This window comes from Oryctolagus cuniculus, chromosome 7, assembly GCF_051225735.1.
Source record: "Oryctolagus cuniculus isolate XC-2025 breed Fujian yellow rabbit chromosome 7, ASM5122573v1, whole genome shotgun sequence".
NCBI lineage: Eukaryota > Metazoa > Chordata > Mammalia > Lagomorpha > Leporidae > Oryctolagus > Oryctolagus cuniculus.
In genome coordinates, this window is record NC_142873.1 from 39,066,146 (window position 1) to 39,131,341 (window position 65,196).

Below are 65,196 nucleotides of genomic sequence, written 5' to 3' on the forward strand. Positions count from 1 at the left end.
CCAATTCTTTTTTTTTTATTTGTTTGTTTGTTTGTTTAGTAAGAGATACAGAGACAAACTCCCATCTACTGGTTCACTCCCCCAAATGCCCAAAACGGCTAAGGCTGGGTCACATGGAAGCCAGGAGCAGGAACTTAGTCCAGGTTTACCACATAGTTGATAGAGACTCTACTACTTGAGCTATCACCTACTACAGGAAGCTGGAATTGGGAGCATAGCTGGGACTCGGATCCAGGCCTTCCAATATGGGATGCAAGCATCCCAAACGTCATTGGGACTACTTGGCCAAACTCCTGCCCTGAAAATCTGGCATATCTTAATGACTCTATCCGCCATCTGTCCACTTCAGGGCCCCAGTAGCCATCTGCACTGTTACCAGTTTTCAGTGAATGAGGGCCATAATGATAGTTTATATTTTTACTCACTGATTTGTTAAGTAGAACACCAACTTCCAGCCCTCTGTCCTTGAAGCAGTACTCCTATGCAGAGTTTATGATGTTGACCTTTCACATGCTGACTGACCTGTTGATGTTCCAAGGAAAACCTCACATCTTCAGGTAAGAGTGAAGATTCTCCTGCAGGAAAAGCCTTCACCAGTCTGTGGGGGAAGGAAATGGACAGCTGTGAGTTCAGTGTTAGCCAGAACAGACGCCCATAGGAAAGGAAAAGGAGAACCAAGATGCAGGTGGAAGCACTGGTTCCTGGAATCAGGCCACATGGTTCACAGGGTCTCCCTGTACTGACAAACAGGACTGCAGGGAGCAAGGCAGCACAAACAATGGAACAATCTGGAAAGTTGTTGAATTTTACAGGCAGCATTAGAGAGAAGCCTGACAGCTGTCCTGTGTGTGGTCTTAAGATACCATTAGGAGCTTCCTGAATGCTCCCCATGGGCCTAAAAATCAAGAAGCAGGTGGCATGGTTGTTGGTCTCAATGCCTAAGGACAAACAGATTAATAGCAAACAAGTGTTTAAATGGCTGGTGATGTTTCCCTATTGTGAGAGGATGCAGCTAACAGAGGTCTTCCTAATAGCTTGACCTCCTTAAGCACCTCTCGGTAAAGTGCAAGCAACGTCTTCTGGGATTGAAACTTGATTTGAATCCATTGAGTCTGGGCTTCTTGAACCTGTGAATGAAGTGCCCTTAGTGCTCCATAATAATGTAACACAACATCACATTATTATGTAATGTACCCATTACATGGATGTCTCAGCAGCGCAGACCCATTAGTAACTCAGGGGCCCACTCACCCGAATTTCATTTGGGAAGAGTACTAGCCTTCTATTTGATGTAACACTCATGTTCACTACACTTATAGATACAACTTTTGGCCAATGGACTTTGAATAAATAAACTGCCACAAACTCCTAGCCAAGGCTTTTTTTTTTTTTTTAGTTCTACGTTGATGGATTTTGCCCTCCTTTAATTCTGGAAGAAATGAAAGGCAGTGAAAACGTGGATGAATTTTGCCATTTTCAGATTTTATAATCCTTCCTGTAAGGTGTGTGCCCTGATCACTGCTAGTAGCCAAGGATATTGCAGAGCGAGAAGTGATATCTTCTGGGAATCATTTGCTGACCACAGCCGGTCCTAAGTCCTGGCTTGTGAACCTGCTCTGTGAACGTCCTGCACGGTTGCCCTGGAGCATATGCAGGTGAGCAGCACTTCTCTTGGGCGTTCACCAGAGCCCACACAAGGGAGTGCGAGCTGCCGGCCAGCTTCCCCTTGAAGCCTGACAGCAGACCAGCTTGTGCAACACCAGTGAACACCCGGGCACCTGCAGCAACCAGCCAGGCCCTTGATTCCTGGAGCCCTTTCTTTGGTCACGTGTGCCCTGGAACAGAAAGCACAAACCTCGTGCTGCCAAGCATCCACCCAAGGCACCCCAAAGATAACCTTGAAAAATTCTCAATGTGGGATCTGATTTTGGAAAACTGAAACTTTTGATAGAGTCACATGGGGAACACAGTCAATTGATAAAGATCAGAACAAAGATACCTATGAACAAAAAAAATCCATGGCCTTGGCTATTATAAGTTGCACCAACCATTTCATAGCAATTATAACAGAAGACAAGAAAACAATCTTGTGGCACAGCCAGTTAAGCTACTGCTTGCAATACAGGGATCCCACATCAGAATGCCCATTTGTGTCAAGATCACCCTGCTTCTGATCCAGCTTCCTGCTAATGTGCCCGAGAAGGCAGCAGAAGATGGTCCAAGTACTTGGGCTTCTGCAGCACGTAAGAGGGCTCAGGTTGGAGTTTCTGGTTTCTGGCTTCAGCCTTGGCAACAGCCCTGGCCATTGCAGTCATTAGTAGAGCAAACAAGTGGATAAAAGATATGTGCTGTGTGTGTGTGTGTGTGTGTGTGTGTGTCCCTCTCTCTCCAATGCTTTGCCTTTCTGGTAAATAAATAAATCTGAAAAGAAAGCTTGAAAAGTATTCATTCTTGCTGCCACCTGCAGTGCCAGCATCCCATATGGGAACCAGTTGCAATCTAGCTCTCTGCTATAGCCTGGGAAAGCAATAGAAGATGGCCCAAGGCCTTGGGCCCCTGTACTCATATGGGAGACCTGCATGGGAAGCTCCTGGCTCCTGGCTTCGGATCAGCTCAGCTCTGGCTGTTGTGGTCATTTGGGGAGTAAACCAGCAGATGAAAGACCTTTCCCTCTCTCTCTCTCTCTCTCATTCTGGTTCTACCTCTCTCTGTAACTCTTTCAAATAAATAAAATAAATCTTAAAAAAAAAAATAAAGGTTGTTTTGACTATTGAACAATGTGAATCTCATATGAAGATATACTGAATTAAAACTTTGTGCAAAATTGAGGTAAGAGGACTGATAGGAGAAATGAAAATTTGCCTCTGGTTATGAGGTTTTTACAATATTACTGTGAGACTGTAAAGAGTCTTTTTGTTTCTGTATTTTCTTTTTTTAAAAGATTTATTTTATTTATTTGAAAGAGTTATAGAGAGAGGTAGAGCCAGAACAAGAGAGAGAGAGAGAGAGAGAGAGAGAGAGAGAGGTCTTCCATCTACTGGTTTACTCCCCAACTGGCTGCAATGGTTTGAACTGTGCTGATCCAAAGCCAGGAACCAGGAGCTTCTTCTGGGTCTCCCACGTGGGTGCAGGGTCCAAGCACTTGGGCCATCTTCTACTGCTTTCCCAGGCCATAGCAGAGAGCTGGATTGGAAGTAGAACAGCCGGGACTCGAACTGGTGCCCATATGGGATTCCAGCACTGCAGGTCAGGGCTTTAACCCGCTGCACCACAGCACCAACCCCAAAAACAGCATTTTAGATATTTAATTAGACCTTTAAAATTCTCATTTATAACACAAAATATTTTCACATATTTTATAAGGAAAAGTTTATAATACAATAATCTTATCTTAATGTAAGTGATTGCAGGAGAAATATAAGAATAGAGAGGTTTGGGGCCGGCGCTATGGCATATCAGGTAAAGCTCTGCCTGCAGTGCCAGCATCCCATGTGGGTGCCAGTTTGAGTCCCGGCTGCTCTACTTCTAATCCAGCTCTCTGCTATGGCCTGGGAAAGCAGTAGAATATGGCCCAAGGCCTTGAGCCCTGCACCCACATGGGAGACCCAGAAGAAGCTCCTGGCTCCTGGCTTCAGATCAGCATAGCTCTGGCCACTGTGGCCAGTTGGGGAGTGAACCATCAGATCGAAGACCTCTCTCTCTCTCTCTCTCTCTCTCTGCCTCTCCTTCTTTCTCTGTGTAACTCTAACTTTCAAACAAATAAATAAATCTTATAAAAACTATACAGAGGTTATAAACACCTCTGAGCATTGTGTGGTGACACAGTTCTGTATTTTTTAATCTCTCTTGATTTTAATGTCCTTAAAAGTTGACAAATACAAATTAATATTATATCAAAGTCAATTAAGACAATATACTTAGATCAATATTCAGATGCAATACAATGACTGTTAACATTAAGAAATTGTCAGAAAAACACCAGCACGTTAAAACTTCACAACAAATAATATAAATGGTTTAACTCAGTAGGCGCTCATAATGTGCAATATTATCTTAGGTTTATATAATAGAACCAATTTATAACATTATACCACTTATTAAATTATGACTCAATGTAGTTGCAAATATTTATGTTAACATTTGTATACTTTTAAACAGTGGAAAGGGTAATAATTACTTATTTGATCTATAAGACAAGTGTAGGAAATCTAGAGAGCTTTATATAATCTAGTTTTTATAAACTAGATTTACTTATATAAATGCAAAGTTTTGAATTAGTTAATATGCTTCACTTACATTTTAGTTTCATGCTGGGGCAAAAACAAGAACAAGAAATAGACACAGTTTATCCCCAAATTCACAAAATGATTAATAAATCTATCATTTTTAATCATTTTTACCTTTTTACCAAACAAAAAAATCTAGTCCTGGAATCATTTGCATTTATTTGTAATCAAACTTAGATTGTTTTTCTTCATTGAGACCCTTTAAGATTCCCCAAAGGGGCTGGTGCTGTGGCATGGTGGATAAAGCCACCACCTGCAATGCTGGTATCCCCAATGGGTAACGGTTCAAGTCCCAGTTGCTACACTTCCTATCCAGCTGCCTGCTAATGTGCCTGGGAAAGGAGTGGAGGATGGGCCAAGTGCTTGGGCACCTGCCACCCACGGGTGAGACCAGAAGAAACTCCTGGCTCCTGGCTTCAGCCTGGCCAGGCCCTGGCTGTTGCTGCCACTTGGGGAGTGAACCAGCAGATGGAAGATATCTTTCTCTCTCTCTCTCTCTCTCTCTCCTACTCTCTTCTACTCTGACCTTCAAATAAATAAATAAGTAAAAATAAAAAAAAAATACTCCCTGAGATGTGCTGTCTTAAATGACAACTACCTCCATTTGAAAAACAGTTCCCTGCTTGCTTCTAGAATCCGGTAGTGATGGAATATCTGTCCTGGATATCAAAGTACTGTGCAGCACACATTCCCCCTCTGGACAGCTGTCTAAACCATCAAATATAAAATGGAATGTGCCTAGCCTCACCCATTATAAAACAGAAGAGGAACATACAAAACAGGGTCTGAACAGGTCCAGAGCACACAAGTGATTTACAAAAGCACATGCCTGTGTAACCCCTTCAACCACTTCCCCGCCTCTCCCTCACCCCACACCTGCAGCCTCATGGGGAGCTTCCTATGAATAGTTAATGGGGGAAGAACTGCGTGGGCCTGGCTCTATACACAATGCCAGCCTCCAGAGAGAAGAGAATGGCGTCTCCACTACAGCCTGATTGGGGGTAATCTCTCCAGGAGGCAGAACTTCCAGCAGCATCTCTAATTGTCCACTTCGTTTGCAAGAAGCTATTGAGGCCGGCGCCACAGCTCACTAGGCTAATCCTCCGCCTTGCAGCGCTGGCACACTGGGTTCTAGTCCCGGTCGGGGCACCGGATTCTGTCCAGTTGCCCCTCTTCCAGGCCAGCTCTCTGCTGTGGCCAGGGAGTGCAGTGGAGGATGGCCCAAATGCTTGTGCCCTGCACCCCATGGGAGACCAGGAGAAGTACCTGGCTCCTGCCATCGGATCAGCGCGGTGCGCCGGCTGCAGCGGCCATTGGAGGGTGAACCAATGGCAAAGGAAGACCTTTCTCTCTGTCTCTCTCTCTCTCACTGTCCATTCTGCCTGTCAAAAAAAAAAAAAAAAAAGCAGCTGTTGCCTGAGGCACACAACTGCATTGACTCCTGGGAAGCATCTAACAGCTTGGCCACGGGACTGGGACCCAAAATGGAAAGATCTGGGAAAGAACCACATGAAGTACTAGAGTATATTCATCCCATCTGGGATGCCAGCCCCACACGTGGAGGCTTAGCCTGCTACGGTACAGCACCAGCCCCACACATAGGGCTTTGAGTAGAACAAGAACAGGAGTTGTGGTTTTTGTTTTTTTATTTTCCCGTAAGCCTGGCCCACCACCTTTAGCTGTGAACTGAAGTGTAAAGTTTGCTTACTGACACGTAGCCACACTCCAGCAGGAACTGGTGAGATCTCTGCTCTCTGTCCTCAGGAGGACACTGTCTCTATCTCCCAAGGCTACCACAGGCTGGACTGCTTTATACTGGCTGCTTATAGAATGTCTATCCACGAGGAGGTGACATTAAGGTGCTATCTGAATGGCAAGGGTACTTCCGGCAAAGACCATCCCTCCTGGCAAGACTTGGCATTACGCATGAACATGGCATGTTCCAGGGACACAGGGCTGTGGGGAATGACGAAAGGTGGCATCAAGGACAACGTCCATGTTTTTCAGCTTCAGCAGGGAGCTGGAGGTTGGTGCTGTTTAGGGAATCACGACCACCAGGGACAAAGCAGATCTGAGCAGGAAGTCAGTTCTATTCGGCAGTAGTGAGTGTGTGGGGGTTTGTGAAGCCCTCCAACAAGCACTCAGATTTATGAGTCTGGAGTTCTGGGGAGAAGTCAGGGCAAGAAAGAGAAATCAGGGAGTCCTTGGTACATAACTAACGCTGATGGGGCACCAAGCACAATATTTTCTCACTTACTCCCAACATCCCTATGGGACGGGCACTGTATTATCATTTTAAAAGACAAGGAAACAGAAGATTCCCCCCAAGCCAACAAGCTCCTGGGAATAAAGCCAGAAGAGAAACCCAGGCAGGTTGGCCCCCGAGCCCACACGAATTCACTGTGTGCCATCGCCTGCTCTAGAGATGGGCTCTAAAGCCATGGGCCCGGACACGGTGCCCCGGGACAGTGCGAACTGAAACACCACAGCCTGAGTTTCCAATTCCACACAGACACGGTACTAATTTATCAGGAATGTGCCAGCGCCGATGACCAACACCAATTCCCAAACGAGATCCACCAGTTGTTATAAATTTGTAAATCAGCATTCTTATTTATAAGTGTTTTCTTGTATGTCTGACTGGTTTGATTCCATCCCCAAGCTGACCTTCTAAGACCTTCACTGGTTTCCCAGGCACACGCTGGGAGGCCCCACCTGCAGCACACAGCAGGCCCTCAGGAGCATCTCCTGAGCTGGGTTATGAGCCATACAAGGAATTCTAGCAAGGACAGCTTCCATGTGGCTCAATGCAAAGCTGAATCACACTAGAATTCTGAGCTGAAAATGCTTAATTCAGAGTGCTCCTCAAGGGGCTGCCATTTCAGTGTGGCGGATTAAGCCACCACCTGTGCCGCCAGCATCCCGTGTGAGCACCAGTTCAAGTCCCAGGTGTCCACTTCACTCCATCTCCCCGCTAAGGCGCCTTGGAAAGCAGCACAAGGTGGTCCAAGTACTGGAGCCGCGACCACCCACATGGGAGGCCAGGATGGAGTTTCAGGTTCCTGGCTTCAATCTGACCCAGTCCTATTGCAGATATTTGGAAACTCAAACAGCAGATAAAAGATCTCTCTCTCTCTCTCTCCCTCTCTCTCTCTCTCTCTCTCTCTCTGTAATTCTACTTTTAAAATAAATAAACCCTTTTTTCACATTGCTTCTCAAATAGTTTGCTACATCAACAACTGTGGATGAGTTTTGGCAAAGCAGAGGTCATGCCCTCAGGAAAAACCATGGCTCTTGCTTACTAAGAAAGAGCAAGTACTGGGTTTGAGCTTGGGTTTTTTTGTTTGCTTGTTTGTTTCTTTGCTTTTACCATGAACCGCACTTTATTTGCTCATGTTTGCTTACAACGGAAATTCTGGGAATTCAGAATTGACATCCTTGCCTGCGAGCTTCTTACAGACACCAGAGAAAGTTTCCACCTTCTGCTCCATGTAATTCGGCTGCGCTTTTCCTGATGAACCTTTATGAGCCGGCTGCCAGGCAACGCCATGTGGATTCTCCTACACACGGTTCATTCAGGAAGACCCAGTCCTCAAGGATGGCATCATACACAACATTCAAAGTGCAGCTCCAAAGGCACCTTTGCTTATTTTTCATGTGGCTTCTTAAAAAAATTAATTTATTTGAAAGGCAAAGTTGCAGAGAGGGAGAGAGACAGAAAGAGAGATCTTCCATCTGCTGGTTCACTCCCCTAAATGGCTTCAATGGCCGGCCGGAGCTGTACCAGACAGAAACCAGGAGCCAGGAGCTTCTTCCAGGTCTCCCACTTGGGTGCAGGGGCCCAAGCACCTGGGCCATCTTTCACTGGTTTCCCAGGCACATTAGCAGAGAGCCAGATCGGAAGTGGAGCAACCGGGTCTCGCACTGGTACCCATTTGGGATGCCAGCGCTGCAGGTGGTGGCTTACTTAACCTGCTGTGCCACAGCACTGACCCCTCACGTGGCTTTTTCAAGTTATCTCAGGCAGAATTCTCTGAGCAGTAAGACAACCTGTTTCCCACCGAACTTTCGCTCCCATTCACATACTAGCTGCACTTGGACTTTCTGGGAAGAGTTCATTAAGGAACAGAGATGCTAAGAAGATCAGAAGCTGGATGTTTACAAGATCCTCGAGTGGTCTGCACATTTGCTAAATGCACAGTAAAAGCTGAAACGCTCTACTTGTCAGAATAAAAAAGCATCGGAACCTTCCAGTTCCAGGAAGCAGATCCATGGCGTCAAATGCTTCACCATGCTCCAAACCAGAAACACCAGGTTTCATCCTAGTCCTTGAAAAGGAAATCTACAAGGTCAGCTTTCTCTGCTTTCTTTTTAACTGGATTCCACCCTTGAGGCTAGGTGTAGTATGTGAGGATATAAAGCAGAGCTTCATAATAAGCCTCCTTTATGACAGTACAAACTGTCCCAGACAACCCCACCCTAAAGTCACATATTCACATATCAAAGACAACAAACATGAACAGGAACTTGAAAGGAGCAAAAACTGCCACTTGGTTAAACCACATATCTCCTGACACATTTAAGTCTCCTCATGCAAATTTTCAGCTGTCATGCTATTGATGAACCAACAGACCCTCCTCTTCCTCTTAAGCAGTCTACCAGATTCCCAAGTTCAGTGGTGATATGGTTTAAGAAATCCAGAGAAAACAGCACAACTCTCACTTCTTCATTTTCTAAATCATATGTACCTATACTATTACTTTTATTACTAGGTCTGTGTCTAGAACTTAGTGAGATTGTGCTTGGTGTTTTGCTTGTTTATTTTTCAATATATTTTTAAGATTGTTTTATTTATTCAAAATACAGAGATAGAGAGAGAGACAGGAAGAGACAGAGAGAGAGGCAGACCAAGAGGGACAGATCTTCTATCAACTGGTTCACTCCCAAAATGGCCCTGAAGGCCAGGTCTTGGAAACCCAGGACCCTGGAACTCCATCCAGGTCTCCTATATGGATTGCAGGGGACCAAACAGCTGGGCCATCTTCTGCTGCCTTCCAAGGTAATTAGCAAGAAGCTGGATCAGAAGCAGAGGAGCTAGGACTGGAACTAGCACCCACATGGCATGCCAGCATTACAGGCAGTGGCTTTAACCCCCCGTGCCACAATGCCAGCCCCTATATATTTCATTTCTTAGAGTAGTTTTGGGTTCACAGAAAACTTGAGTGGGAGGTAGATTCTCCTTATACCTTCTGCCACCACACATTATCAACACCCACTAGAGTGATTCAAAGTCCCTAATTTACATCAGGGTTTAGTCTCAGTGCTGCACATTCTAAGTGTGTGGGCAAACTTCTGAAGACATAGATCCAACATTATAGTAATGTACAGAGTAGTTTCACTGCCCTAAAAACCTAAAAATCCACCTTTTCTCTTTTTTTTAAACTGACACCACAGAAGTACATATTTCTGGGGTACAATCTGATGTTCTGATATATGCGAACAGCACGTTCACATTTTTACTCACATTTGCCCTGAATTCAGCAGCAGCATAAGCTGATTGTGCCCAAAAACAAGAAGGGAAAGACACAGTGGAAGTCCTCGTATTCCTAATGTTTTTTTCAACCAAAGTGGTTCTTTATATATATATATATATATATATATATTTTTTTTTATTTGACAGGTAGTCATAGACAGTGAGAGAGAGAGACAGAAAGGTCTTCCTTCCATTGGTTCACTCCCCCAAATGGCTGCCATGGCCCGCACTGCGCTGATCCGAGGCCAGGAGCCAGGTTTTTCCTCCTGGTCTCCCATGCGGGTGCAGGCGTCCAAGCACTTAGGCCATCCTCCACTGCCCTCCTGGGTCATAGCAGAGAGCTGGACTGGAAGAGGAGCAGCCGGGACTAGAACCCAGCGCCCATATGAGATGCCAGCGCCGCAGGTGGAGGATTAACCACAGCACTGGCCCCCAAAATGGTTCTTTTACAGGACCTGGGAGCATCCAGAGAGCTGTTTCTGCACAATGCCATCAACACAGCTTATGCATCGACCTCAACGCACGCACACAGTGTTGTCTTCAGAGTGCCTCTTGCTGGTGGTACTCATCACCTTAAGGGAACAATATAACTCCTTGGGATGCCTCCAGCTAACAAAGTCAACTTTCCCAATTTCACTAGCAAAGTCCCATCAGCTCCAAGAGGATAGGGGCAACACTTGAAGTATTCTTGTATCCCAACGCCAAGTACACAGTAAGCTTCCCCCAAAAACTTGTCGAGGTGAGTGAGAGAAGCCAACTTCCTGCCCAGGTTTCCCAACTCTAAGCTGGTCCCTTCTCCCGCTGTGCCACACCATCATGATGAGTGTGACACCTGCTGTTAGGAGCTCCTAGGATAGCATATCTCCCTGCCCCTTGTAACAAGGGAGGTGGACCTTACTCTCAGTCTAGAGAAACTGGGCAGCTGCGCAAGGAAGACTGTACTCAGAGATCTTTCCACAATCTCTGGAATCTTCTATGACCACACTGTGCATTAATGTTATTTAAGGCTGACAGGGGCCAGTCCTGTGGCATAGCTGGTGAAGCCGCCGCCTGTAGTTCTGACATCCCATGTGGCACCGGTTCAAGTCCCTGCTACTCCACTTCTGATCCAGTTCTCTGCTATGGTCTAGGAAAGCAGTGGAAGATGGCCCAAGTCCTTGGGCCCCTGCACCTGCATGGGAAACCTAGAGAGATCTCCTGGTTCCTGGCTTAGGGTTGGCACAGCTCCGGCCTTTGCAGCCATCTGGAGAGTGAACCAGCAGATGAAAGACCTATCTCTCTCTCTCTCTCTCTCTCTCTCTCTCTCTGCCTCTGCCTCACTGTAACTCTGCCTTTCCAATAAATAAATAAATCTTTTTAAAAATAAAAATAAAGGCTGACTTTCCCACATCCCAGCCTTCCCAGTATTTGGAAGAACATTTCCATCACATGCTTAAACTAATAAACATAGAAAAAGCCAGGGGCTATCTCAGCACCTGAGCTGCCATTGAACCGGCCCCCCTCCCCGGGGCAAAAAAAAAAAAAACTAATAATGAGTTACCAGGAACTGGGTCTAAAGATCCTTATGTCTCCTTATGCAGAGCCCTAGCCCTCAATTCCCTCTCTTGGCTGTGTTTCAAAGGCAAAATCCAGAGAGTCACTTAGGGGCAGCAGTGTCAACATGTCCTGGACATAACCCTGACCATCACCAAGCTGAGTCCCTATCTTGAGTGATCTGTGAAGTACTTCCACGAAACACATCCTATCAGCTAAAACTTAAAAATACCCTTTGTCACATGACAAGCGGTTGGGATTGTTACTTTTCCTTTCAACAAACCCCTAAAGAAAAGATCCCATTGATCAAATATTGATATCTGGCCTTCATTCTGTGAAGTCCTGGGGCCAACACTGGGGAGCAGTTTCATGATATTAAGCATGGGTTCCTCAAGGGTCCATCTGGGTTAGCTCAGTAGAGGCAGGACCAAATCCAGAATCTTCATCAGCCATGGCACTTAAGTACGGACTGGGAACATCAGAGGAACTGAACAGAGACTTACTAAACGAAAAGACATTAATTGCATTTCAAAAATAATTTCAAATGCATGCTAAGGTAAGAATCTAGCTACAGTAAATCAAAAGAGGACCCTGAGGTGAACTGACAAGAAAAAAAGAAACTATTCTTCCACAAGCCTCGTTACACAAAGGTCAGAGCTGTGAGTATAGGGGATGCAACTTCAAAGGAACTGAGAAAGACTCGCGTGCAATTTTAAAGGGAGAAACAGCAAGTGTATGATCCCTTTTATATGTGCTTACTGCATTATTAATTTCATTCATTGTCCATTCAAGATTTTTTTAACGTTTTATTTTTTATTTGAAAGGCAAAGAGAAAAACAGATAGACACAGAGAGGGCAATACACGAGAAAGCTCCCTTCCATTGGTCCACAAGAGCTGGGGCTGGGCCAAATTGAAGCCAGGAGCTCAGAACTCAATCTGGGTCTCCCACGCCGGATGGAAGAGAACCAAGCACTTGGGGTACCACCTACTGCCTCCCAGGGTGCACATTAGCCAGAGTTGGAATCAGAAGCGGAGCTGAGCTCAGGCATTAAGATACAGGATGTAGACATCCCAAGTGGTATCTTAACAAGTAGACCAAACACATGCCCCACGGTATTTTTATTGAGCACCAACTACATGTGAGGAAACAATCTAGATGTTAGGAAGACTTGGGTGAACAAAACCTAACTTCAAGGAGATTGCGTTACCTCCTGTTGCATCTTCAACTGCCCAAATTTCTTGCAAGAAAGCACTCCAAGCTCCTTAGAATACAGCCAGGGCTTGTCTGTGCTCTGCCAGTGAACATGCCACACAGCCATTCAGGAGGTTGTCTGGTCTTTCCCCTCCTGTAGATCGGTCTTTGAGAGTCTCGTGGTCTTTGTATCTCAGAGCCAGGCCAAGCATGGGGCAGGTGGGAGGAGGGCTAACTCCAGTAAATGGATCAAGTCTATGTCTGCTTTTAACCTCAGAAGTCTGTCTGTGTCCCAGCATCTCAGAAAAGGTCAGCTCCGGTTACCCAGCCTGGAGAAGGGTGCCGATGGCCTGATGAGGTCCCAGGGCTGACCACAAGCACTTCAGGGAGAATTGAGCAAGGCTTACATACAAGGGTCCTTTAAAAAGTTCGTGTACAGGGCATATTATGAAAACTGAGCAGGTGTTGGACTGGGCGGAAGTGAAGTCTCGCGAGAAGAAGCCATTCCCTCAGCCGAGCGCCCTGGCTGTGCAGGTGTCTGTGAGAGGTGCGGCAGGTTTGCGGAGCCGGATGGTGCCCACGGCTGGCCTCACGCCACCGTCGGGGGCCCACTGCCTGTGCCCCCAGAACACATCTCTGTTGGTCCGGAACATGGAGGATGACACCAGATCTGAATACTGACGGTGAAAATCTGGTCACTATGGTCCTGTGGTTGATGTGTGCGTTCCACTTGATTTCTACACTCGCCAAGAAGAGTTGTCCATGTTCAACACCCTTTCTTCAGATGGCCAATTAGTGAGGGCTGTTGAAGTTTGAAATTCGACTTCATGTAAAGCTGCACTGTAATGACGACCCCAAAAACAAAGCCCAAAGCAGCCCTTAAACACCTACAGCAAGTAGACAAGCCAAAGATCTCTTATGGAGCAGGCTTGAAGAGAAGGTATGAGTTTTGGAAAAGAAAAAGAAAAAGAAAAGCAGCCAGCGCCGTGGCTCACTAGGCTAATCCTCCACCTAGCAGCGTCGGCACACCGGGTTCTAGTCCCAGTCAGGGCACCGGATTCTGTCCCAGTTGCCCCCCTTCCAGGCCAGCTCTCTGCTGTGGCCAGGGAGTGCAGTGGAGGATGGCCCAAGTGCTTGGGCCCTGCACCCCATGGGAGACCAGGAGAAGCACCTGGCTTCTGCCTTCAGATCAGCGCGGTGTGCCGGCTGCAGCGCGCCGGCCTCGGCGGCCATTGGAGGGTGAACCAACAGCAAAGGAAGACCTTTCTCTCTGTCTCTCTCACTGTCCACTCTGCCTGTATTAAAAAAAAAAAAAAAGGAAAAGCTAAGCTAAACTAAGCTGGGGGGGCCAGCGCTGTGGTATAGTAGGCTAAGCCTCTGACTGCTGGAACCCGTATGGGCACCAGTTCGGGCCCTGGCTGTTCCAATTCCTATCCAGCTCTCTACGATGGCCTGGGAAAACAGAGGAAGATGGCCCAAGTCCTTTGGCCCCTGCACCTACATGGGAGACCCGAAAGAAGCTCTTGGCTCCTGGTTTCGGATGGGCGCAGCTCCAGCCCTTGCGGCCATTTGGGGAGTGAACCAACAGATGGAAGATCTCTCTCTTTCCATTTCTCTCTGTCTCTCCCTCTCTCTGTAACTCTGCATCTCAGATAAATAAATAAATCTTTTAAAAGAAGAAGAAAGAGGAGGAGGAAAGAAAAGCTGGAAGGATAAGGATAAGCTTAGTGGGAGCTAAAGCCTCGCTTTGTCTACAAAAGAGGGACAATGGGACAGGTGCAAGAGGTCAAGCCTCCATCTACCACTGGGCACCCCATACGGGCAGCAGTTGGAGTCCCAGCTGCTACACTTCCAATCCTGCTTATGGCCTGGGAAAGCAGTAGAAGATGGCCCAAGTCCTTGGGCCCCTGCACCCACATGGGAGACCTGGAGGAAGCTCCTGGCTCCTGGCTTTGAACAGGCCCAGCTCCGTCTGTTGCAGCCATTTGGGAAGTGAACCAGTGGATGAAAGATCCCTCCCCCTCACTCTCTCTCTCTCTTTCTCTCTCTATGTAACTCTGCTTTTCGGCGCCGGCACCATGGCTCACTGGGCTAATCCTCTGCCTGCAACGCCGGTATCCCATATGGGCACCGGGTTCTAGTCCTGGCTGTTCTTCTTCCAGTCCAGTTCTCTACTGTGGCCCGGGAAGGCAGTGGAGGATGGCCCAAGTGCTTGGGTGCCTGCACCCGCGTGGGAGACCAGGAGGAAGCACCTGGCTCCTGGCTTCGGATCGGTGTAGCTCCGGCTGTAGCAGCCATTTGGGGAGTGAACCAACGGAAGGAAGACCTTTCTCTCTGTCTCTCTCTCTCACTGTCTAACTCTATCAGTCAAATAAATTAAAAAAAAAAAAACTCTGCTTTTCAAATTAATAAATAAATATTTAAAAGAGGGAAAAGTTGTTTTCAAAGTGAAAAATAAAGCCAGCTGTCATATTTGGCCAAGCACCTCATGACAAATCCTTCTGACAAGCACTTAAAGGTCAAGATGAAGTTCAGTGATGGCCAAAATTATAAGAATGATACCTGATGCATCCTACAGAGTAACTGTTTTCCTATTTTTTTTAAAGTTGTGTAAGCTGTTAACTTAAAAACTTCTGCTTTGGTCTAGTGACAAAACCTATAACTTGATTTGTGTGGGCCTTTGATGTTGAGCGTGGCCTTTCTTATATGAATGTGCTCTGTCTTAGCTTCTCAAGTTAAAGAGTAAGAGTATGTAATGTTGTTAAGCTTAATGCAGCACATTTCAATTTTAGACCAGGCAATCAGATATCACGGAGCAGCAGGCAGGGCTCAGGGAAGCAGCATGTGGATCTAGGGTCACTCCACAGAGCAGGGCTTCAAGAGGAGACAGATGCACGTACTGGGGACTCCTGCACAGTCAGACCCACTAGAAATACTCGTACTATTTAGGGACAGGCTTTAAAGTGGCTGCTGGGGACACACACAAACAGTGAACTTCTGGAATCAGCTCTGCGAAGCTGGCAGGCCTTGTACTGCTTCAGTACACGTGAGCAGTTGGGCCAGAACGGGGGTGCCTAGTCACAATCTACAGGAAGTCGGTCCCTGGCCCAGTTTCAGGTCACCTTATTTCATCCCTTCAGTGAGATGAGCTCCCTGCAACAAAGGTTTAGGCTGTGAGCCTCAGGCTAGGAAAAATTCTATGCTGAAACTCAGTGACTCTCTTGAAATGTTTAAGTTACTGGAGTCCTGGGAAGACTTAAGGACAAGGTGAAAAGCTACTCCTGCAGGGCCAGTGCTCAATGACAGTGGTGGGAGCTGGTTGCAAAGCTCTGTTACAGAGAGGACAATGGCTGTGTCTGCCTTGGTAAATAAAAGTAGTGCTACATTGTGCTTAACAACAACCACAAAAATAGATCAGCTTGTCTGTGTAGTAAGAGATACACTTCAAGAATTCCTCTCAAGGAAAAGTGATGAGCTGTCGCTGTGGACTGAAATTATCACCTACTCTCTGAAATTCCTACTGCATCTTGAAAAATGTTTTAGGAAATCCCATTCCGGCCCCTCGCCTAGATGCCATGCGGACATGAGCATGTTCCAGAGGATGCACCTAGAAAGTAACCTTTCCTTCCTCCTTAACCTGAGTCCCACCCAAGGGAGGGCTGAGGACTCAACAGTTTCTCCTCAGAATCAGGGTCCAGGGCAAGCAATTGCCTTCTCCTCTCCCCACTGCTCTCTTACCACCGCCAGAGGCCTGCAGAGCACTGCCGAGCTCACACTGCCCCCTGCTGGCCTGCTCGCTCTCTCACTCCACCTACAAGCTTGCATTCATTCCTGTAAAAAAAAAAAAAAAAGAAAGAAAGAAAAACAAAGCCACAGAATGCCCCCGCAAAAGTCAAATGTCTTTATTTTATATAAAAAAAATTTGTACAGTTTTAGTTCCTATGTTTAAGAAAAAAATCCCTAAAATTGCCATAATGTTTAGATCCACTGCAAACTGTAAAAACAAGCTTTTTATATATTAAAAAAAATTTACATTTTATAATTTTCTACATGCATGCACAATGTCTCAGCTCTGTAACCCAAAATGAAAAGAAAAAAAAATCTAGATCCAACAATGGAAAGTTCTACATTTACAATCTCACTTGGAAGGACCCAGAGAATCCCTCCCTTTTGCGCACAGAACAAATCACAACAATCACACACCAGGACTGAATCCATCAGTGGATCCTGCCCATGGGGAGGGCAGAGGACAGAGGAGACAGACAGACTGACAGACACCATGGAAGGGCGAGGGAGCCCTCTGGGTCCAATGGAAAAGCAGAGAACTAGAACCCCCGGGGAATAGACGTTTCCACTGAGAAGTTTCCAGGTCCCCATGTCTCATCATGGTGTTGTAGCAGGGTCTGCCATGGAAACACTGAGGTGTGGACAAAGAGGCAGAAAAGTTAAGGGCTGAAATGGAGGGGAACAGGAAGGCAAAATGAGAGGCCAGAGGGAAGCAGGCAGAGAGCACAGAGACTAGCTTAGGAGGAAGGGGCCGGTGGGGACAGCGGCAGGGCGGCGAGGTAGGTGGAGGACTGAGGCACTGTGTCCTGGTGTGGAGGGCGAGCATCCCAAGGGGATGGAGAAGGAGGCCTGGTGGGGGGGTTGGGGGTGAACAAGTCCTGGGAACAGTGCACTGGAGGGGCCCAGCCACGGCACCCCCACAGTGACATGGGGGAGGGGTGTGTGCAGGCGGTGGGCACGCCCCATCCAGCGGGTGGCAGGACAGGTGGAGGGCAGGGAGACTGCGCGGAGGACCGAGGCAGGGGCTCACCCCACAGCAGTTCACAGCATGAAGACAGCTTCCCACGCGGGAGAAGCACAAGACAGACACACAGCCACACACTTGACAATTCATCCCGACGTCTTAAAACATAATAATAATAATAATAACCAAAGAAGACAAAGATACCACAGTTCTGACGTAAAGGACCAAGACGCTACCATTCTCAGTCGCAGCCCTTAGTGCTTAGAGAGAGTTGGGAAAACTTTTTGTTTTGTTTTGTTTCAGGAAAAAGGAATGAAAAAAATCACAGTGATTAAAAACATGGCAGGTTCTTAAAATAAACATTCCCCCGCCCCCAGGGCAGCGACTAAGACCCCAAATACTTTCCGTCTGCCCACCCCAACCCACTCCTCAAACCACACCACCCCACTCTTGCCCACAGGGCAGTGACCCCGATCACCATCCAGGCCCTGTTTCCCAGGATAGTGAGGTATTTATGGGACCCAAAAGGAACTCCTGTGAAACCAGATTTGTGAAGAAAAGAAAGGAGACCTGCCCAGGATGCCCAGCACGGGATGTAGTTCCCACAGGCCCCTCCAGGGGACCCCAGCCGCCCGTCCAAGGCCGATCTCCAAGCCCTGCCCAAGTCAGCCCTGCAACCCACCCACCCAGCCCCCGGGGAAGGGGACAAGGTACCCATGAGCCCTTCTCTAGTAAGGGGTGGGAGACAAACGGCCTTTGCAGAAAGGACAGGAAAAACCCGAATCATCAGGTGCTGCGATCCCCAGGGCCGCCCCCGCAGGGAGGAAGCAGATCCGGCTGAGCGCTCAGTGGAGACGCGGCCCCACCTGCACTCGGAGGGAGAGGTGCGAGTGCTCCAGCAGAAGGCAGGGCTGGCCGACAGGGGCCGTCGTGCGTTATTCAGATAATTCACCAGGAGCGCGCTGCGCCCCTCCATCAGTGTGCCCCTTCACCCGGATCCTGGATGGGGATACCCGGGCTTTTCCTAGTTCTACTCCCCTTGGCAAAACTACTTAATTCAGAGGTGTCTGATCGAAAGGCTCAAATTCACTCAGAAACTACGTATTAGAGGGCCAGCAAATTTTGCTCAAAATGAGATCTAAACTATTGAGGATTCACATTTGGTGTGGACCATGGAAGCTAAAACGGGGTGAGGGACTAAGTACCCACAAAAGGCAGTCATCCTGGCCCCTCACCCCAATACCCAGGGAGACCAGAGCCCAGAGAACCAGGCAGGGAGGACAGGAGGGGACCCTGGAAGGCCGAGGAAAAGAGAGCCCTGAGGCAAAGAACTGGACTTAAGGCAGGGGATGGGGAGGAGCTTCTGGCTCCCCCCGTAAGAGATGAGGCAGCAGGTCCCGGGAGCCGAGAGGACACAGGGCTGGGCTGGCTGGTGAAGGAAAAGAAAAACACTGTCTAAGACCACAGGGGTTGAGTCAGGGTCTGCAGGCTGCCAGGTGTGGGCAGGGGTCTACATACCATCCTTCACTGGGAAGGGCAGAGGGCAGAGGTCAGTGACCAGGGTCCTGTCGAGACCTCAAAGGTCTATCTTGTGCTTCCCCTCGGGAGTTGGCCAGGAAAACCACACTGGAAGGAAACCACCTTCCCCCATAAAGTCAGGGGAAGGGGAGCTCTCCAGGTACAGCTGGGAGCCTCCCTCGCTCTAAACACATGTAGACGGCAGAAAGGGGGCTCTAAGAGCCAGAACAAATAGTGCTGGCAGGGAGTCGCCCAACTCTGGCACTGCGTGGCAGGGGTGTCCTTGCCTGAGCGCCCCGGGGGTTTGTTACGAGTTGGGGGGAGAGGCAGCAGGAGGGCAGCTGCCGCCCTGCGGGTTTGGCACTGTGGTTCTCTGGAGTCCTATCTGTGTCGGGGGCCACTGGAGAGAACCCGTTGCAAGCACTTGGGTTTGCGGTGGAGCTCAGGAGGGGACGGAACAAGGAGACCTCTAAGGGGGAGGGTGGCTGGGGCAAGAAGGGGAGGCACTGATTCCCGCAGGGCCTGGAGGGACACAGAAGTGGGAGGAGGAGGCCGTCCCAGCCGCTGCTGACAGCAGGGTGGTTTCTCCACGTGGGGGAAGACAAGGATGACGGGGCGGGGGGGGGGGGGGGGGTAGTTAATTCAAGTAAAAAAAATAAACAACAACAACAAAAAAAAAAAAAAAAAAAAAACAAGAGCAAGAGGAAGAAGGGTGGCAGGCATGTGGCTGGGCCCAAGAAGCGAGCCCCCCACCCCTCAGGACCCCCAGAGTCTCCCGCTGCCCCTGCTGCTGCACAGTCACACCGAGGTCTCGGACTGCAGCCTCATAACAAACTTGTGCGACTTGGGATCCACAAATTCCTCGGAGAGTTTGAAGAATGGCACCTTCTTGGTGCTGACCACCAGGCTGAAGTCCTGGCGCTTTAAAAGGAACACGATGCCATCCTTGAGCCCGTTGGTCACCGGCTCCTCGCTCACCAGTGTCCACTGTTTGGCCAGCCAGCGTTCCTTGTGGTACTGAATGGTGGGGCCAGCTGCCAAATACCGCTCCAGGAAGGCCTGCGAGGGGGAGAAGTGGCTGCATAGGCGTCTCCTGCACCACCCACTGTTCTTCCCCAGGGCACAGCTGCCCAAGACAAGGGGCAAGAAGAGGTCAGGGAGTATCCGCCCCAGACTTTTGTTTTGAGGAAGCCAGTGCTCACGGAGATGAGGTTGCTCCACAGTCAGGACCGGAATTCGGCTCCCCCGACCTCATCCCCCACTCTTGTCCCTGCAGCAGGCTGCGGCCTGCACAAGCTTCCCTCATCCTGCCTTCCTTCCCACACAGCTCACACGACTGGTGCCAAGCAGGCCTGCACCAAGAGGCAGTCCGAGGGGTCAAGGTTAAGGGCAACACTTTAGCTGCCTGTCCACCAAGGGTGGCTCAGGGAAAGCAATTCTAGGAGTTTGGCAATATAGCCACAGGGTGAGCAATGGCTCAACATGAGCAGAGGGCAGAGACCATCTGGCAGAGGTAGCAGGGTCCTGGGGTTAAAGGTGAGACTTTGGGTCTGGAAATGCCAGTGCTTTACAGTGCATTACAGGTCTCAGCCATCCCCCAAAGAGCCCTGAAGCCTCTGTTCTCCTCGTCCGCCCAAGAACTTCACCCCATGCAGAGCAGGTGGATGGCGTACCAAGGAGAGAAGAGATGATAAGAAGGAGGTGGAGGTGAGAGAGGAAGAGGGGTGGGGGTGAAGAAAGAAGGAAGAGAGCTGGGGAAAACGATGGTGGAAAAGAGGACCAGGAGCTGGGCAAAGAGCAGGGGCTGGGAGCAGAGCGGGCCTACCTTGGGCGTCATGTCGTGTGTGATGCAGAACTCCAGGTGCTGCAGGATGCTCTCCATGGTGTGGTAAGGCTGCTGCTTGGTGGTCCGAAGGTACTTCTGCATGGCACGGGCCATGGATGCAAAGATGGCCTGAGCTGCCTCCCGCGGGTCCATCACCTCCCTGGGGTTCTTCTGCTCCTCTTCCTGCAGCCGCTTAATGTGAGTGAAGGCCTCCTCCACAGCTACCACGAGCCTGCGGGACAGGTGGGGAGGGGTCTGGACCAGATGCCCCCCTCCCCCTCCCCCCAGCTCCAGTCCTCCAGGGCCTGAGCGAGGCTAAGTCTTCACGCCCACCCCAATGCCACCCAAACCATCTGGAACCAAGGGCTGGACTCCTGGAAGACTTGAGGGTGGGGGAGGGAGGGGACATCTTTCCCCAGCTGGGGCCAGGACACAGCCATGGAGCTCACTGAGCCACAGCCCAGGAATTCAGGACAAATCTAGTGTCAAGCCCAGAGAGACAACTAGGGACTGTGCTGCAGGGATGGCTCCAAAAAGACCCTCACATTGCACTTCATCAGGTCAAAAATTAGCAGACATGATCTCATCAAAATGACAGATCTATTCAGCCATAATTACATGGGCAGCATCGAGGGAAACACAAGAGTACTTCACAAGTTAATGGAAAAATAGAACAAAAAAAAGTTTATTTTGGTGTAAAAAAAAAGAAATCTGGGCAGGCCTTGTGATGCAGTAAGTTAAGCTGCGGCTTACAATGCCAGCATTCCATACTGGAGTGCCAGTTCAAATTCCAGCTGCTCTGCTTCCAACCCAAATCCCCGTTAACGTGCCTGTGAAAGCAGTGGAAGATGGCCCAAGTACCTGGATGTGCCTCCCATGTAGGAGACCAGGATGGAGTTCAGGGCTCCTGGCTACATCATGGGCCACTCCTGGTCACTGTAGTCATTTGGGGAGTGAACCAACAGATGAAAGATCTCTCTCTTTCTGTCTCTCCCTCCCTATGTCACTCAGCCTTTCAGATAAATAAATCTTTTTTTAATTGTGAAATCCACGTACAGCTATTCATAACACAAATTTTCTATGAACCTTTTTTTAAAGATTTGGTTTATTTATTTGAGAGGCAGAGTTACAGACAGAGAGAAGGAGAGACACAGAGAGAAAGGTCTTCCATCCACTGGTTCACAACCCAAATGGCTGCAACGGCCGGAGCCAGGCCAATCCAAAGCCAGGAGACAAGAGCTTCTTCTGGGTCTCCCATGTGCCTGCAGGGACCCACGAACTTGGGCCATCTTCTACTGCTTTCTCGGGCCATTCGCAGAGAGCTGGATTGGAAGTGGAGCAGCCAGGACACGAACCAGTGCCTATATGGGATGCCAGTGCCGCAGGCAGAGGCTTAGCCTACTACACCATGGCACTGGCCCCACTATGAATTTTTTGCAGATCCCTCATAAGCATGATTTCAAACTTTTTCACCAAATAAAGTTATCTTTTTTAAGATCTATTTATTTATTATTAAGATCTATTTATCTATGTATTTGAAAGTCAGAGTTACACAGAGAGAGAAGAGGCAGAAAGAGAGAGGTCTTCCATCCGATGGTTCATTCCCCAATTGGCCACAATAGCCGGAGCTGTGCTGATCCAAAGCCAGGAGCCAGGAGCTTCCTCTGGGTCTCCCACATGGGTACACGACCCAAGCACTTGGGTCATCTTCTACTGCTTTCCCAGGACATAGCAGAGAGCTGGATAGGAAGTGGAGCAGCCGGGTCTCGAACCAACATCATATGGGATGCTGGCACTTCAAGCCAGGGCATTAACCTGCTGCGCCAAGCGCCGGCCCCTAAAGTTATCTTTTAATTCCATTTTCCGTGGATCTTTTGAACTACCCTTATACATTCAGCATCTAAAATCATCAAATGATTAATAACTAAAATATGCAAATAATTCACTACAAGTCAAGAAGAAAAAGGCAAAAACCCTTCAACAAAATGTGCCAAAAGATGTGAACCAAATATTCATGAGATGCCTGAAAGCTAAAAAGTAGATGCAATGGTTACTGGTTGGTAATTTGAGAGATTCAAATTAAAACATTAAGATGCTACATCTCCTTTAAAATGGACAAAGTAAGAGGACGACCATAACTCAATATTGGAAATGACACTGGGAGTATTCTGTGAACTCCTATGCAGTAAGAAGAAAAAACAGGGACCCAGCATTGTGGTGCAGCAGGTAAAGCCACTGCCTGTGATGACAGCATCCCACATGAACATCGGTTCACATCCTGGCTGCTCCACTTCTGATCCAGTTCCCTGTTAATGGCCTGAGAAAAGCAGGAGAAGATGGCCTACATGGGATACCTGGATGGGGCTCCTGGTTCCTGGCTTCAGCCTAGCCCAGCCTCAGCCATTGCAGCCATTTGGGGAATGATGGGGAGTGAATCAGTGGATGGAAGATATCTTTCTCTCTCCCTCTCTCTTTGTAACTTTGCCTTTCAAATAAATAAATAAATAAACCTTTTATAAAAGTGTGTAATAAAAATTTTTTAAAAGATGCAAAAAACTGGATGCATTCACAGCATGGACAAATCTCAAAAACAGCATTCATTAAGGGGGAAACAGAAAAAGTCCATTTATATTAAAAGCATACAGAAACTAAGACGACACTAAATTTGTACAAGAATTTATGCCCACAGGAGTGGGTGCCTAAAATGTGGGAGTGGAGTAAGAGTGGGGACCAGAGGAAAAGGGAAACATTTAGAATAAAGAACTGGGAAGACACATATGATGATGTGTTAAAAGCTGAGAAGGGTGAGTCACGCAATTCTCTGCACTTGCAGTCCAAATACAAAATACAGCCACCTGGCTTATGGGCAGGAAGGGACTGAGGAAAGCAGTGAGGCCTGCAGGCTGGTACCCAGAAACACAGCATCCTGGGAAGCTAGGCTGGGACCCCAGGCTGAAGCTGTGTGCTTCTGAGTATCCTACAGTCTTGGTTATTCTTCTGCTTCCCCTAAGTGTCTCAGTAAAGTTCCTTTTTAAAGATGTATTTATTTGAAAGGTAGTCAGAGAATGAGAGAGAGAGAGAGGAGAGAGAGAGAGAGAGATTTTCCATCTGCTGGTTCACTTCCCAGATAGCTACAATGGCTGGGGCTGGGCCAAGCCAAAGCCAGGAACCAGAAACTCCATCCAGGTCTCCCAAGTGAGTGGCAGGGCCATCTTCTACAACTTTCCCAGGCACATTTGCAGGGATCTGCATCAGAACTGGAGCAGCCAGGACTCAAACCAGAGCTCATATGGGATGCTTGTGTTTTACAGGCAGCAGCTTAACCCACTAAGCCACAATGCCAGCTCCAGTAAATTCTTTCTAAAAGATTCTTCAGTTTTAGATGAACCAACAGAAAAAGCTTTCTCTCGATTACAAGCAAAGTGATGGGGGGTGCGGGGAAGGGCCCCTTATGTGCCACCATAGCAGTACAGGGGACCCAAAGACCCTCATCAGAGCAGAAGGTAGAGAGGTAGGGAGCAGCATTGGTTCCCCTCCCATGAGGGCCATTTCTGAGACTACTGGAGACATGCCGGGGTTGGTGGTCTTTGTCCTATGGCAGGGGACTCCAGGCTCGTGTGTCCAGAACAGAGCCAAGGCCATCTCCGTTCCTTGAAGCCTGGAGAATGTGGGGGGCGGGGGAAAGAGAGAGGCCAATGGTCCAGTCCCAAGGCTTTCTGCTCCTCCCCCGGACCCCTGCAAGCAAATTCCTGTAGACCAAGGCAGGATCTGGCAGCAGGAAGCACCCAGGAAAACTGTCCAGGTATGATTTAAGTTCACATGGTACATGGTAATATGAACAGGGAGAAGGGAGGAGTAAGGACAGCATGGCAGAATTTACCAAAACGTGGGCACCAGAACCTTCAGGATCTCCCAGGAGAAAGGCTCGTCCAGCCTCCGGGCCTGCTGCTGCAGCTGAGGCTCACAGCCCTAAGGTGGTCCCTACCCCCAGTGCAGTAGCAGAATTCAAAGGCATCCCCTACCTGTGCTGGATTCCCACTCCCTCTCCATTCAGTAGCCTTTGCACATTTGACAAGGGTCAAGTGCCAAACCACTTGACTTTCTAACACAAGAAGATGATCCCAGGCGGCCCAAGCTAAATCACACGCCCTCTAAAAGCAGAGCTTGCCCCAGATGACAGCAGAAGTCTGGGAGAGAGACCTGTTCCTGCCAGAAAAAGTGAGCCAGCACGCGAAAACTGGCCTGTGGGGCAAGGTGACAAGGCAGGGACTTCTGCCAAAAGACAGGGTCTTAGGGGCCACCACTGTGGCATAGCAGGTAAAGCTTCCACCTGCAGCACTGGCATCCCATATGGGCACTTGTTAAGGTTCCAGCTGCTCCACTTCCAATCCAGCTCCCTGCTAATGTGCCTGGGAAAACAGTGGAAGATGGCCCAGGTGCTTGGGCTCCTACACCCACATGGAAGACTCCTGGCTACGGATAGGTCAGCTCCAGCCACTGTGGCCATTTGAGGAGTAAGCCAGTGGATGGAGAATCTCTCTCTCTCTCTCTCTCTCTCTCTGTAACTCAGTCTTTCAAATAACTAAATAAATATTTAAAAAAAAAAAAAGTCAGCAGTGAGTTCAGAAGGGAAGCGCCAGCTCTGACGAGAGCTGTCAGGATTTCCATCTGTGAGGCCTGGGTGGAGCGTCCAGCCAGCCCACACCTGACCAACGGAAGTGGGAGACAATTAATGTGTGTTGCCTCCCAGCCCAAGTTCACGGTCATCTGTTATGACAGCAACGGAAAATGATGGCACATACACAACCCACCCGAATCGTCACTGCCCTTGTTTCCAGCAGTCTCCCAGCTCACCCACAGGCGCCCCCTCGGGGTCTCCCCCAGGGACCCACCTGGCCCTGCGCTTGCGCACCCTCCGCTCGTGCTCGGCCTCCTCGTAGTAGTATTCGTTGTGGCTGTTGTCCCGCCTGCGGGCCGCCGCCGCAATCACAGCCCGCGACTGGCCTGTGGAGTTGTTGGTGCTGTTTTCTGCACAGGATCGGGACAGAGGGCACGGTCACGAGGGCGAGTGGCCTCTTCCCACCCCAGGAGCTCCGGAAGCCGAAGCCTGGCATGTTCCCACCACCCAGCCGTGCCTCCCGTTCCCAACCCGCCTGGCCGCTGGCTGGGCAAGGCCGCAGGAAAGCAGCGAGGACGGCCCCGGAAAGGCAAGATCCCGCACGCGCTGCTCCCTAGCACAGAAGGCTCTGACCAGAGTGGATGAGACACAGAGGAGCCAGATCAGGGTTTGGGGGGGACGCACCATAGCAGAGAGGGACAGCAAGTAGAGCCAGCAGCCTAGACCAGCCACCTGAAGCCAAGGGAAATGACAGAACAGAGGGGCTGGGAAACAGGCCAGGGAAAGGAGAGAGCAAGGGGAGAACGGGGAGAGAGGAAGAGGAGCCAACTTGGAGTCCTGCTCGGGCAGAGGCCAGGAGGGGTGGAGGAGCAGGGCCGCTCACCCTCTCCGAGGGAATACACCTTGAAGCCAGACACTTTCTTGGCCAGGACGGACTTGGGCAGGTTGAGGAGGGCAGGGTTGTAGACAGGGAAGTCATGGTAATACTTCTCCAGGATCCACACGGCCACGCGCTGGATGCTGTGGGGGAAGACGGCAGGGGGGGAGGGAGAAGGGACAGACAAGGGGCGCAGGGGGAGGGACACATCAGGGCAGGGCGGCAGGGCAGGAGAGGACACACGCCAGGGACAAGCCGCTTCCAGGAAGCCTGCTCAGGCCTGAGCTCTACTTACCAGGCTCCCCAGCCTTCCCCAGGGCCGGGCCCACTACTCTTTCCCTGCCCTGCTGACGCCCATGGGAGGAAGGGCCTTGGGCCGGGGGTCCAGCCAAGGGGCTCTTCTGCCCCCTCCAGTATTTCTCCAAGTTGCTCAACAAGACCCAGGAGAAGCCACCGCTACTCTGCCCACGAGTCTCCTAGCGGCAGCTGAAGCCCCCTCCTACTATCCCTTACTCTGAGGGTCCCCGCTTGGGCAAGCTCATCTCAAGGGCCACCCACTGGTTCTCACAAAAGGCTGTTTCCAAGACAGGAATTCCCAAAAGCCCCTGTTGGTGCCCCACACCTCTCTCTCTGTCTTGGTCTACCCCGCCTCTAAGATTCCCAATGTCCAACTGCCTGTCTACACCTAACTCAACTCCCAGCACATCTCACCCACAGCCCTGCACGCGACAGTTCCAGTAAGCAGTCAACACTACGGGCAGAGTACTCAGTTCCTTCCCACACGGCGCCCCCACCTGCACCCCAGGGCACCTTCTGCCTTGGTGTCCCCTCAGCCGCCCCAACATCCTTTTCCAGCCCCAGCCTTCTCCCAGCGCAGGAGCCGCCTCTTCCCACGCGTCCATACCTGAGATGGCCCACGTTGTAGAAGCGACTGGCCCCGTCAGTGGAGCGCACAACCTTGAGCGTGAACTGAGGCTGGAGCTGGCGCAGCTCCAGCAGGACCACAGCCAGGTAGTGCACGAAGAGCAGGGCGTCCACCAGCGACACGGCGAACTGCACCACGCCTTGGTAGCTGCGCTCCCGGGCGTCCAGGATGCGCACGCCGTAGAAGAGCCAGTAGGAGACCACAAGCAGGAAGACGAGCACCATGAGCAGGGCGCGCAGCACGAAGACGCGCGGCAGCGAGGCCTTGGGCCGGCGGAAGAACAGCGCCCAGCTGCCCAGCAGCAGGATGAGCAGCTTGAAGGCCACGGAGATGAAGAGGCCCTCGCAGGCCGTCCCGCACGGCTCGAGCTCCTCCCGCCACAGCAGCGGGGGCAGCAGCAGGAAAGCCAGCGGCGTGAGGAAAGACAGCAGCGCCAGGGTGGCCCCTGCCGCCACACCCAGGTGACGGGAACAGTCCAGCGGGACGCTGTCCTCCATGTCCTTGGCGATGCGTGTGAGGTCATCATGGGAGATGCTGTGCTCTGAGGTGCCGGTGACCACCGTGGTCGTTTCTCCCCAGTTGTCATCCTGCAGGGGGGCGGAAGGGGGCAGCACAGAGCGGGAGACACAGAGGGATGAGGGGAGGGAAGCAGCGAGAACACAGGGGAAAGGGGGAGGCAGAAAGCAGAGAGGGTGATGAACAACTGGGCAACCATCAGAGCATGTGCTGGGCTGCCCTGTGTGTCCAGGTCTGGCCTCTGCAGATAGCAAAGTCTGACCCTGCTTCTAGAAGAGCCAGCTCAGTGAGACAGGAAAAATCTACACCCGCAGTGATGGCCCTGAGAGCACAAAGCACAAGACAAATCCGCAGGGGCAGCTCAGCCGGCGATCGGGATCTGGGAGCAGACTCACGGGCAGAGACTAGGATCTGAGGCCGACTTCCGTGGAACAGCAGGACCTGAGCTAATCCTTAGGGGTGGGTGGCCTGCAGCAGCCGGACAGGATTAGTGGTTCCCAGTCCCAGCTGAATACATCGGAATGACCAGGACAAGCTGGAAAATAATGCCAAGGGTCACGTGCAATCTGCCCATCAACCTTTGGATGAAAAGCTCCCCAGTTGGCTCTCCTGTTCATCCAAGACTGATCTAAATGGCTCTAAGTGTTGGCTCCTCAAAACGTGGCCTGTGGACCCTCAGGTGGACATCAGCCAGGAGCCTGCTAGAAAAGGCAGAACCTCAGGCCCACCCTACATCGACTGCACCAGGATCTGCACTGGAACTAAAATTCTACAAGTACCAGCCTAAGTTCCTGCCAGCTCTGGCAGCAATCGGTGATTTCGGCAGAAGCCAGCAGGGAGTTCTCAGGACAGGGATGGCAGGAACCAAGGCACCCGGAGGACTTCGCCAGCTGGGAATCACGGGAGTGGAGATAGGAAGGTGAGGCTGAGAGGGGCCGGGTGGGGCTCGCGCAAGCCACACCACAATGCCAGGCTGGCGGTTTCTGACAAAGGGACTGACCTGACAAAGTAGCTGGAGGAAAGAAGGGGACACTAGGGGCCGGGGTGGGGGTGGTAGAGTAATGACGGCATGGCCTGGGTGCCACAGTGCCCACCAGGGTCACCTAAGTGTCCACAGTACAGGGCTGCCTGTTCCTGCAGACAACGGGGTGACAGGCTGAGCGTCCCCCCACCCCGGCACACTGAATGTGGTCTGCTCAAGCTACTCTGCAGGGGCTGGAGGTCACCCCGCAGAGGACTCCCAAGCCCATTATTGGCCTTGACTCCTGGAACAGCCCGAGGATCTGGAGTCACATCCTGACAACTGGGGGGAATTCAGGCTGTGGGACTGAGACAAGGTAGGCGTGGCATGCGATGCATGGCCGGCTAGTGTCCACCCTGCTGGCCCACAGGCTGGCAGGGCCAGTGACGAGGCGGGCCGAGCAACCTGAGGACGTGGGGAGAGTCTGACAGACACAGAAAGGGAGTGTGCCAACAGCTTTCAGCTCGAGGAACGGCGGCTCCTCCTAACCCCACGACCCCAGACGCACTGCCTACCCCTCCAGGGAGCAAGGGTTTGGGAACGCTGTCCCAGCAAGAGGCGAGCTGATCATGTCGCGGGCTCACTCCAAGAACTCAGGAGACCAGCTCCCAGGAAGAAGGGTAGAAGGAACCTCTCCGGCAGGTACTGATCTGCTCCCAACATCCGGGAGTAGCCAGCGTTGGCTACAAAGATTTCTTCAGAGGAATAAGGAGCGGGGAGTCGCCAGTGCCCTTGGCCACGGAGGTCAGAACCCTCTTCCACCCCTCCTGCCCCTCCTACTGCAGACCCCCAAGCAGCCTGCCTGGCTGGCCTCCACCAGAGGAGCTGGTGATACCCAATACCCAATGCAGGCCACCTCCGCCTCTCTGAAGTTAAGGGAGAGGCCACTGCTTCCAAACGGACCTCTACAGAAATTCCCTTCATTCTGAAGCGAGGCCCTACCTCGGGACGCTCAGCCCAGAGAAGCACAGGACAGATCCCCTCTCTCGTTTGGTCTCTGTCCTAAGAGTCCAGGTTTCTAGGCCCTCCCCTTCCCCAATGGGGCCTCCAGCTCTTCCAAGCAGTGACCCCGAAGCGCCAGGCCTGGACCACCGCACCCCCGGACACTCACCCGCTCATCCCCTCGCGTGGACTCGTTGTCCAGCAGGGGCTCTCCCGGAGCCTGGATCGTCACCGACTTGTCCCCGCGGCTCCCATCTCGGCTCTTGGAGCGGTGTCGGTCCCGGCGGTCCCTGCAGCAGGAGGCCAGGGGAACAGGCACAGGAGGTCACAGGCAGGGCCAGGGTCATCAGCCCTGCACATGCCCACCTCCCTCCAGCAGCTGTGTCGCCCACACCTGGGTGCCCACCTGTGCTTTCGGGAGCTGCGGGAGTGGCCCGACTTGTAGGAGTAGCCCGAGTACTGGGACTCGGTGTCCATGGCGTCTGAACGCCGTGCCTTGTAGCGCTCCAGGGCCGCAGGCTGGGGCCGCTTGGGGGGCCCCACAGCCACCTCCTTCAGCACCGGCTTCTTCAGGCCAAGAGGCACCTTCAGGAAGTCAACCGTCGCCCTGAGGGACTCTATTTTGCTGGACGGGTGGGCCTGTCTCGGAGAAAATCAAGCGGCGCTCCTGCCGAAAGAGAGCAGCTGGCTAGAGGCAGCTCAAGCTCCCCACAGGGTCAGGGTAGAGGGCAGGAGCACCCTGTAGGGCCACCACAGAAGCCCAGAGCCCACCAGGCCTGAGACTGCCTCCTCCCCAGCTCCTGCGCTGTCCCAGGAGCCTCCTCCTGCCTGACCTCCTGGCAAGCGTCTCCCCAGCACTCAGGGACTATGGGAAAGATGACCAGCAAAACGCCCCCAGGATCACCCAAGCGTGAGCCTCCTGGAGCGGGCAGGATCGGGGCAGAGCTCTCCCCTACTCTCAGCCAGGAAAACTGAGGCTTGGAGTGTTGGCCCTGGCTATGATGACAGTTTGTTCATGGGAGGCCTTGGACAGCAGAAGGCAGCTGGCCTCTGTCCAGAGGCCATGCCAGGGCTCTCCCGGCCCCCACAACCCCCTCTCCGCACTGCTAATTTCTGAGTGTGCTCCAGCAGGTTGCCAACCGCCACTGCTTCTCTCGGCAACCAAGGAGCATCGACTTTGAACACATCCAGTTACTGGCCAGGCCAGGCAGGCTGCTCTTCTTGAGGGGCTGTGTGTATATGTGTGTGTGTGTGTGTGTGTGTGTGTGTGTATGCACACTGAGGAGCTCTGTGAGGTATGATGGGTGGAAGTGACAAATAATACAGTGTGCAGGGTGGGAGGAAATGACAAGTGGAAGTCATTCTTCAAAAGCCTAAAGTCCTAGGACTGGCGCTGTGGCATAGCAGGTAAAGCTACCACCTAAGGTGCCTGCATCTCATATGGGTGCTGGTTCGAATCCTGGCTGCTCCACTTTCAATCCAGCTCCCTGCTAATGGCTTGGGAAAAGCAGAAGAAGATGGCCCAAGTGCTTGGGTCCCTGCCACCCATGTGAGAGACCCAGAAGAAACTCCTAGCCCCTGGCTTCAGCCTGGCTCAGCCCTGGCCATTGTGGCCATCTGGGGAGTAAACCAGCAGATGAAAGATTTCTCTCTCTCTGTAACTCTGACTTTCAAATAAATAAATAAATCCTTAAAAAAAAAAAAAACCTAGGGGCCAGCATTGTGGCACTGCGGGTTAAGCTGCCAACTACAATGCCAGCATCCACGAGTGCCAGCTGCAGTCCCAGCTGCTCCACATCCAGTCCAGCTCCCTGCTAATGTGCCTGAGAAAGCAGTGGAGGATGGCCCAACTGCTTGGGCCTCTGTGCCCACATGGAGACAAGGAAGAAGCTCCTGGCTCCTGGGTTCTGTCTTTAAAAACTCCAGCTGTTGTGGCCATTTGTTGGGGTGAACTAGTGGATGAGACCTCTCTGTCTCTCCCTCTCTCTCTTTGTAACTCTGCTTTTCAAATAAAATAAATCTTAAAAAAAAAAGCCTAAAGTCCTGCCATGGGCATGAGTTTATGTGGCTGAGGGGCAGCATCTTTTATCTGTGCCCCTGGCTAATTCCACAGGCAAAAAGGACCTCTCCTTCTCCCGCCTTCCCCAACTCCCAGGTCCCCACAGGAGCCCCCACCTGCTCTCCCACCAGCGTCACCGCCCCTCTGCTCCTGACCCTGTTTCATCTCCTCTCTGTGCCCTGAGCTGACTGCACATCCACACTCACTGACTCATCAAATCCTTTTAGGGAACCTTCTGTGAACCATGCATTTTGCAAGGCCCTGGGCATGCAGTAGTACAACAGCACTTGAGTTTATAATCTAGCAAGGAAGACGCACACTCAACAAGTAAGCAGGCAGACAGCAAAGGCCGACCGCAGGAAAAGAGACCGGGGAGAGGGAACTCTGGGGGCCGCCGTTAAACAGGGTGGTTCTGGCAGGTGTCTCCGAGGAAATGACACCTAAGCAGAGGCCTAAAGGAGAAGCAGGAGTTAATCAGGCAGAGTGGAGGGAAAAGGCTGCCGAGCCGCAGAAACTCACGTGGGAAGGGCAAAGGCACGAGGGAGCTCCATGTGGTTAAAGAACCAATAAAAGGCCAGAGGAGCCAGAGCTGAGCACGAGCAGGTGCAGCAGCTGTGCCGCAGAGACAGCCAGGGGCCAGGTGAGGAGGCTGGGATTTATTCCAAGGCCAGCCATGGAGGGATTTTAGCAGTGCAGGTACAGATTGGAAAGAGGGGAAAGTAAAAACAGGGAGATGAGTGAGGAGGCCATTCGGTACCGAAGCCGTGGCTGGGGCAGAGCTGCAGGAGAGGTAAGAAACACCTTTGAGACTTCTGTTGGTGTGCAATCAACAGGACCTAAGGTAGGACTGGCATGGTGGGGAGGGGGGTGTCAAGAACTCCTGGCCTGAGCGAGGGGGCAGATGGCAGTGCCGCTGCTGAGGTGGGGAGCGCTGGGGAGGAAGCAAGTCTGGGGAGAGAGATGAGTTCCGTTTCCGGTGTGCTACATTTATGGCTGTGGGTGTCAGAGGTGCTGCACTCGTGTGCGTCTAGACTACAGGCACTGGTGCAAAGCCACAGGGAGGAATGGGATCACCCAGGGGAGAGGCAACACAAGGACTCCAAGAACTGCAACACACACATGTGTCCAGGGAAAAGGCGCACAGAGGCCAGAACAGCAGGAGGTCTGAAGAGTAAGGTCTGAAGCCAGACAAGAACCTGAGTGCTTCCAGGGTGGAATAAATTCAACCAGGTCAAACACTGCTGGGAGGCCGCTTATGTAAAGAACTAAAACAGATGCAACTGTATAAATTTCCTCTGACTACTCCAAACCACCAGCACCCTGCAAATGAGCAGCACCACACAGACCTGTCTGTATCCAGCTCCCCTCTCGTGAGCACACAGCAAGTAACTGATGCTGACGCGGGAATGACCGCACCTCTCCGACCCACACAGAAACTGTGACTGCAGGGAAATGAAATTCATTCAAAATCCATTCGCTTCTCCTCCTCAATGTGAGTTATCTGGAGGCAACCCACAGGCTGGTGGTGTGTGCCAATATCCCACATCAAAGCCAGTGTAGGATCAGGATACACTTAGGGGACAGAGACAGCAATAACCCTTAACCCAGCCCTCAATCTTTCTAAACACCTTTGCCACACACAGAGCCTTTGTTCATCTTGGTCTACCAATGACAGACTGGCTCCTCTACCCCTCTCCTGAGCACCCATTCTACTGGTTTATTGCTCCACCCAGTGGAGACATCTCACCTGTATCTCTCTTCATGTGGTTCCTGTCTATCTTTCTTGGTCACTTCTCTTAAAAAAAATGGAATTTTGCCGGCGCCGCGGCTTACTGGGCTAATCCTCCGCCTAGCGGCGCCGGCACACCGGGTTCTAGTCCCGGTTGGGGCGGGTTCTAGTCCCGGTTGGGGCGCCGGATTCTGTCCCGGTTGCCCCTCTTCCAGGCCAGCTCTCTGCTGTGGCCAGGGAGTGCAGTGGAGGATGGCCCAGGTGCTTGGGCCCTGCACCCCATGGGAGACCAGGAAAAGCACCTGGCTCCTGGCTCCTGCCATCGGATAAGCGCGGTGCGCCGGCCGCAGCGCGCTGGCCGCGGCGGCCATTGGAGGGTGAACCAACGGCAAAGGAAGACCTTTCTCTCTGTCTCTCTCTCTCACTGTCCACTCTGCCTGTCAAAAAATAAAATAAAAAAAATTAAAAAAAAAATGGAATTTTGCCAGGAGATTCACAGATACCAAGTGGACTGGTATCTGTGAACCAGAGAGGACTGGGGCTGGAGAAGTAAAGGAGGACTGCCAGTGATTACAGCCTGGACACAGATAAGAACCCCATATCCTCATCCTCACCCCAAATACCCATATCTGCCACAGCCAATGGCAAACAGAACCTGGATTTGTACTGAAGATCTGGGTTCAAAACCTAACCCTCGTGCTGCCTAGCTATGTGACCACAGGCAGGTTACCTAACTTCTCTGTGATGTACCCAGGTAAGTTTATTGATAAAATGGGGAAGACAGGGGCCGGCACCGTGGTATAGAGTAAAGCCACCGCCTGCAGTGTCAGCATCTCATATGGACACCAGTTCGGGTTCCAGTTGCTCTAGACTTCCAGATCCAGTTCACTGCTAATGGCCTAGGAAAAACAACGGAAGATGGCCCAAGTTCTTGGGTCCCTGCACCCATGTGGGAGAGAGACCTGGATAAAGCTCCTGGATCCTGGCTTCAACCTGGTCCAGCCCTGGCCGTTGCAACTATTTGGAGAGTGAACCAGCAGATGGAACATCTCTCTCTCTCTCTCTCTCTCTCTCTCTCTGCCTCTGTCTCCCCTTCTCTGTAACTCTTTCAAATAATAAATCCTTAAAAAAATAGGGAAGATAAATATGCGTAGAGCATGGGGTTGCCATAAGGATCATGGAGGTGAAAGAAATGCTTTTATGAACTGCCCCCCAAAGTAATTAAGCAAGCAGTCAGCTCCAGGATCACTTATACTTTGATCACAGACACTGCCTGGGAGACCAGGGAAAGAGGGGTATAAATAAATCCTGCCGACTGTACAACCACAGAAGCCACACCACACACACACACACATCCTGACCAGAGCCACCACTTCAAACACACCCAGGAGGTAAGCTGATGCCTTTGTGTTTCCCCTGCAAATAAATTTCAGACCAGACAAGGGTGCCAGTCCTCTCCCAACCCTTTGTCCTCAGCTGCTCAGCCTACATCTCCCTACTTTCCTCCCCAGATACTTCGTGAGGACCCAACATGAACCCCCTCCCCTGCCCTTCTGACCCAAGTCGGGGTGCCCAAATAGCACCCAAACATGCTCCTCCCTCCCCCTACCAAACACAAATGCAACTGCTAAGCCCCTAGCCTGCTGTCATCACAAGGAGCCCAGGGAACCAAAGGGAGCACTCGAGGGGCGGGGTTGGGGGTGGGGGAGGACGGGAGTGAGCAAAGAGAGGGGCAGAAGTTCCCCTCAGCTAATCAGTCTCAGGAATCAGGGCTTTGGAGGGTCTCCAGGGTGGGCAGCGTTCCCAGGGAAGAGAGTGGGGGAGGGGATCACTGGCTGCAATCAACAAGTGGAAATGTCAGAGGGATGACGGGAGAGAGAGAAAGCCTGGACCTGGTGCACAGCAAGGGCTCCTCTGGGCTGGGTGCGGGGAGGCCAAAGCAGGGTGTGTGTGCCGCCACGTTGCACCTTGCCCCCCGCTCCCACGACACCAACACCGGTTCTTGGTCCCCTACCCAGCCACGGATTGTGTGGGGTTAAAAGGAGGCCAGAGAGGACAGAAGGAGGAAGGCAAGCGTCAGGCACAAAAAAAGAGACCCTTCTCCCCTCCGAAGGCCTTTCAGAAATAAAATTAATGGAATGTGTCTCAGTATCATCCCAAGGGGCTTGGGGGGAGGGCTGGGGGGGAACGTGGGGGCTTTTGTCCCGGCTGCCCAGCTTCTCCCACATTGATCACCATGGCAACCAAAGCCCCCTGTTGCCTAGGTGATGGCAGCCGGGTCCTGGAACCCATACCCAGCATCCAAAGCGAGGAGGTTATGGAGGTGGAGGGATAGGGGCAGAGGGGGAGAGAATGGGGTTTCTCCTCTGGCGGCCCCAGCTTTTGTCTGAGCTTCAGGATCGGGTTTCTTCAGGAAACAATTGGAGGCCTCTGGAAAAAATACACTCAGAACCTGGCAACAAGCTGAGGGAGCAAGGCCCTGGGGTATGTGTGTGAGGTTGGGGGGTGGCCAAAATACAGGCCAGAGTGGACCAGGAGGCAGCTCAAGTGGATAAGACGTTGAGCAAGCGCGGGGACCCCATGTGCGGCGCGTGCTGGGGACCGATGACCAGACGCAGGCGGCTGTAGTCACCGCCTCCTGCTGCCATGCTAGTCCTGGCCCTCGCTGCAGCCCGGTCCCAGCTAGGTCAGGGCTGTGGTAGGGGAACAAGGCAGAGTGGAGACGAGGACAGGTGGGGAGAAAGCCCTGCGGGAGCCAAAGAAAAGGTGGGGAGGGCACAGGACACACACACACACACACACCCCTAAAGGGGCCCCGTAGTTCCTCACCTGCACCCAGGACAGGGCTGGAGGCACCAAGCGCAGCAGGAAGCACCTGCATGACTGTAGAGAGGACTTTGGAGAAAGAGGCCCAGAAGCCAGATGTTCTCCTCCGACAGGAGAAGGCCTCGGGTAGGGCCTCTCTCTCTCTCCTCAACCAGGGACTAGGGGAGGGTGGCCCAGCCTGGACACAGGGACACAGGCATCATGACTTCCTCAGACTCCCACTGGGGACCCTCGCCTACTAAGGGTCTCCTACACCAGAGACCCGGTCTTAGTGCACAGGCCTTGCACTCCCTTCCCCACTACAGCCCATGGGCAGTGTGAACATGTGGGCACCCCCAGCCCTGTGGCTCCCCAATCTTCACCAAGGCCAACCCCAATGTCCAAAGATATCAATGTGAGTTCCGCTCAAAAGTGCTGGATGCTCACCTTCCTGGGGGCAAGGAAGGGGAGGAAAAACCAAGCCAGGGGTCCAACCTTCTAGCCTAGCCCTCCAAAAGCTAGATGTGTGCCGGGAACAGAGCGCCCGGCCAGGTCAAGGCCAAGACCCCAGAGCCTCTGGGACAGGACCATGGGCTGCAGCAAGAGCAAGCCCAGGGACGCGAGCCAACGGCGCTGCAGCCTGGAGCCAGCCGAGAGCACCCACGGAAGGGCCGGCGGCGCCTTCCCCAGCACGCAGACCCCCAACGAGCCGGCCTCCGCCGACGGCCACCGCAGCCCCAGGACAGCCTTCGCCCCTGCCGCCGCTGAGCCCAAACTCTTCGGGGGCTTCAACTCTTCGGACACTGTCACCTCCCCGCAGAGGGCCAGGCCGCAGGCTGGTGGGGTGACCACCTTCGTGGCCCTCTACGACTATGAGTCCCGGACGGAGACTGACCTGTCCTTCAAGAAGGGGGAGCGGCTGCAGATCGTCAACAACACGGAAGGAGACTGGTGGCTGGCCCACTCGCTCAGCACGGGACAGACCGGCTACATCCCCAGCAACTACGTGGCCAGCATGAGGCACAGCAGCAGTTCGTAGCCCTTGCTTGGATTTCCCCCACCCCCACCCCAAGTCTCACAGATGTGCTCAGTCCAGGCTGCCCAGCCAGAAATTGGCCGGGGACTGCAAATGCAGACACCTAATGTGGTTTCCACAGAGAAGGAGGTTCCTGAACCACAGCTGTGCCCACATCATTCCCCTCACCCCCTCCAGGAGGAAACAGTGGATCAACTTGGAACATAACTTGGGCCTTAAAGGTACAACCCCAAGTTTTACAAACAGAGAAAGACGGGAGCTAGCCCACGTCACTACTTTTGCGGCAGTCCATTTTCTGCCTCCCCTTACAGGAGAAACCACCCTGACCTGTGACTTGGGGCATGCGCCCCTTGGAGTGAGACCAGGCTCCTCCGGGAGTCTCCACCTGCACTCCGGTCCTCTGAAGAGCCATAATCCTTAGAAGGCCAGGATGGAAGAGAATTTGCTCACTCCTGCCCTATGCCCTCTTCTCACCAGCGACAAAGGAACAGAGACTAGACAGGCGCAAGCCAAGGCAGCAGAGACCAAAGAGCCCCTACCTCACACGAGGTGGCTTCTGCGCCACACACCCACTGCTCCTAAGAACCCTGATGTCCCTTCATCCAGCCCCACCCAGCCCAAGACACCCATCCCAGAATTCCTCCATCACAAAAAGAACAGGAAAGGACCAGCCCTAAGCCAAAGACCTAAAACCAGATGGAGATTTTGCCACTACGCTCGTTCCCACACCCTGAGAAAGCCCCAGTGCCCGTGGGCACCTGCACCGACTCTCACTGGGCAGAGATCTCAGCAGGCTGAAGGGTGGGAAGGAGCTGGACCAGGGAGCCCCGCCCGCGCCCTGTTACCCAGGCACTCTCCCAGGACAGCCTCAGCCATGAGCTCACCACCCCGCAGCCCCAGGGCCGGGGCAGGATCCTTCTCTGCCCTGGGCCGAGCAGCAGGGGAGGGGCAGTGCTTGGGTCACCAGGCATGTAGACTTCCAGAACAGCGCCTGGCCACCAGACCCCAGTGTAGGGGGCTCCCGGAGGAGGGCCCACCCCCTGGGCTCCTGGCCAGGATACCTGAGCCCACCTGCTACTGAAAAGGAGCTGGGGAAGCCAGGGCCAGGCCCCTCTCCACCTGCTTCCTTCATTGCCCTTGTATGTAGCAGGGGTGAGGCTGGCGCCCTCCAAGTCCAGGCACACTGCACACACATACACCCACACTCGTATTCCCCCCTCGGAAAGCTGGAATGGCTCCCGCCTGCCCCACCCAGCTCCACCTACCCTGGCTAGGCAGGTTCTGTAGAGACCTGCTCTGCCGTCTCTCAGGCACCCCCACCCCCATCCCAGCTCTCACAAAGTCCCTGCCCCCCCAGCCCAGCACACACAGGCACACACTCAACTGCATCCCATTCCCTAGCCTCCCCAGCCCATTCCCAGTCAGCCTGGAAGGGAACGCTGGGTGGAGAGGTGGGAGAGGAGTGGGAGCTGCCCAAGGAGACAGGGTGAGTAATTCCTTTGGCATCTGTCCCAGGTGGAGGCCAGAGGGGAGGCAGGACATCCAGCCGGTGGGCAGGTAACCAGGGCTTCTAGATGCCTGGATGTTCCACTGAATTCTCACCAAGGAGTAGGCCTCACAGTCCCCACCCCCAGGCTTTGAGCTGCCTCCTCCCCAGCTAGGGCAGAGGACTGGCCCCTACCTGCCCACTGGGGAGCAGGCAGAAGAACCAAGAAGGCAAACAGGCATCTGGAGGTGTCCTCGGGGCAGAGACAAGGTGGACAGGGGGAGGTGGCGAAGCTGTGCTAACCCAGGGGTCAGCTCCCCATGCACTCCCCACAAAATCGCCTCCTTCTCCTCACAGCCTGCTCTCCTGGGTAGACACCAAAACTGTCCCCAGCCCTGAGAGTCCTTCAAAGCCTGCTCAGCCAGCCCCTGCCCCAGGTGCCAGTCACTTGGTAGCCACCTTAGGCTGACATGCTGATGGGGAAAGCTGAGATGTGGGAAGGAGTGAGGGGGAGGAACATATGGGATGGGAAAAGCAACGGAGCGGGCCTCAGGGTGTGAGTCGCAGTGTGGCTCAGGGTGAGAGTGGCAGACCTGGGCTTCCCGTCCTGAAAACCTCCTCCTGCTCAGCTCTGACAAACGGGCCCAAGTACCCACCAGCTTCCCCCCACCCACCCATCCTGACCACCCCCTGAGTGTCTCACTCCGCTCCTCCCCAGCCCTTGTATCTGCCACCTCCACTCCAGGAGTAAAGCAGGTGACAAAATATGTGCTTCTGTTGTTCACACTCAGTTGTTTTTTAAGTCACCACATTTGCACCTCAGGCTCAGCACCTGTTTCTGTCTACCCCTCCACGTACCCTAAATGCCGGCTCCCTGACCCCACCCCGACCATCCCACAAACACAGCCAGGCTGGGGAGGCCGGGAACAATCCAAGGAAAGCCGGGGGCTGTGAGAAAACACCACAGACAATGAGGGCCAGGCCCCTCTCAGTCACGAGTCCCCGTGGGCTCCGGCCGCCCTGCCCACATCTGAGAAGCACCTCGTCCTGGAGAAGTGCAGGGTCCTCCCTGAGACCCCACCTGACTTCCACCTCAGGGGGAGACTTCTCTGCTCCTCGGGCTGACGTAGGATTCACTTCTGCTTCTCAGATGGACAGAGGAGCTGGTCAAGTTCAAGACTGGAGGCGATAAAGAGCAACCAGATTTAACTGGAATGAACGGAGGGAAAGGGGGAAGAAGCATTCAGGGGAAAGGAAAGGCAAGGAAGTCAGACAGACCCAGACCAAATGTTCATGAACTACATCTCAAATGAGTCATCCACCTCCTCTAAACCTCAGTTTCCTTGTCTGTAAAATGGGGACAGTACTACCTATTGCAAAAGGCTAAGGAGTTTTCAGTGAAATAACGCATACAGAAGATCACAGAGTCCAGCACACAAGAGACGCTCAATAAAATGTTAGTTTCCCACCTCTTTCTCCTTTAGGGGGTACACAGCCAATCCTCTCCACTTCCTGTTCCCACAGGCCCATTGTGAGAAGTGAAACTCCACCCAGAACCAGCTGGAATCACCTCTGGGTGCCGTGTCGGCCCCTCCCTGACTTAGCTCACACGCAGGTACCAAGAGAGCAGTCGAAGCCCTCTTTCCAGCACCCGCTTCTTCCTCCAGGGCCTCCTGAACCCTCAGCCTCTCAGCTCTCCTCCCTCCTTCCTCACCTACAGTGAGGCCGGGCCCGGGCTCCAACCGCCTCCCACTCTCCTCTGGGCTCTAAGCCCAGCTGTGTGTGCAATGGTAAGAAAAGGGGGCCCCGAGCCTCCTGCCCCACCCCAGCCCCCAGCTTCTGCCCACTCTCCCCTCTCAGTGCCCCACCCTGATTACCAGGATAGCCTCAGCTCTGCTGATTCCAAGCCTGCTTCTCCCAAACCCGTTCCCAGCTGTCATGTCTGTAATTACCAACCTTGCCAGGGGCATCAGACAAACTCAGCAACACCTCATTTCCAAAGGGCCCCACCACAGAGGGCCTGAGCACAAGCAGAGTGAAGGAAAGGGAGGCAAATAGTCTCTCTGCCCACTGCCGTTCCACACAGATCACAAGAGAGAAGGTGACAGGTCACCAACAAGGACAGTGCTGGGGCCGGTGCTGTGGCACAGTGGGTTAAGCCACTGCTTGTGATGCCAGCATCCCATCTCAGAGTACCGGTTCGAGTCCCAGTAGCTCTGCTTCGGATCCAGCTCCCTGCTAGTGCACCCTGGAAGGCAGTGGAAGACGGCCCAACTATGCGGGCCCCTGCCACCCTTATGGAAGGCCTGGGTAGAGTTTCAGGCTCCTGTCTTTGGCCTAGCCCAGACCTGGCTGTTGTGGGCATTTGGAGAATGAACCAGCATATAGAAAATATTCTCTCTCTCTCTCTCTCTCTGCCTTTCAAATAAATAAATAAATCAGAACAAGAACAGGGCCGCAGTGGACAGAGTGCTAGCAGGATTTTCTCCCAGGCCCTTCCTGCACTCCGCGGCCTCTCTCTCACCGTCTCACAGGGTTACCCACCTGTGGAGGGTACATTTCAGATTTTTGATTGAATTGATCTGAAATTTCAGATCAACTCAGAAGGAGGGGAAGAAGTTTATGCCAAGTAAAGCAGGGAAAAGGGAAGATGCATGCAGGAGGGAGCCGCTCAGGAAAGAGGAGAAAAGAGCAAATTTTTAAAAGTCCCATCCCCAACCCAGACCCTGAGAAAAAGCAGTAACATCCCAGCCCTTGCTCTCCCCTCACACCTCACCCCCACCCTTCCTTCCCACAGGACAAGGAAGAAAAGGGATGATTAACTCTGTTTTATAGGCAGGGAAACTGAGGCCAAATGCCCAGTTCAGATTTCAAATGCAGGGATGCCTAACACTCACGCTCAGCTTCTGCCAGTAGTGCCTGCCTCAGTCCCCTCCTTTAAAATCCACCTAAGGAACAGCCACACAAGGGAATCTGACTCAGCCACAAAAAGGAATGAAGGGTTGGGGCCGGCACTGTGGCATATCAGGTGGAGACGCAGCCTACAGTGCCGGCATCCCCTGTGGGCACTGGTTCGAGTCCTGGCTGCTCCACTTCCGATCAGCTCTCTGCTATGGCCTGGGAAAGCAATGGAATATGGCCCAAGTCCTTGGGCCCCTGCACCCATGTGGAAGACCTGGAAGAAGCTCCTGGCTCCTGGCTTCAGATCAGCTCAGCTCTGGCCATTCCGGCCATTTGGGGAGTGGAACAGCAGATGAAGTCATCTCTCTCTCTCTCTCTCTCTCTCTCTCTCTCTGCCTCACTGTAACTCTGGCTTTCAAATAAATAAACCTTTAAAAAAAAAAAAAAAGGAATGAAGGGTGCTGGCATTGAGGCGTAGCAGTACCGGCCTCCCATATGGGTGCTGATTCGAGTCCCAGCTGCTCCACTTCTGATCCAGATCCCTGCTAAAGCACCTGGGAAAGCAACAGAAGATGGTCCAACTGCCTGGGCCCCCGCCACCCATATGGGAGACTTGGAAGAAGCTCCTGGCTCCTGGCTTCTGCCTGGCCCAGCCCTGGCCATTACAGCCATTTGGGAAGTGAACCAGGATCCCTCTGGCTCTCACTGTCTCTTCCTCTCTCTGTGTAACTCTGACTTTCAAATAAATAAATAAATCTTTAAACAATAATAATTGGGGCCGGCGCTGTGGCGTAGCAGGCAAAGCCACCACCTGCATTGCCGACTGCTCCACTTCCGATCCAGTTCCCTGCTATGGCCTGGGAAAGCAGTAGAAGATGGCCCAAGTCCTTGGGCCCCTGCACCTGCACGGGAGACCTGGAAGAAGCTCCTGGCTCCTGGCTTCAGATCAGCCCAGCTCCAGCTATTGTGGCCAATGAGGAGTGAGTCAGCAGATGGAAGACCTCTCTCTCTATCTCTCTGCTGCTTCTTCTCTGTAACTGTGCCTTTCAAATAAATAACTGAATCTTTCCCAAAAAGCAATAATAATAAAGCAAAAGAGAATTTTTTTTAAAAAAAGGAATGAGGGACCGACACATCCCACATGCTACAGTGTGGATGAATCTTGAAAACATGATGCTAAGTGAAGGAAGTCACACATTGTATGGATATGAAATATCCAGAATAGGTAAATCCACGGAGACAACGGAGATTGGTGGCTGATAGGGACCGGATTCAGATCAATGGCTTAATGGGCACCCATATCCTTTTTGGGATGGTGCAAAGGATTTGAAACTAGAGATGTGGTAGTTACTGAAACATCGTGAATGCCACATTCACGTAGAGATGTTTAACTTTACATTAGGTGAACTTCATCTTAATATTTTTAAAAATCCAGCTAAGGTCACATTTCCTCCAGCAACCTTCCCTGATGCCCCATCCCAGGTTCAAGCCCCCTACTGAACACACCTCCATATCGCACTCAGCAGGTGAAACACCGTGAATCCACATGGTAACGCAGTCTCCGCCACAAAGGCCGGTCCTGGCCGCCCCTCCAGCGCCGGTGCTGCGCACAGAGCCTGGCAGATGATGGCTAGCTTCTAATGTGGTCTGCCCGAAAAGGCTCAGGAGCAAAGCCTCCATCTCCTGCCCCTGTCCTCGGTCAGAATCCCAACCACGCCCGCCAACATTGGGTGAGTGCTGCCTATGCGCCATGCACAACACACGCTTGGGATTATTTCATTTACTCCTCATACAGTTAAGAGGCAGGGCTTATCATTAACTCCATTTTACAGGGGAGACTTCCAAAGTTACCTGTTTGTCTGAGGTCACAATTAGGAAGTGGCAGAGGCAGGATTTAAGAACAAACTGAAACCAGGGAGAAGGTCACGAGGGAGACCTGAGATTCCCTGTGGAAGGGTCAGGGTGGCCTTGCAGTCTGGCACCTAGGACATCTAAGAAGCCAAGGAATGGGGTTTAATAACTTGCCCAAGGTCACACCACTACCAAGGATTAATACCAACCGACTCTGACTGACTCCTCCCTTTGGCTTCAAAGTGCGGGGAGCTATGGAGAGAACACGCAAAGCAGAAGACTGGAGTCCCTAAAATTCAGAGGGAATGAAGGGAGTCCCACACCTCTTCCCTGCTCCCCCAAAGCCTGTGTTCCCTCCCATTGGAAATCAGATATATAAGTCACAGTCTGTCCTGCTCTAGGCCCCAGGAGGGGGAGATGCACTAGAGAAGCTGCCCCAGAAGAATGGAAGGAAGAGAAGGCAGGAGCAAGACAACGCAGGAGGAGGGGCCGAGGTGGCTACTGGTTCCCAACCTGGAAGTACCTGCAGAAATGGTGCTTCCTATTGTCAGACCAATCTCTCCTCCTTGGAAGAGAGCCCCACTAGTAAAATAGATCATGCATCTTGTGAGTGTAGACAGAGCGTCTTAGATGCAAGTGCCTTGCCAGCCCTGAGAATCCCAACCATCTCACAGGTGTTGGGTTTGGGGGAATTGTGCATTAAGAAAACGGGGGCGGGGGGAATCCAGTCTTTTCCTATTCGGGCCCCATCACTACTCCCAACATTTTCTACCCTAACTACTCTTATCCCTGGGCCTTGGTAGGGAGACCTGAGGTTGAAAGAGGGAACCTTCCAATTGCACATGTCCATTGGAGACTCCAACACTCTACTTCCAACTACTCGACTAGTGGGCTCCTACAATCCCAGCCACAGCTCTTAACTCTGGGTATTTGGTCCTCACCTCTGACAGCAAGAAGAAAAGGGCTCAGAGCCTGTGATGGAGGCACAGGACTATAGGAGATGGCCAGCCCCTTCCCTTGATCCCAAAAGACAAAGGACAGCACAGAGGGGAGGAAAGCTGGTAGCCGCCACTCCTCTGGGGACAGAGACGTCCACTTGCGGGACAGCGGCGGACTGCTCGGCACACCACCATGATGGTGCCCTTAGCGTGGGCTGCCATGAGGTATATACATACCCCTTCCCAACACACAGAGATTCCCTTCTTGCAGGCTCAGTCCTGGCCCCCCACCCATCCCAACCATGCTTTTCACCAGGGAAAAGGGAGATGCAGTGACACACCTGCAGAAACTCCGCAGGAAGCACCTCCAGGCCATTCTCAACCCTAAGCCGGAGAACCCCAACTGTTCCCTATCAGGTCGCATCCCTGCAGGCATGCATCCCACACCAAAATCTCAAGGTTCCTTAGGAACCTCAGGATCCGATGCAGCAGGGCAGACACACAGGGCACGGAAGCTGCAACCTCCAAGATCCTCCCAAACAACGGTGGCCCGAGGGGGCTGGAACAAGGCTGGGTCTCCAAGAATGGGGCCTCACCAAGCACTGGAACCCAATCTTTGATGCAGGGGGAGGAACTTCCTCTCACTCTTCTCTTGGACTGGCAGAATCCCCCAAATTTCTCTAGGGCTACAACCAGAACCTCTGCCCCCTTCCCCACTACACACACCTCTTCAACAAAAGCCCTCTCAGAGCAGGGCTCTCAGAAGACAGCTCACCCTCTCCCACCCACAGGCCTCAGAAATTTAAGGTGCTACCGAGGAAGCCGGGAGACACCATCCAAGAAGCCTCGGAACCCTCCATACTGCCTTCCCTTTGGACATACTGCCAGGAAAACCTGCCCACAGAGACAAGAGGCACCTCAGAAACACGCGCGCGCGTGTGCACACACACACACACACACACACCCTTCCTTACCTATCAACACAGGCTACGCAAGAGAACACAGATCCACTTACACCCTTCTCAGCACACAGGTGCACACAACCTACCTCCGTACCCCTCTCTGCTCACACCCCCACCTTCCTCAGTACCTACACACCTCTTTCCCATAAGCCCCTCTCCCAGACCACACATGTACACACACACACACCTCTTCTCCTAAGCACACACATAAACACTGACCCAAACACACAGCAGACGCATGGTCAGCCACTCCCCCGATGCACACACACTCAAGCACGGAAAAACACCTACCCATCCAAACCCAGGGGCCCACCTGCAGGAATATGCAGCACATCACGGCGTGCAAACGCACACAGAAATAAAGAAAAAAAAAAAAAAAACACAAAGAATCATGCACACCGGTCTCCACCAACCTTTTAAAACTCACTAATGCTGAGGCCACAGCCCCTACGATGAGGAAATAGGAGAGAGGAGAGAGGAGAGGGATGCCGGCGCCTGTCCCCTGGGCCCCCACGGACAGTGCCTGGGTCTCCTACCGCCAGCCCCATCCGCCTGCTGCTGCACACACACCCGCTCTCCGCTCCCCTGCCCGCTCCCCAGACCCCACTATACACCCCAACGCATACCTGCCCACGTCCCTTCCCACACTGCCGAGGTGTGGACGCACCCCCGGGCACCCTCGGCTTCCAGTACCTCCAGACTCCAGTCCGCACCTCCAACACACGCTCCCAGCCTTGGCTGCAACCGGCTCCCTGGGGATCATTAAGGCCCCCGCCCGGGCCCCGGGCCCAGGAAAGTCCCCGGCTCGCCAGGCCCGGGCTCCGCCCCCTCCCCACGCGCCCCTTCCCCTCCCCAAAGTTGGGGGGTGGGGTACTCCGCTGTGCGGTGGGAGAGCGGACCGGAAGGGGGGTTGCCCCGAGCCCCCCTTCCCCCATAAGCCACCCCGTGCTCGCTCTGGGGCCGATCACCCCCTGGCCCCTTGCGTGATTGTCCTCCTTCTCTGTTTCTTTTTTTTTTTTTCTCTTTCTTTCTTTCTTTTTTTTTTTTTTCAAACTTTGCCCGCGCCCCCACGGCCCGGCACTCACCCGCCGCTGCGAACTGCCGGTGGGCTCGGCGGGCGCCCCGCTCGGCCCGGCGCCTTTGTATCCGCAGCGCCCCGGGTCGCTCCGAACTCCGCGCTCCCGGACGGGCTGCGCGGGCGATAGGGGGTGTCGAGGGGGGCTCCTGAGTCTGGTCACCCCTTGCTCCGTCCCAGACCACTGCGTTCTCCCCCTCAAGGCCCCAGGAGCAGGGGGCCGGGGGAACCGGGGGCGCTCAGGCTCCCATGGCGGGACCAAGGATCAAGGAATCAGGGATCAGGAATCAGATCGGGAGCCGGCGGCGGAGGGGGAAGGGGCAGAGGGGGAGGGGACGAGAGTGGGGGGTGCAGGGGGCGGGGGAGCGCGCGCTCCCGGGTGCCGCCTCCCGGCTGTTCCCGCAGCCCCCGCCCCTCCCGCCGCCGCGTCCATTGTCTGCGGCCGCGCTCTTCCCGGAGTCTGCGCTCCCCCAGCTCTGTGCGTCCAGGCGCCCAGCGGCCCTCCCCGGTCCTGGGAATCGGCGGCCGTGCTGCGACCCCAGCCCGGGACGGTGAGCAGGGGGAACTCCGATTCTGGGCCTTGGCCCAGCCTGCTGCCACCTCTGGGGCTGTCTTCCTCGACCTCCTTGTCGGAAACAGAGCCCCCAGACCCCTTGGGGGTAGCCGTGTTCTCGTCTTGGGGGCCACAGACTCGGCTACACGAAATCCGGTGGAATCTGAGACGTGGGAAGATTGATTTTTTTTTTTTTTTTTTTTTTGCCCCCTAGGGCTGCAGAAGGGAGGTTCATCCCTGATTTTAATTAGTGGCGAGAGACGCTATCCTCTTCGGTGCGTGTGGGGATTTCCCTGACACAATCACCACCGTACCCCCCTCCCACCCCACCCCCCCAAAAATTCAATTACTGGATGTGCTCGCTGCGAACAGCGCCCGCCCAGCCGGTCTGAGACGCTCCCTCCCCCTGGTTTGAGTGTCGGGATTAATTACAAAGGGAACCCTGCCCCGCGGGGACCGGGGAATTGGAAAGAAGCAGGGCGCAGGGAGTTTGGAGGGGAGGGGGCTTCCCCTCGAGACCTACGGAGTCAAAATGCCAGGGGCAGTCAGGTCCCTAAGCCGAGGCTGGCAGGGCTGTCTGCCCCAGGAGTTTCGGATACTTTCGAGTTGAAGGCGCTTCGCGAGGATTACAAACTGTCACAAAATAGGGGGCACAGGGCAGGGCAGGCCAGGAAACCAGGCAGGGTTCTGAAGTGGGTTCTTGAACCCGCCGAGAGTGACACCCCCTCCACAGAGGCCTGGGCTGTGGGACGTCCTTGGAGGGAGGAAGTGAGTGAGTGAGTGAGTGAGTGAAAGTAGGAGTAGTATTATATGATATTATATTAGTATTATTGCTGTGCTACCCGCCACTTAGCAGGAAGAGTATCACTTCAAAAGCGTCTTCACACACTTCTCCCCCAGCAGGGAAAGGCCCTGTCAACATCTCTCAGCCTCCACTTCCCATACCTGCCCTCCAACCCTGTGATTAAGAAACCCCAGCGAAGGAGACTCCACGTCAGCCTCTGTCCTATCCTGTTGTAGAGTTTGCTCAGCGCTGATGAACACTTTTGCCTGGGACCTAACCTCATCCCTTTTGGCTGTCCGGGCTAATCTGAGGGAAGGTGAGGACAGGGACGCCTTTGTCTGCCCTGTGTTGGTCCTTCACCCAAACCCTTGCCTCTCCTCTTCCCTTCTTCCCATATAGTGGGTCAGTGAATGACTCAGCACCAGCACTGCACGAAAGATGCAGAGTCATCATTTCAGGTACCCAAGTGCCTGCATGCACTCATTCACCTTGTGCCAATCGTGGGCCGGGCCCTGGGCTGTACAGGTGGTCCTGGCAGTGACTACAACCAGAGGTATGAAAGACAAGTGGCAGGAGAGCTGGGGAAAGGTGGGAGGTACGTTCCTGGCCCTGCCCGGAGCACACTGCCAGCAAATGTGTAATTTGCTGGTGTCGGGCTGCCACGGCGCCGTCTGACTCCGGCAGATTTGCTGCTAGCCTGTCTCACAGACCTCAGAAGGGCCCAAAGAACTGTGAAAAGGTTTAGCGGATGATTCTGTAGACTACCTCCACCTGAAGCCTGAAACCTAAGAATGGCAACAGATGAGGCTTCTGGGACTACCAGATAGCAGGCATCGGCCTCTCCGTGTAGTGTGAGATTGGAGGCTTCTGGTTGCATCTCTGCACTGCAAGCACTGGGCGGTAGAGCAGTCTCACATTAAATCTAATTGGTGTGGTGTGCCCCATCCAGCAATGCTCTGACCTAGCTCCATCTTCTCCCTTGGACGGATTTCACCCAGCCTCAGTTCAGAGTGAGGAAACAGACCCAAGGAGAAGGCTCATGAGCCCTAGGGTCCTAAGCACCTAGCCAAATTCTTTAGGAAGGACAGCACTGTGGTGACATGCCACCAAGATTTTCCCCAAGAGGGGCTGATGCTAAGGTTTAGCGGGTAAAGCCATTGTTTCCAATGCTAGCATCCCATATGGGCACTGGCCATACCATATGGACGCCAGTTCGAGTCCTGCCTATTCCACTTCCAATCCAGCTGCCTGCTAATGTGCCTGGGCAAGCAGTGGAAGATGGCCCACGTGCTTGGGTCCCTACACCCATGTGGGAGACCCAGATGAAGTTATAGGTCTCTGACTTCCACCTGGCCCAGCCCCAGCCTTTGCAGCCATTTGGAAAGTGAATTAGTGGATAGAAAACTTTTCAGGGGGCTGGCACTGTGGCGCAGCGGGTTAAAGCCCTGATCTGAAGCACTGGCATCCCAAATGGGCGCCGGTTCTAGTCCTGGCTGCTTCACTTCTGATCCAGCTCTCTGCTGTGGTCTGGGAAAGCACTAGAAGATGACCCAAGTCCTTGGGCCCCTGCACCCATGTGGGAGACCCAGAAGAAGCTCCTGGCTTCGGATCAGCGCAGCTCTGGCCATTGCAGCCATCTAGGGAGTGAACCAGTGGATGGAATACCTCTCTCTCTCTCTCTGTCTCTACCTCTCTCTGTAACTCTTTCAAATAAATAAATGAAACTTTAAGGGCGGGGGTGGGGGGCGACCAGGCGCAGATGGGTGCCATGGGTGCCCTCTTCAGGTGTGCTGTGCTCCTGCGGCTCTTATGCGGCTCATGAACCCTGGTGCACCCCCACCCAGGTCTGGGAAGGCCAGAACGTGGTCTGTGCCTCTAGGGCTCTGATAGGAAACAGTGACTCCTGTGAGGCTGCCCCTGGGACCATCCAGGGCTACTTCAGTGTCCACATCAGCAGGAACGTCATCCATGCCAGTGACTCCGTAGAGGGGGCCCAGAGCTGGTGAGCTGGGTAGACGGTGACCACCACAGCAGCATCCATCCAGCCTGAGGGCCCAAGGCTGTCCCTGGCCAGGCCACCCAGGACCAACCATCTCAGTCAACAGGAGCTCAGACCCACACCCATACCTCTTCCCCTTTTGCCCAGAGAAGATTGAACCCCAAGTTTATGTGCCTTTCGATAATGAAGCCAGCATAAGATTGGACCCAATCCTTTCCAAAGAGCCACAGCATCTTTGGGGTGTCCTCAAAGGCAACCTCTCCCAAAGTCTCCCAAGGGGGAGACATTAAAATTCACTGTGATAAGCAAAAAAAAAAGCAGGGGGCTGCTTAAAGGGTTGCATTGCCTCCTCTGCAAGGGAATGCCTGGGCTACATAGAAGCACCCGTTCCCTTGTGCACAGACCCGGAGATCAGGCCCAGACCCCCATGGCAAAGGTTGGGTCTTCCGCTCTGGTGAAAAGTAGGGCTTTTTTTTTTTGAAGATGTATTTATTTTATGTTAAAACTTTATGATCCTTAAGGAAGCCAAAAGTAGATATTTTCTTAGTTAAAAATAAGAATGGGAATAGGAGAGAGAGGGTGGGGTTGGAAGAATAGCTCTGCTTCTAAATTTGTGTTTATGAAATGCATGAAGTCTGTATACCTTAAATAAAAGGTTAAAAAATAAATAATTAATTAATTAAAAAGTAAATCTTTATAAAAATTAAGAGTGAGAATGGGAGACAGAGAAAGAAAAAGTATTGGAGGGAAGGGAAAGTGGGAAGTATCACTGTGTTCCTAAATCTGTATATATGAAATACATGAAACTTGTATAGCTTAAATAAAATTTAAATACAAAAAATAAAAAAGAATCCATTGGTTTTCTCCCCAAATGGCCGCAATGGCTAGGGTTGGGCTACACCAAAGCTATGAGCTTCTTTCGGGTCTCCACGTGGGTGCAAGGGCCCAAGCACTTGGACCAGCTTCTGCTGCTTTCCCAGGTGCATTAGCAAGGAGCTGGATCAGAAGTGGAGCAGCCGGGGCTCGAATCAGCACCCATAGGGGATGCCAGCGCTGCAGGCAGCGGTTTTACCTACTACGGCACAGTGCTGGCCTCAAAAGTAGGGCTTTTTACAGCACTGCTGTCAGAAAGGGGAATCCTTAGCACCTCTAATTAAACAGAAGCATCCCATCCTAGCGGTAGGTGTTGTAGCACAGCAGTTAAGATGCCATTTAGGGCACTCCCATCCCATCGAGTGTCTGGTTCAAATCCCAGGTCTTTTTCTTCCAATCCAGCTTCCTGCTAATTTACACCCTGGGAGGCAGCAGGTGAGGTTCAAGTACTTGCGTGCCTTCCACCCACATGAGAGACCCAGACTGGGTTCTAGGCTCCTGGCTTCAGCCTGGCCACCCCTGATGGTTGTGGACATTTGGCAAATGATCTGGCTAGTAGACATAACTCTTTCTCTTTCCCCAACCTTTTTCAAATATATAAAAATAAATAGATAAAACTTTAAAAACAAGAAAGTTCACACCCTAGCAGGATGGCCATCAGTGTTTCAACATGAGTGAGTGATTAGCAACGTCAGCCACCCCCCAGGTGTGGGTGGCCACAGTACTGTAGTCACATGCCAGGCCACAGCCACTCACTATCTTCTTCCAGTCCTGCTGCTGAGCCTGCGGACAGTTTGATCTCCCAGAATAATTAGAGCTCTTCCTCCAACACCCACCTTCCTAGAAAGGCTACTCCCAGTGCTTACAAAAGTACTTCCGGAGGTGAGCCTTTGGTAGAGCAGTAGAGGTGCTTTGTTGCTGTGGATGCCCACAACCTGTAGCTGAGTGCCTGCAGTCAAGCCCTGGCTCTGCTTCTGCCTACAATGCATCCTGGGATGCAGCAGGTGATGGTATAGGCTCAAGGGCTGTGCCACCCACGTTGGAGACTTTGAGTTTTGGACTCCCGGCTTCATCCTGGCCCAGCCCTGGCTGTTGCAGACATTTGGGGAGTGAACCAATGACCAGAAGAGCTGAAGAGCACTCGCTCTCTCTCGCTCTCTTGCACTCTCTCTCTCCTCTCTCTCTCTCTCTCTCCCCTTGAGGGTTAATTCACCACTAGTGATGCCAGTATCTCATATTGGAACGCTAGTTCAAGTCCTGGCTGCTCCACTTCTGATCCAACTTCCTGCTAATTTGTCTGGGAAGGCAACACAGGATGTCTCAAGTACTTGGGCCCCTGCCACCCATGTGGGAAGACCCAGATGGAGTTCTGGGATCCTGGCTTCAGTCTGGCTCAGACCTTCTTGTTAAAACCATCTGGGGGCTGGGGCCAGCGCTGTGGCGCAGTAGGTTAATCCTCAGCCTGCAGTGCCAGCATCCCACATGGGTGCCAGTTCTCTAGTCCTGGCTGTTCTACTTCCAATTCAGCTCTTTGCTATGGCCTGGGAAAATAGCAGAGGATGGCCCAAGTGCTTGGGCCCCTGCACCCTCGTGGGAGACCCAGAAGAAGCTCCTGGCTCCTGGCTTCGGATCGGTGCAGCTCTGGCCATTACAGCCATTTGGGGAGTGAACCAGCAGAAGGAAGACCTTTCTCTCTGTCTCCCTCTCACTGTCTGCAATCTACATCTCAAATAAATAATAAATAAAATCTTTTATTTTATTTTATTTTTTAACAGGCAGAGTGGATAGTGAGAGAGAGAGACAGAGAGAAAGGTCTTCCATTTGCCGTTGGTTCACCCTCCAACGGCCACCACGGCTGGCACGCTGCGGCCGGCGCACCGCGCTGATCCGATGGCAGGAGCCAGGTGCTTCTCCTAGTCTCCCATGGGGTGCAGGGCCCAAGCACTTGGGCCATCCTCCACTGCCTTCCCTGGCCACAGCAGAGAGCTGGCCTGGAAGAGGGGCAACCGGCAACCGGGACAGAATCCAGCGCCCAGACCGGGACTAGAACCCCATGTGCTGGCGCCGCTAGGTGGAGGATTAGCCTATTGAGCCGCGGCGCCGGCCAAATAAAATCTTAAAAAAAAAAAAAAAAAAAAAAAAAAAAAACGGGGCTGGTGCTGTGGCACAGCGGGTTAAAACCCTGGCCCAAAGCGCCAGCATCCCAAATGGGCACCGGTTCTTGTCCCGGCTGCTCCTCTTCTGATCCAGCTCTCTGCTATGACCTGGGATAACAGTAGAAGATGGCCCAAGTTCTTGGGCCCCTGCACCCACATGGGAGACCTGGAAGAAGCTCCTGGCTCCTGGCTTCGGATCGGTGTAGCTCTGGCCATTGCTGCCATCTGGGAGGTGAACCAGCAGATGGAAGACCGCTCTCTCTGTCTCTACCCCTCTGTAACTCTGTCCTTCAAATAAAAAAAATAAATAAATGGGGTTGGCCAGAGCTGTGGCATAGCAGATAAAGCCATCATCTGCAGTGCCGGCATCCCTTATGGGTGCCGGTTTGAGTTCTGGCTGCTCCACTTCTGATCAATCTATCTGCTGTGGCCTGGGAAAGCAGTGAAAGATGTCTCAAGGCCTTGAGTCTCTGCACCTGTGTGGGAGACCTGGTGGAAGCTCCTGGCTCCTGGCTTCAGACTGTTGCAGCTCCAGCCTTTATGAACCAGCAGATGGAAGTCTCTCTCTCTCTCTCTCTCTCTCTCTTTCTCTCTCTCTCCCCCCTCCCTCCCTCCCTCCCTCTGCCTCTCTGTAACTCTGCATTTCAAATAAATAAATAAATCTTTTAAAATAAATAATTAACAAAACCATTTGGGGAGTAAAGCAGTGTATGGAAGAGCCCTGTATCACTCGCTCACTCATTCTCTGTCCCTCTCAAGTTCTGTCTTTCAAATAAATAAATTTTTTTTTTTTATTTTTAACAGGCAGAGTGGACAGTGAGAGAGAGAGACAGAGAGAGAAAGGTCTTCCTTTGCCGTTGGTTCACCCTCCAATGGCCGCCGCTGCAGCCGGCGCACCGCGCTGATCCGATGGCAGGAGCCAGGAGCCAGGTGCTTTTCCTGGTCTCCCATGGGGTGCAGGGCCCAAGCACCTGGGCCATCCTCCACTGCACTCCCTGGCCATAGCAGAGAGCTGGCCTGGAAGAGGGGCAACCGGGACAGAATCCGGCGCCCCGACCGGGACTAGAACCCGGTGTGCCGGCGCCGCAAGGTGGAGGATTAGCCTATTGAGCCACGGCGCCGGCCTTCAAATAAATAAATATTTTTAAAATGATAAAAATAAAAAATAAATCGCAGCTGTTTTTAAAAAGTATTTCCAGGGGCCAGCACTGTGGTATAGCAGGTAAAGCCACTCACCAACTGAGATGTCAGATTCAAGTCCCAGCTGCTCCACTTCTGATCCAGCTCCCTGCTAATGTGCCTGGAAATGCAGCGGAAAATGGCCCAAGTGTTTGGATCCCAGACACTTACATGGGAGACCTAGAAAAAGCTCCTGGTTCCTGGCTTCAGTCTGGCCATTGCCGTTATTTGGGGGAGTGAACCAGATGTGAAACAGATGGCAGGGCCAGTGCTGTGTGTAGTGGGTTAGGCCGCTGCCTGCAGTGCTGGCATCCCATATGGACACTAGTTCAAGTCTCGGCTGCTCCACTTCTGATCTGGCTCTCTACTGTGGCCTGGGAAAGCAGTAGAATATGGCCTAAGTTCTTGGGCCCCTGCACCTGCGTGGGAGACTTTGAAGAAGCTCCTGGCTCCTAGCTTCAGATCCACGAAGCTCCGGCCGTTGTGGACAATTAGGGAGTGAACCAGCAGATGGAAGACCTCTCTCTTCCTTTCTCTCTCTGCCTCTCCTCTCTCTGTGTAACTCTGACTTTCAAATAAATAAATAAATCTTTAAAAATAAAGAGTATTTCCAGTCTATATTGTGAAATAGCTAGGACATTTTTTTCTTATAGTGAAGAAAGATGTAAAAAAAAAAATCTTTAACTGACCTCTGCCATGTTGTGGGGTTTTCGTGAGGTGCCTTCTTGTCACATAAGATCCTGATCTCTTCAAAAAGGACTAAACTTCATTCATTTCTATTTCTCTTTTGCATAAAGTCACTAAATTAGTGTTAGTTCCCTTCCTTCTAACTTCCTTTTCTTTCTCCACCCCACCCCTCCCAAACTTTTATGACTCCAAATTCATTCAACCTTTAAGTGTAAGTTTCCTTAAATCAATGCCATTATCACCAATCTAAAAAGATACCTACAATTAAGCCAGTGGTTCTCAACCTTGAGTGCAGATTTTAATCACCTGGGAGGCTTTGAAAACATACCCCTGCTCAGGACCATACCAGACTAATTAAACCAGATACTTCTATCGGCATTTGTCTAAAATTATCTCATCGCTTCTAAGGTGAGAACCACTGAATTAAAGTCTTTCTGATTCCATCCTCCTTTCTTGGAAGAATAAGCGCTCCCCCCCTTCCTTGATTAGAACTAGTCTCCAAGTGGGTAGCTTTGGGGCCAGCGCTGCATCCCATATGGACACTGGCCCAAGTGCCGGCTGCTCCACTTCTGATCAACTCTCTGCTATGGCCTGGGAAAGCAGTAGAGGATGGCCCAAATACGTGGGCCCCTGCACCTACGTGGGAGACCCAAAGGAAGCTCCTGGCTCCTAGCTTTAGATCAGTGCAGCTCTGGCCAATTGCAGCCAACTCAGGAGTGAACCAGGAGATGAAAGACTCACTCTCTCTCTCTCTCTCTCTCTCTCTCTCTCTCTGCCTCTCCTTCTCTCTGTGTGTAACTCTGACTTTCAAATAAATAAATAAATCTTTAAAAAAGAAAGCAAGTGTGCAGCCTTTCCACTTCCATCCCCCATCCCCAGTATCTCCAGGACCTATCTGTGGCCTGCACTCATCTCCACCTGCCAGACATAAGAAAACCAAATCCAGCCCCTCTGAGCCTACTCTTGTTTCACTTCCCTTTCTTTTCCTTCTCATCCAAACTTTCTTTTCAAGATTTACTTTATTTATTTGAAAGGCAGAGTTACAGAGAGAGAGGGAGAGACAGAGAGATCTTCCCTCTGCTGGTTCACTCCCCAAATGGCTACAAAGGCTTGACCTAACCCCAGCTGAAGCCAGGAGCCAGGAGCTTCATCTGGGTCTCCCATGTAGGTGCAGGGGCCCAAAGACTTGAAACATCTTCTGTTGCTTTCCCAGGCACATTAGCAGGGAACTGGATCAGAAGTGGGGCATCCAGGACTCAAACCAGTGCCCACAGGGGATGCTGGCATCACAGGCTTAACCTGTTAAGCCACAATGCTGGCCCCACTGAACCTTCTTTAAAAAGTAGACTCATCATCATCATTCTTCCCTTCACTCCTCAGCTCCCAGTGACCTTGCCATCCTCTCCATGTATCCACCCCTCCTGATTTCAAGTATTTATACTTCGCAGAATTCAGTCCTTAGCCCCTCTAGCCCTCTGTCTCCATTCTCTCCCAAAACATGAAACTCTCCTATGTGGCTTCAGACAGTACTCACGTGGTAACACTCCTGTATCCAGGTCTCTTATGGGCATCAGACATCTATTTCCAACTTCCTACCCCACATTTTAATTTGGATATCCCTTGCATACCTTGAATGCAATAGGTTTATAAGGAACAAATTATTTTCCCTCCACCTTCAGTCTCTTGGATTATTCAGATTTGATCACCTCCAAACTCATTTCATTCCCTTCCTCTCTGTTGCCAATGTGATTTTTCTGAAGGAGAAATCAGCCTGTCCCTTCTTCGCCTAAAGCTAACCAATGACTGCACACTGTCTACATGTGAAGTCAAAATTCCGCGGTACTGATTTAAGGGCCTGACTCAGTCTCCCCCTCCAGGCTTATTTCCTGTTGCTCCAAGTCCAAACATTCAACACAGGTATATTGCAGTTGTACCCATCTACTCATTCTGCCAACTGGGGCTCCATTCGTCCTGCCTTCACACAGGGTTTCCTGTGCCTGAAATGCCTTCACCCTCATTCTCTGCCTGGAAAGTTCTGTTCATGCTTCAAGGCTCAACTCTGGCCTCCTCTGGGACTCCTCCTCACCCACCCAAGCCAAATTAGATGCTCCTTCACCCACAGAGGCTTCTTTGCTCTCTCCCAAGTTCTGCACTCCTCTGTCAGAGCGTTTATGACACTGTATGGTAATTTCTCATTTACATATCTTTCTGCCCAGCTGGTCTGTGAGCTTCTGAAGAGGCACTCCTTATTTATCTTTCCACAGAAATTAGCTCAGAAGGGCATACAGTAATAAACATGTGCCTAATGAAATGGAACACAGCAGAAGAGACAAGACAAAGAGTTGAACTGTAGAGTATCTGATGTTAAAGAAATTTGCTTATAAATAGTAAAAATGATGGTATTTTGAGTTTGGGAAAGATCTTTCTGTTTTACAGATGCGGAAACAGGTGTACCGCAGGTAATTGAAAGCTTCCAGTGTGCTCATTAATGGCAGCACTAGAACTAGAAGTACAAGTCTCCCAGCTTCTTGGTCAGTAGTCTGTCAACTACACCACATTAACTGAGCACTGTTTAATTTGAAATAAAGACATAGGGCAGTAGCTCTTAGCCTTTTGTGGACTGTCACTCTCTTTGAAATTTTGATGAAAGCTACAAACTCTCCCCAGAAGAATATATATGAGGGTACTTTCAAAAGTTCAAGGAACAGACTGGCACTGTGGCGCTGCGAGTTAAAGTCCCATCCTGCAGCACTGCCATCTCATATGGGCACCAGTTCAAGTCCCGGCTCCTTCACTTCTGATCTAGCTTCCTGCTAATGCTCCTGGGAAGGCAGCAGAGGCTGACCATTGTGGCCGTTTGGGGAATAAACCAGTGGATGGAAGACCTCTTTCTGTGTGTCTCTACCTTTCTCTGTATCTCTGCATTTCAAATAAATAAATCTCTTTTTTAAAAAGTGCATTCAAAATGTAGTTAAAATACAAATTTATTGTTATAACTTTATTTGGTTCAAAATATCTAAATTCATGCTTAGTTTTTTCATAATACACATTTTCATGAACATTTTAAAGACTCTTTGTGTCTTATGCATACACACAAACACACACACATAATTTTATATCGATTCTCAGAGAATACAAGAAGCTAATGGCTGTGTGAGGTGTGGTTCAAAGAAAGAAGAATATAGAAATGGAGACTCCAACAAGAAGGCTAATGCAGTAGTTCAGATAAAGGGAGAAAGAGAGAGAGCACGAGCACTGGCTTCATGACCATGGGGACAGATGGAGAGAGAAAAGAAAGCGTGGGGTCGGCACTGTGGCGCCGGCATCCCATATGGTCACCAGTTCAAGTCCCAGCTGCTCCACTTCCAGTCCAGCTCTCTGCTAATGAACCTGGGAAAGCAGTGGTGGGTTGCCCAAGTCCTTGAATCCCTGCACCCACATGGGAGACCTGGAAGAAGCTCCTGACTCCCTGGCTCCAGCCTGGCTCAGCCCTGGGTGTTGCAGGTATTTGGGGAGTGAACCAGCAGATGGAAGGTTCTCTCTCTCTCTCTCTCTCTCTCTCTCTCTCTTCCCTCTCTCTTCTCCCTTCTCTCTGGCTCTCCCTGTCTGTCTGGCTCTCTCTAACTCTGCCTTTCAAATAAATAAATCTTTTAAAAAAAGAAAAAGAAAAGAAAAGGTGAGATAGACAAGGAGGCATTTAAGATGACAAGGTGACTCAGAGGCCTCGGGCAGGGATGTTAAGAAAGACGATGATGCCACACATCAAATTAGAGGCTACTGGGAGAGAAGAGGTTTGAAGGGTAGATAACATGTTGAGTTTGACAGATGTCTCGGGTGTCTGCAGCCATCAAGGTGGGGACAGCCACAGGAAGCTGGAAATAAGCACCTTCTCCATCCTGCCCCTTTCCTGCAGATCTCCGCACCTTCTATTGGTCCCTGAACCGAGCACACGCTTCCCTGCCTCCAACCTCTGTCCCTCCTATTCCTTCTTTTTTTTTTTTTTTAAGATTTTATTTTTAATCGCTTCTCGGCCTTTTGGCTAAGATCAAGTGTAAAGATTTTATTTTTATTTATTTGAGAGATGGAGTTATAGACAGTGAGAAGGAGAGACAGACAGAAAGGTCTTTCTTCCACTGGTTCACTCCCCAAATGGCTGCAATGGCCCGAGCTGCACTGATCCAAAGCCAAGAGCCAGGAACCTCCTCCAGGTCTCCCACATGGGTGCAGGGGCCCAGGCACCTGGTCCGTCCTCCACTGCCCTCCCAGACCATAGCAGGGAGCTGGATCAGGAGAGGAGTAGCTGGGGCTAGAACTGGCACCCATATGGGATGCCAGTGCCGTAGGAAGAGGATTAACCCACTGCGCCACCCCACTCCTATTCCTTCTATGTGGGGCGCCTTTCTTGCACCATCAAGTGCATCCAAAATGTCTCAAAGTGCAGTCCAAATGACAGTTTCTCCATTAAACCATTACTGACTGCACCAGTTTGATATAATCTCTTCTCTAAAAACCTAAATTCTTCTCTGAACTTCTCTTGCCACACTTTCTATTTTGAATTTCAGATATTTATATTTTCAAGAAAAAGGCTGGAAAAAAAGGAAAAGAACAAAGGAAGATGGTACAAATAAATAATAAGGTGGAAAATTTAAATCCAAGTATGTTAATAGTTAATAATCATGTCACATGTAAATTATCTAAATACCCCAGTTAAAAAGCAGGATGTCATAGTTGTTTACTTACAAAAGTTAAATCAAATTATAGACTGCATACAAGAAACCCCTTTGAGTAGAAAGATAAAAGGTTAAAGATAAATGGATGGGAAAGTTATGCCAAAACAGCATTAATCAAAATAAAGTTGGATGGGCTGGCTCTGTGGTGTAGCAGGTAAAGCTGCCACCTGCAGTGTAGACATCCCATATGGGCACTGATTCTAGTCCTGGCTGCTCCTCTTCCAATCCAGCTCTCTACTATGGCCTGGGAAAAGCAGTAGAAGATGGCCCAAATCCTTGGGCTCCTGCACCCATGTGGGAGATCCAGAAGAAGCTCCTGGATCCTGGCTCCTGGCTTCGGACTGGCACAGCTCCAGCCATTACGGCTATCTGGGGAGTGAACCAGCAGATGGAAGACCTCTCTTTGTCTCTCTGTCTCTCTGTCTCTGTCTCTCTCTCTGTCTGTCTCTACCTCTCTGTGTAACTCTCTCTTTCAAATAAATAAAATAAGTCTTTTAAAAAAAATAAATTTAGATGCCGGTGCCACAGGTGGAGGATTAATCACTGCACCATAGCCTCACCCCCCCACCCCACCCCCCGCCAACAGCAGTCATTTTTCATAGAAATTGACAATTTGGGACCGGTCTTGTGGCATATTTGGTAAAGCCAACACACTGATGCTGACTTCCAATACGGGCACTGGTTCAACTCCGAGCTATTCCACTTCCAATCCAGCTCCTTGCTAATGGCCTGGGAAAAGCAGTGGAAGATGGCCCAAATCCTTAGGCTCCTGCACCCACATGAGTGACCCAGATGAAGCTCTGGCTCCTGGCTTTGACCTGGCCCATCCCTGGACCTTGTAGCCATCTGGGGAATGAATCAAAAGATAGATTCTCTCTCTCTCTCTCTCTCTCTCTCTCTCTCTGACTTTCAAATAAATGAATAAATCTTAAAAAAAAAAAAAAAACTAGGGGTCAGAGTTGTGGCACAATGGCTTAAGCCGTGGCCTGCAGCATTGACATCCCATATGGGCACTGGTTCAAGTCCTGGCTGCCCCACTTCTAATCCAGATCCCTGCTAATGCACTTAAGGAAGCAGCAGAGGATGGCCCAAGTGCTTGGGCCCCTGCTCCCACATGGGAGACCCAAATGAAACTCCTGGCTCCCAGCTTGGGCCTGGCCCTGCCCTGGCCATTGCAGCCATTTAGGGAGTAAACCAGCAGATGGAAGACCTCTCTCTCTCTCTCTCTCTCTCTCTGTAACTCTGCTTTTCAAATAAATTTTTAAAAAACTGTTTTTAAAATTTTTTTAAAAATTGGCAATCTGATTCTAAATGTCACATGGAAATGCAAAGACCCTAAACAGCCAAAGCAGCTTTGAAAATGAAGAATGACATTGAAAGACTTTTATTACATAAACTAACAATTGACTTTAGAGAGGAGTATTTGGCACAGCAGCTGACACTGCGTGGGATGCCCGCACCCCACAGCTGAGTGTGTCCTGCCTCCACTTCCAATTCCAGCTTTCTGCTAACATGGTTCCTGGGAGGCAGCAGGTGATCGCTCAAGTACTTGGGTCCCTGCCACCCACATGTAAGACTCAGACTGAGTTTTCAGCATCTGGCTTTGGCTGTTGTAACGATTTAGGGAGCGAACCAGTGGATGGAAGATCTATGTCTCTATCTTTCTCTCCCTGTGCATAACTCTGTCCTTCAAATAAATAAATTGAAAAGATTTATTGTAAAGTAATCAAGAGAGTATACTGGGGCCAGCACTGTGGCTTAGCAAGTTAAAGCCCTAGCCTGCAGCATCAGCATCCCGTATGGGCGCTGGTTCAAGTCCTGGCTGCTCCATTTCCCATCCAGCTCTCTGCTATGGCCTGGGGGAGCAGCAGAAGATGGCCCAAGTCCTTGGGCCCCTGTACCCATATGGGAAACCTGGAGGAAGTTCCTGTTCCTGGCTTCGGATCAGCTCAGCTCTGGCTGTTGTGGCCATCTGGGGAGTGAACCAGCAGATGGAAGACCTCTCTTTAACTGTTTTTTTGTTTTGTTTTTGTTTGTTTGTTTGTTTGTTTGTTTTGACAGGCAGAGTAGACAGTGAGAGAGAGAGACAGAGAGAAAGGTCTTCCTTTGCTGTTGGTTCACCCTCCAATGGCCGCCGCAGCCGGCGCACCGCGCTGATCCGATGGCAGGAGCCAGGTACTTATCCTGGTCTCCCATGGGGTGCAGGGCCCAAGCACTTGGGCCATCCTCCACTGCACTCCCAGGCCACATCAGAGAGCTGGCCTGGAAGAGGGGCAACCGCGACAGAATCCGGCACCCCGACCGGGACTAGAACCCGGTGTGCCGGCGCCGCTAGGTGGAGGATTAGCCTAGTGAGCCGCGGCGCCGGCCACTGTCTTTCAAATAAATGAAATAAATCTTTAAAAGAGAGAGAGAGAGAGAGAATACTACAGGTGTAAAGAAAGACAAATAGATCCATGGAGTAGATTAAGGAACTCATAAACAGACTCACGTACATGTGATGATCAAGTTGTCACCAAGGAAAAAGATCAATGCAGCTGAAGGAAGCTGGTCTATGCAATAAAGAACAATTGGCTCTCCATGTGCAAAACAGAACAAAGAGCTTAATACATACCTTGCATCAAACACAAAAATTAGCTTAGAACTATTCATAAAATGCAATATAAAACCTAAAACTATAAATCTTCCAGGATAAATTTTTGGGAACTTGGTCTAGGCAAATATTTATTGAGATATACCAAAAGCACAGTCCATATGAGAAGTGAAATGATAAATTGAAATTGAACTTTATCAAAATAAAAAACTTATGCCTTCAAAAGACACTTTTATGAGAGTGAACATTTAGTGTCACAGTTAAGACACCAGGAGGAGTTCTATTTCCGGCTCTGGCTCCTAACTCCAGTTTTGAACCAGCACAGACCCTGAGATGCAACAGATGACAGCTCGAATAACTGGGTCCCTTCCACCTTTGTGTTTCCAGCTCCTGGCTTTGGCCTGGTCCCAGACAGTGGGCCTTTGGGGCGTGAACCAACAACCAGATGAGAGCACTGGCGCTCTCTCTCTCGCTCTCTCTCAATAAATGACACTGTGGTGAAAAGAAAAGTTAGACTGAGGGAAATTACATTATGTGCAATCACAGTTGTTTTTTTTTTAAGAAGATTGATTTATTTGAAAGTCAGAGTTACAGAGGAAGAGAAGAGAGATAGAGAGAGATCTTCTATGCACTGGTTCACTCCCCAGGACTAACCCAGGAGCCAGCAACTTTATCCAGATCTCCCAGATGGGTGTCAGGGCCTCGGACACTTGGGCCATCTTCATTGCTTTTCTGGGCCACCAGCAGGGAGCTGGATTGAAAGTGGAACAGCCAGAACACAAACCAGCACCTCTATGGGCTGCTGGTATTGCAGCGGTGGCTTTACCTACTCCACCATAACACTGTCCCCTACAATCACATTTTGATAAAGGATTTGTAGCAGTGGGTTAAACCGCTGACTACAGTGCCAACATCCCATATAGGCACCAATTTGAATCCCAGATGCTGCACTTCCCATCAGTGGGAGATGACCCAAGTTCTTGGGGTCCTGCACCCACATGGGAGACCTGGCTGAAGCTCTGGGCTCCTGGCTTCAGATTGGCCCAGCCCCATCCAATGCAGCCATTTGAGGAGTAAACCAGTGGGTAGAAGATAACTCTCTGTGTCTCTCCTTCTCTCTCTGCAATTCTGCTTTTCAAGTAGATAAATACATATTTTTAAAATTTTTTTGTGTACAGATTATATAAATAACTCAAGGAAAGGAGAGAGTGTTAAAATATTGAAAAGAGAGAAAGCTATTCTTTTAATAAGGGAAAAGGTGAATTATCCAATAAAAGGATTCTTTAAAAATTCATAGAAAATGTGTATTATAAAAAAACTGTGCCTGGATTTCAAAAATTTTTGCACCAAATTCAACTTATCTTTTAATCCCATTTTCCACAAACCTTTTGAATATGCTGCTAATGCACCTGGGAAAGCAGTGTAAGATGGTTCAAGTGCTTGGGCCCCTGCACCCACGTCAGGGATCTGGAGGAAGCTCCTGGCTCCTGGCTTCAGTCTGAGGCAGTTGTTTCCATTTGGGGAGTGAACCAACAGATAAAAGATCTCTCTCTCTCTCTTTCTCTCTCTCTCTCTCATCCTTCCCACTCCCTCCCTCCATAACTCTGATTTTAAAATAAATAAATAAATCTGTGGCTCACTAGGCTAATCCTCCACCTGCAGCACCAGCACATCGGGTTCTAGTCCCGGTCGGGGCGCCGGATTCTGTCCCGGTTGCCCCTCTTCCAGGCCAGCTCTCTGCTGTGGCCTGGGAGTGCAGTGGAGGATGGCTCAGGTCCTTGGGCCCTGCACCCGCATGGGAGACCAGGAGGAAGCACCTGGCTCCTGGCTTAGGATCGGCGCAGCATGCCAGCCGCAACGCACCGGCCTTAGCAGCCACTTGTGGGGGTGAACCAACGGCAAAAGGAAGACCTTTCTCTCTGTTTCTCTCTCTCACTGTCTAACTCTACCTGTCAAAAAAAATCAATTAAATAAACAAATAAATAAATCATAAAAAAAAGAAATGCCTAGTATAATTGACTACATGGACAATCTATGATCCAGCGCCATTCTTAGGAATATATTACAAAAATAATCCTGCAAAAGATAGATAAAATGACATACTCAAAGATATTCATTGCAGAAAAAATGATAAAAATTCTATATGATGAATATTTGTGGATGTGCATACAGTATATATAATTAAAGAGAATAAACTAGATCACCAAATATTATTAAATTCCCTCTCATTTATCAAAGCAGAACAGAATTTTTATGTATTGTTTACTTATTTATTTGAAAAAGAGACAGAAGCAGACAGAGATATTCCATCTGCTGTTTCTGTTCCCAAATGCCCACAATGTCTGATATTGGTCAAACCAAAGCCAGGAGCCTGCACTCAGTCCAGGTCTCCCAGGTGGGTAGCAGGAACTCAAGTGTCTGAGCCATCACCTGCTGCCTGCACATTGGCAGGAAGCTGCAATCAAAATGGAGCCAGCACTAGAACCCCAGTAATCCAATAAAGGGCCGGCACTGTGGTACAGCAGGTTAAAGCCCTGGCCTGCAGTGCCAGCATCCCATGCAGGTGCTGGTTTGCATCCCCACGACTCCACTTTCTGATCCAGCTCCCTGCTAACAGGCCTGTGAAAGCAACAGAGGATAGCCCAAGTGCTTGGGCCCCTGAACCCATGTAGGAGAACTAGAAGAAGCTCCTGCCTCCTGGCTTCAGTCTGGCCCAGCTTCAGCCGTTGTGGCCATTTGGGGAGTGAACCAGGGGATGGAAGACCTCTCTCTCTCTCTCTCTCTACTTCTCTCTCTCTCTCTCTCTCTGTAACTCTTTCAAATAAATAAAATAAAATCTTTTATTTTTAAGATTTATTTATTTATTTGAAAGTCAGAGTTACACAGAGAGGAGAAGCAGAGAGAGAGAGAGAGAGAGAGGTCTTCCATCCGATGGTTCACTCCCTAATTGGCTGCAACGACCAGAGCTGTGCCGATCCACAGCCAGGATTCAGGAGCTTCTTCCAGGTCTCCCACACAGGTGCAGGGGCCCAAGGACTTGGGCCATCTTCTACTGCCTTCCCAGGCCATAGCAGAGAGCTGGATCAGAAGTGGAGCAGCCAGGTCTTGAACCGGCACCCATATGGGATGCCGGCGCTTCAAAGGCCAGGGTGTTAACTCACTGTGCCACAGCGCCGACCCCAAAATAAAATCTTTTAAAACATAGAATTTTAAATAACAACATTTAATAAGAAAAGTTGTACACAATATTGTTCTGAAATATA

General features: G+C 51.4%; 1 protein-coding gene and 1 pseudogene across 1 annotated transcript; one reads left to right on the top strand and one right to left on the bottom strand.

Annotated features, from left to right (window-relative positions):
• Positions 1-19,297: 19,297 nt before the first annotated feature.
• VANGL2 (VANGL planar cell polarity protein 2) lies at positions 19,298-46,680 on the bottom strand. The gene is made up of 8 exons (XM_051858468.3): positions 46,390-46,680; positions 29,944-30,204; positions 29,707-29,827; positions 27,038-27,645; positions 26,140-26,276; positions 25,531-25,666; positions 20,639-20,870; positions 19,298-19,872 (listed from the first exon to the last, which is right to left on the bottom strand). The coding sequence occupies exons 2-8, from the start codon at positions 30,012-30,014 to the stop codon at positions 19,612-19,614; spliced, it is 1,566 nt and encodes a 521-aa protein (XP_051714428.1). The 5' UTR covers positions 30,015-30,204; positions 46,390-46,680; the 3' UTR covers positions 19,298-19,611.
• Positions 46,681-58,629: 11,949 nt separating this feature from the next.
• LOC149125472 (U2 spliceosomal RNA) lies at positions 58,630-58,754 on the top strand (annotated as a pseudogene).
• The last annotated feature ends 6,442 nt before the right edge of the window (positions 58,755-65,196 follow it).

Excerpts from the sequence above, each read along its gene's own strand:
- VANGL2 (XM_051858468.3), bottom strand. The coding sequence starts at position 30,014 with ATGGACACCGAGTCCCAGTACTCGGGCTACTCCTACAAGTCGGGCCAC. Across the intron at positions 27,646-29,706 it reads CCACGCGAGGGGATGAGCGG|GATGACAACTGGGGAGAAAC; the intron begins GTGAGTGTCCGG and ends GCCCCCCTGCAG. Across the intron at positions 25,667-26,139 it reads GGTGTATTCCCTCGGAGAGG|AAAACAGCACCAACAACTCC; the intron begins GTGAGCGGCCCT and ends GATCCTGTGCAG.